General features: G+C 43.1%; 1 protein-coding gene across 1 annotated transcript; it reads left to right on the top strand.

The window, feature by feature from the left end:
• Window positions 1-37,472: 37,472 nt before the first annotated feature.
• On the top strand, window positions 37,473-64,946 carry LOC118399132 (adhesion G protein-coupled receptor B1-like). Its single transcript, XM_035794946.2, has 30 exons — window positions 37,473-37,930; window positions 42,225-43,133; window positions 44,007-44,156; window positions 44,279-44,377; window positions 44,591-44,761; window positions 45,028-45,192; window positions 46,999-47,163; window positions 47,323-47,487; window positions 47,640-47,741; window positions 47,889-47,995; window positions 48,301-48,495; window positions 48,681-48,749; window positions 50,426-50,534; window positions 51,425-51,568; window positions 51,830-51,899; window positions 52,195-52,297; window positions 52,653-52,696; window positions 55,354-55,480; window positions 58,939-59,042; window positions 59,160-59,262; window positions 59,413-59,563; window positions 59,818-59,887; window positions 59,997-60,063; window positions 60,275-60,532; window positions 60,652-60,750; window positions 60,874-60,910; window positions 61,206-61,870; window positions 62,125-62,232; window positions 62,554-62,604; window positions 62,947-64,946. Exons 2-30 carry the CDS (start codon window positions 42,416-42,418, stop codon window positions 63,142-63,144), a joined length of 4,614 nt encoding a protein of 1,537 aa, XP_035650839.1. The 5' UTR covers window positions 37,473-37,930; window positions 42,225-42,415; the 3' UTR covers window positions 63,145-64,946.
• Window positions 64,947-72,089: the final 7,143 nt, after the last annotated feature.

The following is a 72,089-nucleotide window of genomic DNA, read 5'->3' as shown; positions in this document are numbered from 1 at the left end:
TCTCTGGTCTTGGCCATTGTGGAGAGGTTGGAGTCTGTTTGATTGAGTGTGTGGACAGGTGTCTTTTATACAGGTAATGAGTTCAAACAGGTGCAGTTAATACTGGTAATGAGTGGAGAACAGGAGGGCTTCTTAAAGAAAAACTAACAGGTCTGTGAGAGCTGGAATTCTTACTGGTTGGTAGGTGATCAAATACTTATGTCATGCAATAAAATGCAAATGAATTACTTAATTTACTTAATTTGTGATTTTCTGGATTTTTGTTTTCGATTCCGTCTCTCACAGTTGAAGTGTACCTATGATAAAAATTACAGACATGCTTTGTAAGTGGAAAACCTGCAAAATCGGCAGTGTATCAAATACTTGTTCTCCCAACTGTACATTCAGATATAGCTGGCACTAACCATGTTTCCATCCGTTTTTTGTGTGAGTAAAGTCATACAGTATGAAGAAAAATCAAGACAGCTGTGATGGTAACAGGACGTTCCAGTACAATTTTATAAATGCCGACAGATCATTTGTTTATTCAACATGGTGGGATCTTTTTGCATCTGTCAAATGAATTATGCGAGAAAAGGCGTTGGAAACCCCTTTATGGGTAAATATTGATATAATAACCATCATATCGAAGCAACTTGGGGTCAGGTAATGATATGGTGTGTGGTCCTCCCACTACGACTCGGAAAACCATGCAGTTTATTTGGTTAAAGGTTAAGTAAGTTATGCACAGTGATGAGCTTGATGCTCCTTTCCAATAAATATTGAGGGTCTTATTCTGGGGACATGATGGTCGATGCTTGACTGCCATTTGACCCCACCAAAAACCCATAATAATCTCATCATGTCGACTAGCCTACCCACACTGTATCTGCCAAATTTTGACTAGAGAGCATGTGACAAGACCAGAGTAGGCACATTTGTTACTTAACGCAACCGTTTTTGTGACTAAACTTTCAGTAGAGTTGAAAATGCAATGGAAACACAACGAACTTTAGATTTTTATTCGGTGCAAGAAAACTTAAGCACTATATTATCACTCCCTGGTTTTTATCCGCAACAAGTCCGTTTGGTGGAGACACACCACAGGTGTGCCACGGAATTCTAGGAGTGTTGAGTGTAGAGTCAGGCGGAGAGAGCAATACTTCCAACGGAATGCGTTTATTTCACTTGGTGTAGCCAACAATCAGGCAATGACCATAAATCAGGTATGTCTCCAACAACCAGGAAATAACATACAACAAATTACGCAGGAGGAAAACCAACTTCACCACCTGACGGTAGGAATAAGCACAAAAGCAGGTCGGGCACTGGAAGTTTAAATAGACCATTGAGGAACCAAAATAAGCAACAGGTGAAAACAATCTAGACAAAACCAACAGAAAAGAAAAAGGGATCGGTGGCAGCTTGTAGACCGGTGACGACGACCGCCCGAACAGGGAGAGGAGCGACCTTCGGTGGAAGTCGTGACAAGGTGGGAAAATGTGTATATTTTCATAATACAGATTTTTTTTTTTATATATTTGCATGAAAATCTGTCGCCAAATGAATGAAAACCTAGCTAATGAAAACTCATTATATGATACTGTGATTTCACTGCAAAGACTGCTAGGCTACATCCAATCTAGTTGAAAAGGGGATTATGTCACAATCTCTAAATGTAAAGACATGAGATACCTCGTCATTTTTGTAGACATATGAGAGTGTAGGAGCAATTGCTTACTACCTGTAGCCTAAACGACTTTAGCTAGCTATCCATCTTGGCTGACTGTGGAGCGAAATGGAACAGGTGTGACTCATTTCTATTGGTATATTGACAGATCATGTGATCCAAACTCTGTATTTATAGCCCCCGGCACCCCAGAAGAAGTGAATGCATTCCGGAGGCATCCCGGATCCTTTTGTGCAAAGCATTTAAAAGCTGCATTTGTTGAAAGCACATGGTTAATGGAGTTTGTGAGAACTGTGGAAGTAGTATTGGCATCTGCCTGCTGGTCTGCACTGTATTCCTGTGCATAGAATGGAAAGAAACTCATACTAAGAACTGGAATGATGTTGTGCATTGATTTTAGTTCAAATATTGAGAACCGCTCGTGGACAATGCCATGTCTTACAAAATTTTTTTTTTTTTTACTTTCCCTTTGTTGTCTGCCTCTGCTTCACTCATCTTGCTCAACCCAGACCTAGATCCTGTCAATTTTCCACCTTGTGTCACAAATGTATTTACAGTTGACTATAGTTACAGTAAAGCTCTTTGCTTGCAAGCGTAAAGTGGTCTCCAAAACTGAAAATGTGTCTTTTTGGGGGGTTGTGACATCTCCACTTCGAAACGTATTCAAGTTACTCTCATATTGTTTTACACCATTGAACCTTTAAGGGGGGATTAAAAACAAAAGATTAAAAACAAAAACCTTATGCAATCCCCCCTTGGCCAGGTCATCAAGATTGAAAAATACAAGATATTATGGCTAGATCATTCTCTTCCATCATTTCATAACAGTCAGACAATTTCAGAAGGTCAAGTATTTCAAAGACTACAAAACGACAATGGCGATGTCCCAAATGGCACCCTATTCCCTACATAGTGCACTACTTTTGACGAGAGCCCCATGGGGTGCCATTTGGGATGCAGGCCCTGATATTCCTTATGGAAAACTTGGCTAACTGGTGTATAAACAGGGGCGGTGTTTGTTTCACTGTCAGTTCTCAAGTCATTGGTTCTCCAGCTGATTCGGGTGACTCAGAGACTTATCATGAATTATCATCTGTGTTATCGCTGCATGTGTTTTCGTCATTAGCTTCTGTTTAGCCAGACTGGATTTGTTTTTTTTTTGTCCTCACAGGACAGTGACAGTGTTTAACGTCACACATTAAGGAACCACTAAATGTATCTGTTTTTTATGGATAGTGTTAATATGGAAAGAACATCTGCATCATAGAATTGACAAATCATGGTTTATAAATGGAATGTACCGCTATGGTTTCGGAAACAGGGAATTTTATGTCTAATCCTTTTATATCCCTGACAGTTTGCAAACTCAAAAAAATAAGGCCCTACCGTTGAGCAAATAACTTATCTACAATCTTATGTCACAAGACATCCCTCACTTAAACCACTACTGAGGGTCTATTCCAACGAACGACTGTGTGTAAGGCCTGACACACATTTCTAGTGTAGTAGACGAAACGAAACAAGGACCGCCTGTATTCAGTCAAACAAAATAAGGGTCATTGATTTTCCAGCGACACATCAAATCAAATCAAATTTTATTTGTCACATACACATGGTTAGCAGATGTTAGTGCGAGTGTAGCGAAATGCTTGTGCTTCTAGTTCCGACAATGCAGTAATAACCAACAAGTAATCTAGCTAACAATTCCAAAACTACTACCTTATAGACACAAGTGTAAGGGGATAAAGAATATGTACATAAATATATATGAATGAGTGATGGTACAGAGCGGCATAGGCAAGATACAGTAGATGGTATTGAGTGCAATATATACAGTATATCCCAAAAGGAATGGTGAACCCAGTGCGGAGAAATAAACAACTCCATTATGACTGAATGTGTGGGCCTCGCACCAAGCCGAAAGTCACCAAGCAGTGAGGGTGTGGGCACCCAGGCGTCAGATCATTACAGGTTTTTGATACTAACACCACGACCCATAATACGGCAACAATCTACAGGTCATCTTAGCACAAAGACTCAGTGTTCACCAAGGGCTTAATTTGTCGCTCTCATTCACATTTGGAATATATGACATTACCAGAGCGCTTTGTACACTCTGGTCTCATTAGTTCTGCACTGACTCTGTATAAAGGGGACTGGTAAAACTGCAGGGAGAGATGTACTGAACTGGACACTTGGTTCAGGTTACTTTGACCATATACGTTTTAATTAAAGTGGTCAGTTTTCAGATAAGATTTTTTTTTTTTATCACAAACCAAACACCCACCAAAATGCCTGGAGAAAATCATTATTGTGAGCATGTATTTATGTTGACATTTGAACCCTAATTGTTTTTTCTTTTGGGAACTAATTATCTTGTGCCTGACAGTTTGCTGTGTCAACATCAAAATGTGAATTTGCATTGGGGAGAAAGTGTTGGAGGAGAGAACAAAGCAGCCAGCTGAGAACCAGGAGGAACGAGGTTATGCTGCTAAGCTGTCTCCAACTGTTCAACTTTCTCTCAGGCAAAACAATCACTCTCATTGGTGTGTGTGTGTGAGAGAGAGACTGAGAGGGCCTGGTCAACTCTGCACAATTTAAACCATTTCCAATTATCTGCTCGAGGCACCCCATCCTCTGCTCGAGGTCCCCTCATAATATTGAACTTTTCTACCTTGACAGAGTTCCCATGCATTGTTTTATGCGATATGATTGCAAACGTGACTTTCATTTAAAGTCGGTTCAGTCAAAGTGGAGGGAAGGAGGACTTCCAGACAGATGGGGAGACACTCACTCGAATTGCCATGATGACCCAGGACCATTTCACCTGGTGAAATTGGGCATCAACTGAGACCTGGGTTGCACAGTAAGTCCACAGGTCATACATTTTTTTTTATGTTCATAAACATACAGTGGGGCAAGAAAGTATTTAGTCAGCCACCAATTGTGCAAGTTCTCCCACTTAAAAAGATTAGAGAGGCCTGTAATTTTCATCATAGGTACATTTCAGCTATGACAGACAAAATGAGAACAAAAATCCAGAAAATCACATTGTAGGATTTTTATGAATTTATTTGCAAATTATGGTGGAAAATTAGTTCAGTTCAGTTCAAAACTAAGATTTAACAAATATTGTGACAACATGCCACCCATGAATCCATTACCCTTTAGCCTGTGCAGGTGGCCCTCACACTGCCTGCATAGAATTCAGCTACTCCACTGACCTGCTGCCTCTGCCCACTGACTGGGTTGAGTACTCATTCATCCCACCTCCTCCTGTCTTTGAGTTACTGTCTCGTTAGTCATAAAGATGCAGGTGCAGCGTGGTATGCGTACATTCTTATTTATTGAAAGAATGAACCGAAATGTGACGCTATACAAACAAGTGCTGACAGGCAACTACACATAGACAAGATCCCACAAACACCAAAGGGAAAATGGCTACCTAAATATGATCCCCAATCAGAGACAACGGTAAACAGCTGTCTCTGATTGAGAACCATCTCAGGCCAACATAGAAATACTACAAAAAACAAGACAAAAAACAACCCTAGACATACAAAAACTAGCGTACCCACCCTAGTCACACCCTAACCTAACCAAAATATAAAGAAAACAGAGATATCTCAGGTCAGGGAGTGACAGTCTCCTTCCTCCACTAACCCTCACTTCTCAACCCTTAGGACCAATAAAACTCAACATTTAGAGTAAAGTAACTATTATAAAACAAAATGACGAGGGAAAATTGTAATGAATTAATGCATTCACTCCATTCAAGCCATTTATTATAGTTTTTTTATTGACTCGTGACTCGACTTGACTTGATCTTAGAATGCACAACTTGGACTTGACTCAAGTCTCAACCTGAGACTTGGACCTTGTGACTTGAGACTCGCTTGTGACTCGATTAATAGTGACTTGGTCCCACCTCTGTCAGGAATACAAAACACAATCATAGACAACAAACACATGATTCTGTAAATAGGTCCTCAATCAGCAGTCTGAATTACCCTAGAGCAGGGATATTCAACTCGATTGGGCCGCAGGAGATTTTTTTCAGGGGGTCAGGGGGACCGGAACATAGTTACAAATAATTTGTAGACTGCAAATTGTCAACAAGAAGCTCAAACAGATATAATGTTTGACTAAAACATAATCATTTTAAACATTGCTTGCATTCGTATACAATCACATACATTAGGAACACCTGCTCTTTCCATGACATAGACTTACCAGGTGAATCTAGGTAAAAACTACGATGCTTTATTGATGTTATCTGTTAAATCCACTTCAATCAGTGTTGATGAAAGGGAGGAGACAGGTTAAAGAAGGACTCTTAAACCATGAGATAATTGAGACATTGATTGTGTATATGTGCCATTCAGAGAGTGAATGGGCAAGACAAAAGATGCCTTTGAATGGGGTATGGTAGTAGATGCCAGACGCACCAGTTTGAGTGTGTCAAGAACTGCAATGCTGCTGGGAATTTTCATGCTCAACAGCTTCCCGTGTGTATCAAGAATGGTCCACCACCCAAAGAACATCCAGCCAACTTAACACAACTGTGGGAAACAGAATCAAATGGTCCAGCATCCCTGTGGAATGGTTTCGACGCCTTCTAGTCCATGCCTTGACGAATTGAGGCTGATCTGATGGCAGAAGGGGGTGCAACTCAATTTTAGGAAAGTGTTCGTACAATCCATATTATGTGTGGGAAAGCTTTGGAACATATTTCCATAAATGTAAATCACTTGGAGCTGATTTGCTGGTGTTTTTACAGTCTTTAATGTCCAACAATTCAAAAAAGAAATACAAACTTGGGGGACCAAATACTAGCCAGTTGAGGAACCCTGCCTTAGAGGTACCAAAACATCAAATGTTTGAGAATCTGGGAGATTATTACACAGGTAAGGTGCTCAACATTGGTTGACCTTACGCAAGACCGAAGGAGTTTCCAGAGTTAGCTTTCCCTGTGACCATGTACGGTAACTCGTATGTCTAAAGGTTATACATGATGTTAGGTACAGTGGGAAATGTTGTAAAAGAGATGTATATACTGAACAAAAATATAAATGCAACATGCAAGAATTTCAACGTTTTTGCTGAGTTTACAGTTCATGTAAGGAAATCAGTCAACTCACATCAATTCATTAGGCCCTATAATCTATAGATTTCACATGACTGGGTAGCGGTGCAGCCATGGGCAAGCCCACCCACTTGGGAGCCAGGCCGAGCCAATCAGAATTAGTTTTTTCCCACAAAAGGGCTTTTGTTTCATCAGCTGTCCAGGTGGCTGATCTCAGATGATTCCGCAAGTAAAGAAGCGTGGAGGTCCTGGGCTGACGTTGTTACATGTGGTCTGTGGATGTGACTTTGGAGGCGGCTTATGGTAGAGAAATTAACATTACATCTATGTCAACTGTTCTGGTGGATATTTTTGCAGTCGGCATGCCAATTGCACACTCCCTCAAAATGTGACAACTGTGGGATTATGTGGTGTGACAAAACTGCACATTTAAGAGGGTCTTTTATTGTTCCCAGCACAAGGTGCACCTATCTAATGATCATGCTGTTTAATCAGCTTCTTGATATGCCACACCTGTCAAATGGAGGGATTCTCTTGGGAGAAATGCTCACTAACATTGATGTTACAAATGTAAACAAATAGTGCCTTATTGCAAATAGGAATAGGAATATTTTTATTCCGTACAGGCTTTCTGTCATTTAGGTTGGTATTGTGGCGTAGCTACAATGTTGTTGATCCATCCTCAGTTTTCTCCTATCACAGCCATTAAACTCTGTAACTGTTTTAAATTCACCATTGGCCTCATGTTGAAATCCCTGAGCGGTTTCCTTCCTCTCCGGCAACTGAATTAGGACGGATGCCTGTATCTTTGTAGTGACTGGGTTTAATGATACAAAGTGTAATCAATAACTTCACAAGGCACATTCAACATCTGCTTCTGTGCCCTTCTTTGTGAGGCATTGGAAGACCTCCCTGGACTTTTTAGTAAATCTGTGTTTGAAATTCACTGCTCGACTGAGGGACATTACAAATAACTGTATGTGTGGGCCACAGAGATGAAGTAGTCATTCAAAAATCATGTTAAACACTTTTATTGCAGTACAATTCCACTTTGACATTATGGGGTATTGTGTGTAGGCCAGTGAAACAAAATCTCCATTTAATCCATTTTAAATTCAGGCTGTAACACATTTTGAAAAAGTCAAGGGGTGTGATGAATACTTTCTGAAGGCATCGTACTCTGTTTTGGATGAGACTGACTTTATGACAAAAATGATCCTATTTACACTTTGCAGTCAATTTTGACACTAGAATAAATATTTCTGACTAATATCGATGCCACATAGGCTGTTTTCTATCAGAGAAGATGTTTATTGCCTTCAGTTGCCCTTTAAAAGAGTTTATCGTCTCTCCAGATGCCCCCAGATATTTATAAGCAGGAAAAGATCAATGTGGAAATCATCCAAGGTACAGTACATATGCTTAAATCGTTAGTCATTTTTGTACAATCTAAAAAACAAAATATAATTTACCCGAATTCAATACAGATTTAAGGTCGATAAGGTTTTTCTGTAAAACAATGAAAGCAGACTATAGTTTAGATAAAGCCTGGTCAACCGTGGGGCAAATAGCATACACAACCGTGTCATCGGCATACAGCTACAGAGGTTTTTCTACAGTCAGACAAATATCGTTAATGTATACACTAAAAAGAGCTGGACACAGAATCGATCCCTGTATGACAATGAGGGATGAGTGATCAACAGTATCGAAGGCCTTTGATAGATCTACAAAGAGTGCAGCACAATGTTGCTTTGTATTCATACAGTTAACCACATCATCAGTCATCAGGGATGCAGCAGAGATTCTTTTATTTACTTTTATTTTTTTCACCAGGCAAGTCAGTTAAGAACAAATTCTTATTTACGATGACGGCCTACCCCAGCCAAACACTAACCCGGACGACGCGGGGCTAAATTGTGCACTGCCCTATGGGACTCCCAATCACGGCCGGTTGTGATACAGCCTGGAATCAACCCAGGGTCTGTAGTGATGCCTCTGGCACTGAGATGCAGTGACTTAGACCGCTTGTGCCACTCAGGAGCCTATGACCTGGTGTATAACCAGACTGATGAACATACAGAATACATTTCAACCGAGAATGTTTTGTTTCACTCCAGAATCTTGTGCAGAACAGGGCCTTAGGTTTCAACGTATTCAATGAACGCCCTCTCAAAGTGTCATCCACAGACATGTAATTTCCTGATGCCTTCGTATATACATTTACATTTTAGTAATTTAGTAGACACTCTTATCCACAGCGACAACCAGATATCACAGGGACAACCAGATATCACAGGCATTGAAAGTAATTTTTACTCAAAGTTGAGTCAGAGCTGGTTCAGGTTTATTTTAATTTTTTTTTTGTGGGGGGTTGAGGTGAGGTGGAGGATTATTTAAGATAATGTTTTAAGAGGTAGGGTTTTAGATGTATCCCTGTTCCACACCTCCATGTATGATGATGGTCTTCCGATAATAGAATCACAAGCCTCATACAGCAGTAGGTGGCTCCTTGTGACGTTGTATCCATGATGACTCCTCATTGTGCTGTGCATTTAGAATCATTAAACATGAGGCTTAGAGGAGTGGGGGATCTGTCTGTTACAGGCCAACTGAAAGGCGCTCCCATGACTCTTTGCCAATGGCATTGAAGGACGAAGCCTTGTGGTGCCCGGTGTCTGACAGTGTCTTGCCTGGTTCCCTGGCTGCTTGGACAGTCTCTATGCAGCCTGCCAGTCGGATGCCACAGAGAGAAGTGTAAAGTGATGGGTGTGATGCGTCACAGCAGTGGGCTGAGATGATCAGGGGCCTTCGTGGTAAAGGGGCCTGGGCCCAGTGGCGTGGGTGTGAGAGAGCGAGGGAGCGCTAAATTAATCAGTGACTCCCCGCTGTGTCATTTCATCATCACCGATGGTTTCGCAGTGTTCTCTCCTTCGTCACAGAACGTCTGGGCACCGGGACAACTCACCGCCAGAGACTTTCACACGCAGTCTCACAGCAGGGACGTTGTTATTTTCAACTCAATTTAGGACATTTCCATTTAGCAGACAGCAAAAAAATAAAAAATAAATCCACGCTAAGACATGAATGGTGGAGATGGAGGGAGAAAATTAGGAATGGGCAAGAGAATGGGCAAGAGAAAATATTTAAGGGCCTTTGAAAGGGGTATGGTAGGAGGTGCAGGCGCACTGGTTTTAGTGTGTCAAGAACTGCAATGCTTCTGGGTTTTCCCGTGTGTATCAAGAATCACCCAAAGGACATCCAGCCAACTTGACACAACTGTGGGAAGCATTGGAATCAACATGGGCAAGCATCCCTGTGGAATGCTTTTGACACCTTCTAGTCCATACCCCGACACCTTCTAGTCCATGCTGTTTTGAGGGCTAAAGGTGTTCCTAATGTTTTGTACACTTACTGTATAGTATCATAAGTTTTACCTGGTCATACAATAGCATACAAATTGGATGAAGTTAGTTATTATTCATCTTGAAGGATGTATAGTATTATATTTTATATCTTTCTCTGAGACCATGTTGCTTGTTGAGTTGTAACAACAAAGGATAATTAAGGGAAGAATTTATGTTGGTAGTTAGATTAACTAATGACAAAGGTTAAAACTTCTTAAGGCAAAGGTGGGACGCTAGCGTCCCATCTCGACAACATCCGGTGGAATTGCAGAGCGTAAAATTCAACATACAAAAATCGTAATATCAAACATTCATGAAAATACAAGTGTCGTACATCATTTAAAAGCTTCACTTCTTGTTAATCCAGCTGCTTTTTCATATTTCAAAAAGGCTTTACTGCGAAAGCATACCATGCGACTATCTGAAGACAGCGCCCCACATACAACAGCATTAAAACACTTTCCAAACCAGCAGAGGCGTCACAAAAGTCAGAAATAGTGATAAAATAAATTACCTTTGAAGATCTACCTCTGTTTCCAATCCCAAGGGTCCCAGCTGCACAACAAATGGTCACTTTGTTCGATAAAGTCTTTTTTTATATCTCCAAAAAGTAATTTTAGTTGGTTTGTTTGATTCAGTAATCCACACGTATCACTAGTTCAACATGCATTCAAATGAATCCCAAAAGTTAACAATAAACTTCACCCAAACAAGTCAAACAACGTTTCTAATCAATCCTCACGTACCCTAATATGTAAATAAATTATACAATTTAAGACGGAATGTTGTATGTTCAATACCGGAGATAAATAACGAGGTGCGCGCCCTTATCCACAAGCGCCACAAAACTACAGTCAAAATGAGAGCCACCTTGATAAACTACAACTACTAATTCATTTTTCAAAAACAAGCCTGAAACCCTTTCTAAAGACTGTTGACATCTAGTGGAATCCATAGGAACTGCAATCTGGGAGGATTTCCTTTGAATTTCCCATAGACAAGCATTTCAATGGGTGGTGACCTCAAAAAAAACAATTCCAGATATATTCTCCTCGGGTTTCTGCCTGCCAAATCAATTATGTTATAGGCCTTGTTGTCGGTTTTTCATCTAGTAGAATTCGCTGCACACTACTGAGGAAGAGACTTGTCTTTCGAGAACCAGGTGTGTCTGACAATAGCTGATAATCAGCTGAGGGGACACGCTGTACCAAAATGAACGAATGGTGGGAATCAACGCAATTGTGGGTTGGATGAAGCATTCTCAGTAGGATGAGCCTGGTGCGCTGATATTTGTTGCTTACTGCGTTCGTTTTTACTAAACAGTACGTTCTAAATAGTATTTAGTGCGATTGGAACACAGTACGCAATTTAAGTAGTAAACAAGACAGATTTCGCGACACGGCCAATGACTTCTCAGCTATTGAGTCTATTGAGCTGTTGAAGTATCAGTCCATGTTACTGCTTATTGTTATCCTCTTCCTTGTTATACAACCTAACGATTTTGAGCATGGACTAGTAATAGCTTAATCATACAGGGGACAATTATTTACAGTGCTTTGTGTAACAACAACGTCCCTGAGCTACAGAACACTCTGGACATGCTCTATAAAAAATGGTACAAACATGTCGGTTTGCTTGCTAATGTGAAGGTTATCAACAGCGTGTCTTGACTCATTTGTCAATGTACAGTATTAAACTCTTGCGCCAGAGGTATGTACACACGGTCAAGGGGCCATTTCAGTGTTCCCAAAAATGGCATCCATTCATCATGCAGTTCATTTGAATTGATGACACCCTGTTGGTGCCTGTCGTCGTCACTGTTATCAAGATGTACTGCCATGTAGATGTCCTCACCGATGTCCTCACCTGTTGGTGTTTTTATTGACATGCTGTTCCTCCTATCATTCATTTGAAAACACAATCTCTAACGTCAGAAAATGTTTGTTTACAAAAAATATTTGTATTTATTATGGATCCCATTAGCAAAATGAAGGTAGTTTATTCAATTTTTAAACATTACAATGCATTCACAGATTTCACAAACACACTGTGTGCCCTCAGGCCCCTACTCCCCCACTATCTACATTACTAAATCCTTGTATATGTATTGTGTGTGCGTGTGCGTGTGTGTGTGTGCCAATGTTTGTGTTGCTTCACAATCCCCACTGTTCCAAAAGTTGTTGTTTTGTAAATCTAATTTTACTGCTTGCGTCAGTTACTTGATGTGGAATAGAGTTCCATGTAGTCATGGCTCTATTTAGTACTGTGTGCCTCCCATAGTCTGTTCTGGACTTGGGGACTTTGAAGAGACCTCTTGTGGCATGTCTTGTGGGGTATTCATGGGTGTCCGAGGTGTGTGCCAGTAGTTTAGACAGACAGCTCGGTGCATTAAACATGTCAATACCTCTCATAAATAAAAGTTGTGATCTAGTCAATCTCTCCTCCACTTTCAGCCAGGAGAGATTGACATGCATATTATTAATATTAGCTCTCTGTGTACATCCAAGGGCCAGCCGTGCTGCCCTGTTCTGAGCCAATTGCAATTTTCCTAAGTCCTTTTCTGTGGCACCTGAACACACGACTGAACAGTAGTCAATGTACGACAAAACTAGGGCCTGTAGGACCTGCCTTGTTGAAAGTGTTGTTAAGAAGGCAGAGCATTGCTTTATTATAGACAGACTTCTCCCCATCTTAGCTCCTACTGCATCAATATGTTTTGACCATGACAGTTTACAATCTAGTGTTACTCCAAGCAGTTTAGTCATCTCAACTTGCTCAATTTCCACATTATTTATTACAAGATTTAGTCGAGGTTTAGGGTTTAGTATTTTGTTCCAAATACAATGCTTTTAGTTTAAGAAATATTTAGGGCTAACATTCCTTGTCACCCACTCTGAAACTAACTGCAGCTCTTTGTTGAGTTGCTCCCAGCCATTCAGAAAACAAGTGTACAGTTTGATTAACTTGTCACCACTTTGTGCCATGGGAGATGGAGTTTGTTTTGTTTCTCAGAGTAGCCTGCCTAAGCAAAATAGGGAATATTAAGGGTAGTAGCCTCCAGTATGGGACATCGGGACATCGGGCAAGATTGTAATTGTCTCTGTAATTAGATTGTCTGCCATTGTCATTGTTCACTGTCATTGTTTCTGTCATAGATTCAAAAGCAAATACAACAAATGCATTATATTCCCAAAGCATCTCAACTGATAGAGTTGGATTTAATGTGTCTATAGTCTGTACTCACTACAGATGTATAGTTGTTGGGAAACATGACAAACTGTACAGATACAGGGAGGGATAGGGCCTAAACAAAGATCATCTGCGATTTAATCAGTGCTTGTAAGAATTGTTGTACTGACAGTGCTTGTAAGAATTGTTGTACTGACAGTGCTTGTAAGAATTGTTGTACTGACAGTGCTTGTAAGAATTGTTGTACTGACAGTGCTTGTAAGAATTGTTGTACTGACAGTGCTTGTAAGAATTGTTGTACTGACAGTGCTTGTAAGAATTGTTGTACTGACAGTGCTTGTAAGAATTGTTGTACTGACAGTGCTTGCTTCCCTGGCCGTTCCTTGATATTTCTTGACCCATTCTGTTCAATTTGCCACTGTAAAGGATGGATTGAGGCGGAAAAAGACCACACACTTGCATAGCATGTTTTCAAACATTTGTATTTCTCCAGCATCATCCTTTCTTTACCTTTGACACAGTGAAACCATCTGCCATCCGTTCTTCATCCTGTTTGTCATAGAGGAGCTTTTTAAGCCACGGTCACCACTCAGCGCACCCCCCCGTTACATTCTTCTGATGCCTCCTCGGACTCTGCACTGCTCTGGTGGAGGTCCTTCTACTCAGTGGACTCTTCTCCTCCTTTTGCACCACTTCACATGATGCACACATCAAACAGAGCCTCACATCGCCCCGTCTTCACAACAGAAGGCCTGCGTTGATGACACACGCAATTTGAGCATATATTACCATCACCAGCACAATGGTGGAAGAGGATGGACATACGTCACCAAGGGACTATGTGTTAGTGTCTACCCTGCTCACAGCAGACATTAAATACACTTGATAGACCAAATGCACAACCGGATGACATGTATTGTAGTGTACGTTAGATTTCCTCTTGGTGTGTGATGTCAGCACTTGACCTAATTTCCATTCACCTTGGTTTGGTTAGTCCTCCAGTTCATTTTGATGAGCCCCTTAAGGGAATTATTGATGGGAGGGTTTTATTTTAAAGGCCCAGTGCAGTAAAGAAAACAGATGTTCATTTGTTTATATATATTTCCATACTATGAGGTTGGAATAATACTGTGAAATTGTGAAAATTATGATAATGCCATTTTAGTGTGGGAGCTGTTCTAAAACTTCAGCCAATACCATGGATGGAGAGAGTTCCAAACCTCTCTGCCAATAACAGAGAGTTTTCCGTTTTAGCCTCCACACTCAGTCCAGACGGTCCTAGCAAAATTCTTGCTTGAAAAAAACTGCTCTTTGCTAAGAAACTATTTGTTTCTTTTTGACCGTTTTAATTGAAAACATTTACAGTTAAGGTACTTTATTTTTACCCAGAAATGATTTGATATTGAGATAAAAAAAAAATGGCTGCATTGGACCTATTGGAAGTATATTTTCTGAATATTGTCATCATATGAACACTTACTGTACGTATTACGGAAACTAACATAATTATCAACAGGTCACTATGACAGCAACTATTAACATAGCCAAAAAATGCTAACTTAATCAATCCCGTTGAGGGAGGAGCAGCTTTTTTTATATGACAGTAAAAACATTCTTATGATTACTAGAAAATGTGTTGGCACCTTCAATTCTTGCACATTTTCTCATAAAAGGTATATTTCTACACTGTCTGCTCAGGCAAATTTGACAAACTGCTCAACTTGGAAACAATCAGAACTCCCGTACCTACCCCTCGTGGTGAAAGCAGACAACGGCTTGCTTCTAGCTGCTGTCTGATGAAGAGGACCAGATATAGCTACTTCCCAAAGACTGAAATTAAATAAATATCTGTTTTTGAGTGCACTTGAAATATGCAGCATGCAATACGAATTGACTTAAGCGTATGAAGAAGTAACTCTGTTGACCATTTAGCCACTTTATTGAACGCTAGCCAATGTTACAGTTTGACTAGCCTAGCCAATGTTACAGTTTGACTAGCCTAGCCAATGTTACAGTTTGACTAGCCTAGCCAGCTCCCTGTAAATGTACATTTGTATTTCATTAGCAACAGTATATTTCTGAGTGAATTACATTTTTCAATCATATTTTGGCAAGATTATATGTCTCATTTCGGCTAGCTGCAGGCTAAATAAACATTCAATCACATACCTTTCATAGAAAGCCACATGATTTTTAAACCAGACGAGTTCTCAAATAGCAGCTGCCCAATACCATGGTGGGCATAGATAATGATGCATTGGAATATAAGGTATGAAGAATGATAAAAGACTGTGGGATTATAGAAAAAGTAGTTGGGAAATGAACGTTTGAGTTTCAGATACTAAATGTTCAGTGAATGTGAGTATATTTAGATGGTTTACATGATTAACTTTCCTACTTACCTTCTAAAAGCTGACGGTACCAACATTTTGCCACATTCATTATTCTAATAACTCCGACTGAGTGTGAGACATGTTTTCCATAATGTAAGTTTCATGCATATACATTCGAACAAAGAACACCATGACAAATAGTGATTCACCATTTATTTATTTAGTACAGAAACAAATAGCAAAAGTGTCTCAGGCCATATTTCAAGTATCTAAATATAGTGTAACCTACCAGTCAACATATATCTAATGCCATGGAGGGCACAAATCTTACAATGTTGCTGTCCGGAAATGAGAGCTTTACCATCTATGCCAAAAGCCTGGGCCTCTGATGGATTCTGTAGAACTGTAGAACTGTCATCAACAAGTGCCTTAGCAGAATGCAATCTAAAGCTTGTGTGGTCCAGCGATGAGAGCTCTACTATCTATGGCAAAGCATGGGCTCCTGACGGGGACAATATAAGTCTCCCCACTGCATGTTACAATAGTAAAATCATCTGTTTGTCACCTGTTAAACCGATTAATCACCGAATGTAGTCTTCAAGATGCTCAAATAAACACGTGTATCTGTAGTTGGTGTTCTTCAACTCTAAAAAGTGGCGGCAGGGTAGCCAAGTGGTTACAGTGTTGGACTAGGAACCAAAAGGTTGCAAGTTCAAATCCCCGAGCTGACAAGGTACAAATCTGTCGTTCTGCCCCTGAACAAGGCCCACTGTTCCTAGGCTGTCATTGAAAATAAGAATTTGTTCTTAACTGACTAAATAAATAAAGGGGTAAAAAATAATGCACTAGACAGTGTTAGACAGTACCCACAAAGAAAAGACAACAGGCAAATGCATATGTGGTCTACAGTGCCTTCAAAAAGTATTCATACTGCTTGACTTATTCCACATGTTACAGCCTGAATTCAAAATTGATTAAATAGATTTTTTTTCTCCCACATAATGACAAAGTGAAAACGTGTTTTTAGAATTTTTTGCTAATTTATTGAAAGTTAAATGCAAAAATATCTAATTTAGATAAGTATTCACATCCCTGAGTCAATACCTTGTACAAACACCATTGGCAGCCATTACAGCTGTGAGTCTTTCTAGGTAAGTGTCTAAGAACTTTCCACTCTTGGATTGTGCAACATTTGCCCATTTTTCTTTTCAAAGTTCAAGTTCTGTCAAATTTCTAGACAACAACCAATTTTCAGGTCATGCCATAGGTTTTCAAGTAGATTTAAATCAAAACTATGACTTGGCCCCTTAGGAACATTCACTGTCTTCTTGGTAAGCAACTCAGTGTAGATTTTGCCTTGTGGTTTAGGTTATTGTCTTGCTGTAATATTAATTAATCTCCCAGTGTCTGGTGGAAAGCAGATTGAACCAGGTTTTCATCTAGGATTTTGCCTGCTTAGCTCCATTCCATTTATTTTTTATCCTGGAAAACTCCCCAGCCCTTAACGATTACATGCATTCACCTAACATGATGCAGCCATCACTATGCTTAAAAATGGGGAGAGTAGTACTCAGTAATGTTTTGTACTCAGTAATGATTTGCCCCAAACATAACTTTTTATTCAGGACAAAGAGTTAATTGCTTTGCCACAGTTTTTACAATATTACTTTAGTGCCTTGTTGCAAATAGGATGCATATTTTGGTATATTTTTATTCTGTACAGCTTCTTTCTGTCAATTAGGTTACTATTGTGGAGTAACTACAATGTTGTTGATCCTCAGTTCTTTCTTATCATAGCCAATCAACTCTGTTACTGTTTTAAAGTCACAATCGCTGAGCGGTTTCCTTCCTCTCTGGCAACTGAGTTAGGAATGACGCCTGTATCTTTGTAGTGACTGGGTGCATTGATACACCATCCAAAGAGATATTCGATGTCTACCAATAGGTGCCCTTCTCTCCCTGGTCTTTGTGGTTGAATGACCTTACAGGTGTTGTATGTGGGGTGTACAGAGATGAGATAGTCCTTTAAAAAATCCTGTTAAACAATATTATTGCAAACAAAGTGAGTCCATGCAACTTATTATGTGACTTGTTAAGTACATTTTTACTAGTGAAAATGTGTAAAAACATAACTTTATCCACTTTATCATTATGGGGTATTGTGTATAGGCCACTAACACAAAAATCTGAATTTAATCCATTTTAAATGCAGACTAACACAACAAAATGTGGAAAAAGTCAAGGGTTGTGATGAATGCTTTCTGAAGGCACTGTACATAGTGATGGCAGGGCTAGTTCAAACTGCAGGGCTTGGTGAATATATCATGGGAGACAAAAGTAAGGGACGATAATGAATAAAGATGCTCAAACAAGCACATGTATCTGTTGTGGGTGTTCTTCAACTCTGAAATGCACTAGACTGTAACACAAAACCTACAAAAAAAAGACAACAGGCAAATGCATATGTGGTCCCAATGTCTGAATAGTGACGGCAGAGCGAGTTCAAACTGCAGAAGGATGGTTCTCCTCACAGGTGAGTGAAACAGACAATACTTGGTGAATAGACCTTTGTGATCTCTGGGAGCAGGACACAGGGGAGCTGAAAATATTGTGTGAGACAGAAGTGAGAGACAAGAATGAATCAAATAAATCATCACAGCAAAGGAATGTAGTTGGTGAGCTCAAAAATTAACATCCTGACAGTCTGAGACTGGGTGATCACCAATCATTCTACTCCAACTATTGACAGGGATAATGTGGCATTCCTTATTTGTCAGCATGAATGAAGTTAGTGGGCCGGTCCTTGACCAACAATGACATGCAAGCTAGTGATAAAGCTATCTGCTTCTGCCAGCTAGCAACAGATCTGCAACTACCTAGCTCACTCTTCTAAATTGGGACTCATTTTACAGCTTACACTGATTGTATGACGTTTCTATAACAAAATAGTTAGATTACAAATAAATGAACAAGACTTTACCTGATCTCTCGAGATGTCACCAGCTGTCTACTACCTTGACAGTGGTGCAAAGTACTTAAGTAAAAATACTTAAGTCGTTTTTTGGGGTATCTGTACTTTACTTTATTATTTCTATTTTTGACAACTTTTACTTTACTACATTCCTAAAAAATATATATACTTTTTACTTCATGCAGGAATTTTTTATTATTTATACTTATACTAACTTTTGATACTTAAGTATATTTTTGCAATTACATTTACATTTGATACTCAAGTAAATTTAAAACCAAATACTTTTACACTTTTACTTCAGTAGTATTTTACTGGGTGACTTTCACTTTTACTCCAGTAGTATTTTACTGGGTGACTTTCACTTTTACTCCAGTAGTATTTTACTGGGTGACTTTCACTTTTACTCCAGTAGTATTTTACTGGGTGACTTTCACTTTTACTTGGCCTCCCGGGTGGCGCAGTGGTCTAAGGCACTGCATCACAGTGCTAGCTGTGCCACCAGAGATTCTGGGTTTGAGCCTAATTGGCCCAGCGTCGTCCGGGTTAGGGAGGGTTTGGCCAGCAGGGATATCCTTGTCTCATCGCGCACTAGCAACTCCCGTGTTGGGCCGGGCGCAGTGCACGCTGACCAGGTCGCCAGGTGTAAGGTGTTTCCTCCAACACATTGGTGCAGCTGGCTTCGGGGTTGGATGTGCATTGTGTCAAGAAGCAGTGCGCCTTGGTTGGGTTGTGTTTCGGAGGACGCATGGCTCTCGACCGTCGCCTCTCGAGTCCGTACGGGAGTTGCAGCGACAAGACTAACTACTACCAATTGGGGAAAAAAAGGGGTAAAATAAAAAAAGACTTTTACTTGAGTCATTTTCTATTAATGTATCTTTACTTTTACTCAAGTATGACAGTTGGGTACTTATTCCACCACTGTGCCTTAGACACAGATAACGTGATTGGCAGACGTGATCAGCAGAGATAGTAGAATGGATAGTGCACAAGTTTTGATTGATTTACAGTTTAGTACTCAACGAGGTTTGCCTGTCCATCTAGCAAACATGAAAGTAAGTATTTTGAAAATCTAAAACTGACATTTCCAACAAACGGAAATGTGCTCAGATTAAATAAATATACACAATATGTAAAAACCAGCTCGTCCATCGACAGTGATTGATCATCTCCAAAACTAAAGCAGATAGTCCAACACCTAGCACTATCATTTTAATTTATTGGTCAAGAGTTTGTTTACTATTTTCCCTCTACATTATGGTGTCAATCATTAGGGTCCAACTGTGTCAGAATGCTATGCCAATTATGATTATTAAGAGGTAGGCAGCACAAGGTCATTGCACTACTACCGTAATAATAATAATAATATCATTTTCTAATTATTAAGATGTAATTATTAATTAAAAACAGTTTAATAATAATATTCTTAACTTAATAAGAAGTCCTCTTATCTTAATAACAACTTATTAACTTTTTATACATTTGGTAGTTTGGGAGGCAATGTTGTTGTGCTCCTATTTCTGTTTTCCAATTGTATTACCTGACCTTTCCAGACCCATAGAAATACATCTTCTGGGGTTATTTTCGTTCACAGATTGAGTCACTTCAATACATGGGGGAAACGTGTTGCTTTTATAGAATCCTACAGTTTTTGACCATCTTCCTCAATGTGCCGTTTCTCACAGATCCACAATTTTGGCAAACACGTTGAAACTTTTCTTTCACAGTGTTACTTTCCTCACTTATTTTGGTGTACACCTGTTACATCATTTATTTTGCCACAGTTCCTGCTTTCACTTCAATGACCAATGGAGAAATTGCCATGTGGTTGGATTACCTACCTATAACTTGTGTTACTGTTTTCCTCCTCTTCTGAAGAGGAGTATGAAGGATCGGACCAATGCGCAGCGTGGTAAGTGTTCATGTTATATTTATTAAACTGAACACAAACATAACAAAGGCGAAAACCACGACAAAACAAAAACAGTCCTATTAGGTCACAAAACAGGAAACAACTACCCCACAACCCATAGTGGGAAAACAGGCTGCCTAAGTATGGTTCTCAATCAGAGACAACGATAAACAGCTGCCTCTGATTGGGAACCATACCAGGCCAAACACAGAAATACAAAAATACAAAAACATAGAACAACACATAGAATGCCCACCCCAACTCACACCCTGACCAAACTAAAATAGAGACATAAAAAAGGAACTAAGGTCAGGACGTGACAGCCTGTCATGCCATCACCATAGAGAGCCTTTGTTTTTCTATGGTATCGTAGGTCAGGGCGTGACTGGGGGGTTTCTAGTTATTATTTTCTATGTGGGGCTCTAGTTTAGTTTTTCTATGTTGGTGTTTAGTATGATTCCCAATTAGAGGCAGCTGGCTATCGTTGTCTCTAATTGGGGATCAGATTTAAGTAGCATTTTTTCCCGCCTGTGTTTTATGGGATATTGTTTTGAGATTGTGCATGTAAGCACTTCTTTAGTCACGGGTCGTTGTTCTATTGTTTATCGTTTGTTTTGCTAAGTTTTCACTTTAGAATAAATTATGTGTAAACCATATCGCGCTGCGCCTTGGTCCGTCTCTACAAACAAACATGACAACGCCTCTGTGGCATAATTAGTCAAGTCACATTCCTGAAAGATATGATGACATGGTGTATTTGGAATACATTATCAGTTGATGGAACACATTAGTACTTCAGGCTGCCTTGAAAGATGTATCTATATCAAATTGGGATATCACTCAGATGACTGAAAGAAAATGCGAGTGTCACTTGTCAATGTTGTTTATGAATGGAAAAGTAGTGCTTGCTTGCCAAGTCTAATGTATTCAACTTCCATTACTGTCAATCCACTGTTATTCTTCTAATTCATTACTTCCTACATTTAAAAAGTAAATGTCGGCATCGGAAATGGCTCCCGATTCACTATATAGAGCCCCATGGGCCCTGGTCAAAAGTAGTGCACTATATTGGAAATAGGGTACCATTTGGGAGGCAACCTATGTCAGATTGGTTCATGTTGCTGTAGCCACCCTGACAGAGTGTATAATAGTGTTATATCCTTTCAGAGCCAGTCACAGCCAGTCAAAAATAATATAATAATAATATATGCCATTTAGCAGACGCTTTTATCCAAAGCGACTTACAGTCATGTGTGCATACATTCTACGTATGGGTGGTCCCAGGGATCGAACCCACCACCCTGGCGTTACAAGCGCCATGCTCTACCAACTGAGCTACAGAAGGACCAAAAATCAGTTTGAATTCGACTCTGACTCCTTCACAGTGAGATGTGATGTATTCTGACGACTGGGACGTCTAATGAATCACACAAAAATGATACAGGAGAGTCTGTATAATATGCATTTGTCTGCGTCCCAAACAGCACCTTATTAATTGTATAGGGCTCTGGGCAAATTGATTGCACTTAATAGGGAATGAGGTGCCATTTGGGACAAAACCCATTGTGTCAAGTGCCTCTGATAAAAATCTGGAAAGTTCTCTGTGACAGCAGAGTGATCCAATTAAGATAGGTCTGTGCATGTCTAGTCTATACATGAGCGTTCACACACGCACACGCATGCTGAAATACACTCAGCATCTTTATGTGAGTAGTACCACATCTAATAGTACCATCATGTCCTCTGAGTGAATTCAGCGCACATTGACTCATAACGTTACATGTCTTAATGAGATCTCTTGGCACATTGGATAGTGATTAATCTAATATTATTAAAGAGGAAACATGAATGACATATTAGATTGTCCTCGGGATGTTCTCCCTGCTGAGATAATAGAGTGAACCTATCATTAGATTGGTTACGTATATGCCAGATTATGAAGGCTCTCCTCATTTCGCTTGGTTGTTGCACGTCATACAGTATAGCTTGATATTCATATATTTATATACAAATAAACATGAGCTGTTTTTAGCCAGCTATACACCATCCATATAACTGTTTCTCTCTGGCCTCCTTATGATTTAAGCATACAAAGACCAAGATGCATCTATAGTTGAGCACAACAGATTTTTCATTTGAATGTATTTATTGCCCACTGAGTTTGTGATGCAAAGGGAGAGCAAAAAAATCCTCTCCTCACAGGTCTGCTGACCCAGAGAAGTGTCTGACCCAGAGAAGTGTCTGATCCAGAGAAGTGTCTGACCCAGAGAAGTGTCTGACCCAGAGAAGTGTCTGACCCAGAGAAGTGTCTGATCCAGAGAAGTGTCTGACCCAGAGAAGTGTCTGATCCAGAGAAGTGTCTGATCCAGAGAAGTGTCTGATCCAGAGAAGCGTCTGACCCAGAGAAGCGTCTGACCCAGAGAAGCGTCTGACCCAGAGAAGTGTCTGACCCAGAGAAGTGTCTGACCCAGAGAAGCGTCTGACCCAGAGAAGCGTCTGATCCAGAGAAGCGTCTGACCCAGAGAAGCGTCTGATCCAGAGAAGCGTCTGACCCAGAGAAGCGTCTGACCCAGAGAAGCGTCTGACCCAGAGAAGCGTCTGATCCAGAGAAGCGTCTGACCCAGAGAAGCGTCTGACCCAGAGAAGCGTCTGATCCAGAGAAGCGTCTGACCCAGAGAAGCGTCTGACCCAGAGAAGCGTCTGATCCAGAGAAGCGTCTGACCCAGAGAAGCGTCTGACCCAGAGAAGCGTCTGACCCAGAGAAGCGTCTGATCCAGAGAAGTGTCTGATCCAGAGAAGTGTCTGCTTGTGCGTGTGAAATACTTTCTAAGGGATCAAAATCGCACTGTTTCCACGAAGCCCCTCTCTCCATGTTTGTAAATGGGAGAGCGATTTTTTGGGGGGCTATCCAGTTGTGAAAAGGTACTTTTTGAGTAAAGGCTGTTGAGTCAAAGAAACAATCTCCTAACTTCCGTAACCACATCATTCTTTATCAACCTCAAACACTGTGTACTTGGTCAACTTTAGAAATGCTTTTGTAATAAAGCGTACACAAGTACAATACAAGTACCGAGCATATCCTGCCATCAATGTTTCTCTCATGACATCACAGTGAGCCCCTTGCAGAACTGATCAAAGAAGGTCCTTGAGACGACTGGAAATAAGAAGTACGTGTGCTAATAAACAAGAGTCACCCTTGAAAAAGAGCTGTGGTTTCAAATGAAAAATTGTGAGGAAGAGAAGAGAAAGAGCCCCAGTATTCATCTGCGCATTTGCCAGTCTCCACAGCAAAACTCTGGCAAAAATGGACTTCCTGCCAGCCCAAATATGGGCAGCCATCGATGAGGTGTGCAACCAATGACTCATCAGCTAGCCACCTACGTACACTAGCCTAACATGAGATATAGATGGAAAGAGATAGAAAGATAGAGACATAAAAAATGAGAAAAGATATGAACCACTGCACCGGTTGAAAAAGCAACCTTGTGCACAGATATTGACCTGAAAACCAACCCGCATGTTAGGTTACATTGATAGATCTGACAGGAGAGACAAAGCTTCAGAGGGAAATGCACCGTTTCTCCAGACTATGATAAGTCCTTTGTTCCATTGTAGGCAGTGAGTTGAAGTACACTATATATACAAAAGTGTGTGGACACCCATTCAAATTAGTGGATTCGGCTATTTCAGCCACACCCGTTGCTGACAGGTGTATAAAATTGAGCTCACGGGTGGCGCAGTGGTTAAGGGTGCTGTACTGCAGCGCCAGCTGTGCCATCAGAGTCCCTGGGTTCGTGCCCAGGCTCTGTCGTAACGGGCCGTGACCGGGAGGTCTGTGGGGCGACGCACAATTGGGCTAGCGTCGTTAGGGAGGGCTTGGTCGGTAGGGGTGTTCTTGTCTCATCGCGCACCGGCGACTCCTGTGGCGGGCCGGGCGCATTGTGCGCTAACCAAGGTTCACGGTGTTTCCTCCGACACATTGGTGCGGCTGGCTTCCGGGTTGGATGCGCTCTGTGTTAAGAAGCAGTGCGGCTTGGTTGGGTTGTGTATCGGGGGACGCATGACTTTCAACTTTTGTCTCTCCCGAGCCCGTACGGGAGTTGTAGCAATTGGATACCACGAAAAAGGGGTAAAATTCCAAAAAAATTAAAAATTGAGCTCACAACCATGCAAAAACATTTTCAGTAGAATGGCCTTACTGATCAAATCAAATCAAATGTATTTATATTGCCCTTCGTACATCAGCTGATATCTCAAAGTGCTGTACCCAGCCTAAAACCCCAAACAGCAAGCAATGCAGGTGTAGAAGCACGGTGGCTAGGAAAAACTCCCTATAAAGGCCAAAACCTAGGAAGAAACCTAGAGAGGAACCAGGCTATGTGGGGTGGCCAGTCCTCTTCTGGCTGTGCCGGGTGGAGATTATAACAGAACATGGCCAAGATGTTCAAATGTTCATAAATGACCAGCATGGTCCAATAATAATAAGGCAGAACAGTTGAAACTGGAGCAGCAGCACGGCCAGGTGGACTGGGGACAGCAAGGAGTCATCATGTCAAGTAGTCCTGAGGCATGGTCCTAGGGCTCAGGTCCTCCGAGAGAGAGAAAGAAAGAGAGAAATAGAGAATTAGAGAGAGCACACTTAAATTCACACAGGACACTGAATAGGACAGGAGAAGTACTCCAGAAATATAACAAACTGACACTAGCCCCCCGACACATAAACTACTGCAGCATAAATACTGGAGGCTGAGACAGGAGGGGTCAGGAGACACTGTGGCCCCAACCGAGGACACCCCCGGACAGGGTCAAACAGGATGAGCTGATGAGCTCAGTGACATTCAACGTGGCACCATCATAGAATGCCACCTTTCCAACAAGTCAGTTTGTCAAATTTCTGCCCTGCTAGAGCTGCCCCGGTCAACTGTAAGTGCTGTTAATGTCAAGTGGAAACGTCAACTCAGCTGCGGAGTGGTAGGCCACTCAAGCTCACAGAATGGGACGCCTCGGTTGCAAACTACCGAGTTCCAAACTGCCTTTGGAAGCAACGTCAGTACAAGAACTGTTCGTTGGGAGCTTCATGAAATGGGTTTCCGAGAAGCTCACTATGTAAGATCACTATGTGCAATGCCAAGCGTCGGCTGGAGTGGTGTAAAGCTGGCCGCCATTGGTCTCTGGAGCAGTGGAAACACATTCTCTTCACTTCTCCATCTGGCAGTCCGACAGACAAATCTCGTTTGGCGAATGCTAGGAGAACGCTACCTACCCCAATGCGTAGTGCCAACTATAAAGTTTGGTGGAGGAGAAATGGTGGTCTGGGGCTGTTTTTCATTGTTCGGGCTCGGCCTCTTAGTTCCAGTGAAGAAAAATCTTAATGCTATGTACAATGACATTCTGGACGATTCTGTGCTTCCAACATTGTGGCAACATTTTGGGGAGGCCCTTTCCTGTTTCAGCATGACCATGCCCTCGTGCACAAAGCGAGGTCCATACAGAAATGTTTTGTAGAGATCGGTGTGGAAGAACTTGACCAGCCTGCAGAGAGCCCTGACCTCAACCCCATCGAAACACCTTTGGTATGAGATGAATTGAAACGCAGACTGCCCGACCTCACTAATGCTCTTGTGTCTGAATGGAAGCAAATCCCTGCAGCAATGTTCCAACATCTAGTGGAAAGCCTTCCCAAAATAGCAGCATATTAACACCCATGATTTTGGAACGTTTGACTTTTGGTCATGTAGTGTACATGTTGTGAGCACTTGTGTTTGTACACTGATTGTTCTACAATTGGTCCCTGATACATCAATATTATGCAGAGAACTTGAAAAAAAAATGAATGACTGCATTTGTTTGTTCACAGGAGAAGTATTGTGAGAGGACAAATCCGAGACGCCGCCTAATGATTGAGAGTAAAAGGGAGTCATAGCTAGACAATACAAATGCTGATCAATGAGCACAAAACCACCCAGCTCATACAGTAGTTTACCATTGTTAACCACGTTAGATGGTGACATCAATAAATACCACGGCCATGGATGTTTTGACATCTCTGTGTTCGATGCCGAGACATGTAGCGTATGACTCAATGCCGAGTCATACGCAACTCAATTTGAGATACATACAGGGCACTGTTGTCTCATTGACTCATCTATTTCAGAGTTATTTCAATTTTAATTCATATGGCATGGGAAAGTAAATATATGAAAGATGTGTCAGGTAAATGTAAACACAACTGGAGACACCTTTGTCACCTTCGGTACCTGTTATTGACACGGCAGCGCTACTGTAGCTAAACGAGTGTAAGAGCGGTTGTTAACTAACTGTAAACAATTTTAGCTGGCTAGCTAAAAAAAAAAAAATGTATACAAAATGTTATTGCAAACCCATTGCTTCAGTGTGGGGCACCAATGAATTGCTATTAGATAGTGCAGCATCTTTACGTAGTCAGCACTACTAATCCCTGACAGAACTGGTTACCTCACTATCAGGCCCCTGTTATGAATTGGCCTTCCTTTCCACTGCATAATCACTGCATAATCACTGCATAATCATGAAGGCCTAGTGATTCATATCATATTAGGTCTATGTCTCTCTAAAGGTGTTATGACATTATCAGTTTTACCTCCCTACCTACAAAACAAGGGTTACTCAGTATACCGTCCATCCAAATTATAATGCCTCTCTGGTACTGTTGTTGTTATAGTTGATCTGGAGACGAACAGCAGACTGGTGTCTTGCCGATTTTAAACAGGGTTTGCTATGTTGGCGGGGTCCGTGGCAGCAACGTCCTGTTTGATCATCACTGATACCAACACAAACACAAGCACCCTGTTGTGTCCACATCGACTCAGCTCAGTTCTGAGGCCCTATAGGTTATCAATTGGAAAGTGATATTGACAGACTGCATTGCCACACTAGGTATCTTACCACCTGTACAAGTCATTAATTGAGCTGGCCCATGTGGTTATTATATGGTTATGAAGTAAACCATGCTGCTACGGCCTATTATGCTGTAGACATGGTATGGAGTTTGTAGACCCTGCTGGATATTGCATTAGCCAAAGTCAATTTCCTACAATCGATCACCTGTTGTCTTTTCAAACGGCAAAGTCTTTCAGCCCAAATGCCCAATGCTACATGTTATATTGATCCCAATTCACAGGCATTATCTAACCAACGTTGACATTCAGTGGAACCAATCGTTGCTTGAGCCCTTGGACAATGGCCCAGAGTTTACCTTGACTTCTAGATGAACACCAATTGGGTCATTGATCCAAGCCATTGGCTGTGTCCCAAATTGTCCCATTATAGTGCACACATTCTAATCAGGGCCCATAGGGCTGGTCAAAAGAAGTGCACTATGTCGCCAATTGAAACACACACCATGAGACTCCAGCACTGCCCGGCCCTTGGCTGTCACTCACTTGGCCATCTTCACAAGAGGGAGAACAACACAGATGAGGAGTGAAGGGAACGTATATGGAGAGAAAGTATCAGAGATGTCTGGGGATGAGAGGAGGTGAGAACTGGCGTCTGGGTGAGGAAAAAGCAGTGAGACTGTTCCTGTTTGAACTCCAGGAAGAGTAGCGGCTGCCTTGGCAACAGCTAATGGGGATCCCAATAAATACTAAATCCTGTGTCTGCTTGTGCACACACTGGTGGTTTGTAGTAGGTGTATTATGTAATTGAGAATGACAGGCACATGTATTGTATTCTCTCTTGAACTGTATTCTATTACACTCTGTACAAAACTATAATAAGTATTTTACAAACGTCCATTTTTTACAGTCTGCAATCAATCAATATATTGGCTTAAGTTTAGGTATTTAAGGTTTTGTTCTTATCTTACAACAAAGAGGGTAAACGTTCTTCTGAATGACAGTGCTCCTTGCAGTGACCTTACCTTCTTTCCTTCACTTCCTGTCCCTCGGCGAAGGCCTTATCTTTAAGTAGGTAGACCAGGCCACTCTGTCCCCACTAAGGATATCCAGGAATAAACCCAACCCTGTTACAAAGACAGAGACAGAGATGTGTTACATAGACAGGTCATGGGGCACCCCATCATCATCGTGTGGGAGAAAGATGGACACTGGTCCCCATAATGGTTAAAGAGGATTGTTCTGTGTGTACAGGAAAGTAAGGTTACGGATCTACAGTACAGGGGGTATTTTAACTATAAAGGCCTTCAGAGGAAACCAGACATGGAATGAGAGGTCATTAAAGTCTATAGGAAATTGAGACCTTGGGCTAGATTCAATCAGACTAAACTTTAACCGGTGATAGCAGATACCTGCATTAGCGGATGTTTCGGTGGTGTCGGAGATGGAACTGCGTTGGAGCCGTCAAATCGGTGAGCAGATGCTCTTGTGACCATTGTCACGAAGACACACCCGCCCCACTCGCGTTAGAAGTTCAGAACAAGAGAGTGTAGGCTATATAGGAATAATGACACACAAATAGAAAAATCATTCAACCAAATAATGAAGATTTCTATCATCCTAACCCAGGTGTATATTACATCTCACATTCCAGTGTTCAAAAGTGTATACAAGGCTGCATGGGATTTCTCTTAAAGCGACACCGTACAGCCAATGGCAATGTCCACTTTAGGTATAATGCCTCCGATACCTACAAAATTACCGCTATAAGGATGTTGGCTAAAGCAGATCTGATTTGAATCAAGCCTCAGAGTCAGAAACACCTTCCTTTTCTGTTTGTTTTATAACTGGTCTCTAATATTTTGTCATCTAAAACCACCTGTTATCCTCTTCTTCCTGTGTGGGTCTGGGTAGTTTTTTGGGTGGGCAAACTGATCCATTTACTCAGACAGCAAACAACACTGCGGGCCAGTAATATAGCCAAGAAATGCTTCAAATGAAAGTATTGAGACCCTTCCCTTTTTCCACATTTTGTTATGTTACAACTTTATTATAAATTGGATTAAATCAAAAAATGTCCTCATCAATCAACAAGAACAGATACCTTATTTACGTGTTCAGACCCTTTGCTATGAGCTCAGGTGCATCCTGTTTCCATTGAGCATCCTTGAGATGTTTCTACAACTTGATTGGAGTCCACCTGTGGTAAATTCAATTGATTGGACATGATTTGGAAAAGCACACCTGTCTATATGAGGTCCTACAGTTGACAGTGCATGTCAGAGCAAAAACCAAGCAATGAGGTCGAAGGAATTGTCTGTACAGGTCTGAGACCGGATTTAAGGTCCCCATGGAAGGTCCCCAAGAACATAGTGACCTCCATCATTCTTAAATGGAAGAAAGAAGTTTGTTACCACCAAGACTCTTCCTAGAGCTGGCCACCCGGCCAAACTGAGCAATCGAGGGAGAAGGGCCTTGGTCAGGGAGGTGACCAAGAACCCAATGGTCACTCTGACAGAGCTCCAGAGTTCCTCTGTGGAGATGGGAGAACCTTCCAGAAGGACAACCATCTCTGCAGCACTCTACCAATCAGACCTTTATGGTAGAGTGGCCAGAAGGAAGCCATTTCTCAGTAAAATGCAAATGACAGCCTGCTTGGAGTTTGCCGGAAGGCACCTAAAGGACTCTCAGTCCATGAGAAACGAATTTCTCTGGTCTGATGGAACCAAGACTTAACTCTTGTCCTGAATGCCAAGTGTCATGTCTGGAAGAAACCTGGCCCTGTCACACCCTGATCTGTTTCACCCCTTGTTCTTGTCTTTTTCTTGTTCCTGTTTTCTAGTTTCCTCATGTTTGACCATTCTGCCTGCCCTGACACTGAGCCTGCCTGCCATTCTTTACCTTGTCACACCACCCTGGATTATTGACCTCTGCCTGCCCTGACACTGAGCCTGCCTGCCATTCTTTACCTTGTCACACCACCCTGGATTATTGACCTCTGCCTGCCCTGACACTGAGCCTGCCTGCCATTCTTTACCTTGTCACACCACCCTGGATTATTGACCTCTGCCTGCCCTGACACTGAGCCTGCCTGCCATTCTTTACCTTGTCACACCACCCTGGATTATTGACCTCTGCCTGCCCTGACACTGAGCCTGCCTGCCATTCTTTACCTTGTCACACCACCCTGGATTATTGACCTCTGCCTGCCCTGACACTGATCCTGCCTGCCATTCTTTACCTTGTCACACCACCCTGGATTATTGACCTCTGCCTGCGCTGACCCTGAGACTGCCTGCCATTCTGTACCTTTTGGACTCTGATCTGGATTACTGACCTCTGGCTGCTCTTGACCTGTCGTTTTTCCTGCCCCCTGTTCTAGTAATAAACTTTTGTTACTTCGACATGTCTGCATCTGGGTCTTCTCCTGAAATGTGATAGGCACCATCACTATGATGAAGCATGGTGCTGGCAGCATCATGCTGTGGGGATGTTTTTCAGCGGCAGGGACTGGGAGACCAGTCAGGATTGAGGGGAAGATGATCCTTGATGAAAACCTGCTTCAGAGCGCTCAGGACCTCCGATTGAGGCAAAAGGTTCACCTTCCAAACAGGACAACGACACTTGGCACACAGCCAAGACAACACGGGAGTGGCTTTGGGACAAGTCTCCGAATGTCCTTGAGTGGCCCAGCTAGAGCCCAGACTTGAACCAGATCAAACATCACAGGAGAGACCTGAAAATCGCTGTGCAGCGACGTTCCCATCCAACCTGACAGCTTGAGAGGATCTGCAGAGAAGAAAGGTCGAAACTCCCCAAATACAGGTGTGCCAAGCTTGTACTGTCAGACCCAAGAAGATGTGATGCTGTAATCGCTGTAAATCGCCAAATGGTATGTGTAACCTTGTATAAGTGGTGTGGATTCAGGCCATAATAATTTTGCTGTCTGGGTTTGCAAATAACGCCATGGCTATTGCGAATATTTGACAATGGCACAGACACACAGACATGTAGGCAGTTCTACCCCCACCCTATTGTTTTCTGCACTTGATATTGATATTTAATTCATACAACAACTAATTAGGCCAAGCTTAATCCCTATGATTATTGGGATATCAAGACTGTTGTATGGACTCCTGCCACAATGTAAGCAAATCACATTTCTCATGGGAAATCGCATTATATCCCACTTGAATCCATTCTGAAAATCCTCCGTTTTTCCCTCTGCTGCTCCCCCTTTATTCTTTCACAAGCAATTATATATTCATACATTTCAGCGCTGCTCGGAATGGTTTAACAATCGGAACTGTTGTGTAGCATTTAGGCACATCTCAGTCCACTCTAGGGGATGTTGCGGGGTCACCAGCAGGTCATGCTAATTTGTTGTCTGTTGTCCTGGCAGTGTATTGACCTGTTTCTGGGATATCTCCTCTTGTGGTTTTTACTTGGGAAATAGGTGCCATACATATTGGGCAGAGAAGTAGAGGTGCCCATTAATACAACACTGAAACCAGCCTTTACTCTGACCTCGTGCATGCATTCGTGTGTGTTTCTCACACACTTTCTCATACCAAACAACAGGGAGTTTACACTTTCATATTATACACTTGTTGTAGCCTCCATTGCATATGATACACTGGTTGTAGCCTCCATTGCAGATGTTGCTGTAATGAATACTCGGGGAGAAAAAGGTGTAGATTCACGTGCAGAGCGCGGCAGGTGTTTATTTCATCTTCGGCGGAAGGCAGAAATCGTGGTCACAGGCAGGCAATGGTTATACACAGGTTGGCAAAAAGGCAGGTGACTCAAAACTAGGACTGAAGGCTATAACTGGTTCTCACAAACGAGCTAGGCAAAGGCTTAGTAGAGTCAAAACGAACAATACCTCACAAAGGAACAAACAGAATGAACTGATCTAAATAAGGAGCTGATGAGATCAGGTGAGTAACTAACACAGGTGAAATCAATTAACAAAAATTAAAGACAGGGCTACGTTCAAGAACACAAAGAAACAGGACACAAGGTTGACTAAGAAAAAGAAATACAGAACCTTACAGTTGCACTTGTAGCCTCCATTGCAGGAGGCAAGGCAGAGATTAAGCCTGCTGCTGAGAGATACAGCATAAAAGCAAGCGTTGCACACCTAGAAGGTTGTGACAAGTACTGTGACTGACAGAGTTCATTTAGACATACATTGCAAACAACACTAAGTTTAAAACATGTACCCATGGAGACGCATGTTTATTTATTTATTTATTGGCCCCTATTTTACCAGGTTAGACGACTGAGAACATGTTCTATTTTACAGCAACGACCTGCATGGGGAATAGTTACAGGGGGAGAGGTGATGAATGAGCCAATTGGAAACTCGGGATGATTAGGTGGCCATGATGGTATGGATACCAGGGTTAACAACCCTACTCTTACAGTAAGTGCCATGGGATCTTCAGTGACCACAGAGAGATAGGACACCCCATCTGAAAGATGGCACACTATGCAGGGCAATGTCCCTTTCACTGCCCTGGGGCATTGGGATCTCCTTAGACCAGATGGAGGAGCACCCCCCTACTGGACCTCCAACAACACTTCCAGCAGCATCTGGTCTCACATGACATCATAGCAGTAGTAGTAGAAACAGTAGTAGTAGCCGTAGCAGTAACAGTAGTAATAGCAGTAGCAGTAGTAGTCGTAGCAGTAGTCGTAGAAGTAGCAGTAACAGTAATGGTAGCAGTAGCAGTGGTAGTCATAGCTGTAGTGGTAGTAGTAGTAGAAGTAGCAGTAACAGTAGTAGTACCAGTAGTAGTCATAGCAGTAGCAGTAACAGTAGCAGTAGCAGTGGTAGTCGTAGTAGTAGTAGAAATAACAGTAGCAGTAGCAGTAGCAGAAGCAGTAGTAGAAGTATCAGTAGTAGCAGTAACAGTAGTAGTAGCAGTAGTACTCGTAGCAGAACTAGCAGTAGCAGTAGCTGTAACAGTAGCAGTAACAGTTGTAGTAGCAGTAGCAGTAGTAGTCATAGCAGAAGCAGTAGTCGTAACAGTAGTAGTAGCAGTAGTAGAAGTAACAGTAGTAGCAGTAGTAGTAGTAGTAGTAGCAGTAGTAGTCATATCAGTAGTCGTAGCAGTAGTAGAAGTAGAAGTATCAGTAGTAGCAGTAACAGTAGTAGTAGCAGTAGTACTCGTAGCAGTACTAGTAGTAGCTGTAACAGTAGCAGTAACAGTAGTAGTAGCAGTAGCAATAGTAGTCGTAGCTGTAGTAGTAGTAGTAACAGTTGTAGTAACAGTAGCAGTAGTAGTAGTAGTAGTAGCAGCAGTAGTCATAGCAGTAGCAGTAGTAGCAGTAGCAGTAGCAGCAGTAGTCATAGCAGTAGCAGTAGTCATAGCAGTAGTAGAAGTAACAGTAGTAGCAGTAGCAGTAGTAGTAGTAACAGTAGTAGCAGTAGCAGTAGCAGTAACAATAGAAGTAGCAGTCGTAGTAGCAGAAGCAGTAGTAGTCATAGCAGTAGCAGTAGTCATAGCAGTAGCAGTAGTAGCAGTAGCAGCAGTAGTCATAGCAGTAGCAGTAGTCATAGCAGTAGTAGAAGTAACAGTAGTAGCAGTAGCAGTAGTAGTAGTAACAGTAGTAGCAGTAGCAGTAGCAGTAACAATAGAAGTAGCAGTAGTAGTAGCAGAAGCAGTAGTAGTCATAGCAGTAGCAGTAGTCATAGCAGTAGTCGTAGCAGTAGCGGTAGTCGTAGCAGTAGCGGAAGTAGTAACAGTAGTAGTAGCAGCAGTAACAGTAGTAGATGAAGCACTATTTGGTAGTAGTACTTGTACTGTACTGTACTAGTATATTGTAGTAACCGTAGTTACCCACAGACCCAGATTCTTGTAAATATTAACATGTATACAAGCAGCATGCTCTTTCTATATAGTATTAGCACATTGTTTTTATTTATTTTTATTTTTATTTCACCTTTATTTAACCAGGTAGGAAATTTGAGAACAAGTTCTCATTTACAATTGCAACCTGGCCAAGATAAAGCAAAGCAGTTCGACACATACAACGACACAGAGTTACACATGGAGTAAAACAAACCTACAGTCAATAATACAGTATAAACAAGTCTATATACGATGTGAGCAAATGAGGTGAGAAGGGAGGTAAAGGCAAAAAAAGGCTATGATGGCAAAGTAAATACCATATAGGAAGTAAAACACTGGAATGGTAGATTTGCAGTGGAAAAATGTGCAAAGTAGAAATAAAAATAATGGGGTGCAAAGGAGCAAAATAAATAAATAAAATAAATACAGTAGGGAAAGAGGTAGTTGTTTGGGCTAAATTATAGGTGGGCTATGTACAGGTGCAGTAATCTGTGAGCTGCTCTGACAGTTGGTGCTTAAAGCTAGTGAGGGAGTTAAGTAGTGCATGGTATGTGTAGCTTTCTATTGTCAATGATGCAGGGGTTGCCTCTGTTTGGGCATGACGCTGACTCTGCTACTGGGTGCAAATGCACCCAAGCAGCCTCTGAAATAGCAAAGTGAAGGGCTGGCCTGGGCCATGTAAGATGGCTCGTGCGGAGGAAGCAGTGGATGCAATGGTGGTGATTCCTCACAACTTTTCCTCCCACCCTTATGGGCATTTGTGTACATACCGGTATCAACATTAATCTTAAATGATGTTAGGGCATACATCGTATGGGGTAGTTCAAATAGAGAGATCAGAGTTATAGATTAGGTTAGTCCAATGTGTCCCCCCTTTCACCCTTAAAAATGTATAGGAATATTACTACTAAAAACTCATACAAGCACTTATGAGTTGTAAATGCCCATGCAAATACACAGGTAACAGAAGGTTTTTCTAGATCATGCCAGTATGCAAGTTGGATGGTTTGTTTTTTTGCTGCTGTCTGGCATGTACTCCTCTGCCTTCTCAGATCCTAATGAGCAGTGTTAGAGCTCTCCACAGCTTTCCTCTGTCTGTCCTGTTGGCCTATCATCAGCGGCTTTTTGTCCCAAATGGAACCCTATTCAATAGATAGTGTACTACTTTTGATCAGAGCCTTGTCAAAAGTAGTGCACTCTATAAGGAATAGGGTGCCATTTGGCCTGCCATCACTGTCTCACATTGGGGGTTTTCCTGAACAGCAGGTGAACCCCACTCTCCACTGCTGAGTGTCTAATAACCGATCTGATTACACAATTAGTAGAGTTCACTTGGTTTCTTCAGGAGTTCTGTACATTTATGTAACTCAATGTCTTTATCCCAAATGGCACACTATTCCCTATATAATGCTGTACTTTTGACCAGAGCCCACTGGGACACATGGAGATATCAAGTCAAGTCTGGGCCCTGGTCAAAAGTAGTGCGCTATAATATAGGGAATAGTGTGCCATTTGGGATGCACTCTTGGTATCCCCACATGATCTGTAAATGAATGTACCTCAGTGGCAGATAAGTAACAAGATAGCTCCTCCATACCGCTTAAACGTTCACAGGTGTTGTTAGTGCATAGTAAAATAGTAATAAATGTGTTCTTATACAAGTATCAGAGTTTAATCTAATGACCAGGCTACATGCATGCACAAGCATGATTCTCCCTGTAACATGCATACCTCTATGTCGTTGCCTGCAGGCCACTTAAATTACCTTAAGTGGCATTTCAGGCCTCATGAAGGATGTCAGCGCAGCAGCGTTCAGATGCCTTGACACAACTCCCCTTTTGTCACAGTCGGTTGGTAGTGAGTGTGGTCGCCACAGCCACTAGTGAGTAAGGTCTACGCGTCATTACTGTATGTTTGTCTCTTTCGCCAGTTATGTGGGATGCCACCCATGTCACATACTCTATCACATTATGAATTACATAGTGCACGTGGGCTTGAAGACCCCAATCTTCTATGACCATTTACTTCTCCCATATGAGCATTCAGCCATGTGTCTGTCCTTTTATGGACCTCATTGATGTTGTCATTATTAAGAAACGGGGAGGATCAGTTACGAGCTACAACTCGTGTTGCTTGTTGTTTATATAATGTTGAGTCATGTCGTCCGAGTTTTTTCATCCAAATCATGCACAACCGCCTCCCTAAACAGTTGTATATGGGCCTGCCTGTAGCGCAGTTAGAGCCAAGAAATCCACGAACTTGACGCCCCTATCAGTGCTCTCCCTCCCTGCAGCACTGGGAGGAACGCGCGCGTTCGGAAAGCCCATGCAGAGCGACCTACTCCGCAGAGGCGGTGGAGTGTGTTGGCTGCTGCAGCAACAGGTTTTCATTCCTTCCGAAAGTGCTTCAGTCTAGCCCCTAAAACAACTTTTGAATAGCGTGTCACGTGTTTCAGATTCTGTTGCGTCAATTCAGAATCGTTGGAAAGTCATGCACTTGCTATTTGAGTACACATAATGTAGACCTGGGGTTGGGCAAGCCAAGGGTCATGCATGCAAAGGTTTTATTTTCACTGCAGCCGTTATCCCCTAACTAAAGCTTTTATTCAACTCAGCCCACTAAACATCGATTGCCAAACACCTAGCAGCTGCTCTGTCAATATAAGATTTATTCGCTTGCACCTGTAGCCCATAACCATATACTTTACCCAAATGATAATGATTTTTTAATCATGAAGGTAATTATTTTAGTGCCCCTTATGCCCTATAGGCTTCTTCATAATTTTGCAGATATGGTGCGTGACATAATATTATGTTCACTTGAGGCGCTCATAGCATAAGTTCCCATGGCAGTCTATATATCTACTGTAAACTATGTAGACAACAGCTCCCCTTTTCGGTGTCCATGCTCATGCGTCCATCTCTGCGTAGTTTACTGCTCACATCGTCTTTCTCTCTCCCTCCACTTCTCTATCGCCCTCCCTTTCCTGTCCGGTCCGCCCTCCCTCTACACACTCATACGCACACATACATACTTCTCCCCCGCGCTCCCCCACCTTCACGCTGGCTCATTCACTTCCATGTGTTATCCACGCAGAGATTCCGACTCAGAGCAGGGGGGTGCGGGGTAGGATAAATACTACTGAGAAGAGGCCACAAGGCACACTGAGACTGAAACCCACTTGCAGTGCAAGAACCACAAGCAGGACTACGAAGCCGGGAGTAAAAGTACCAACAATATATTGGAGCTCGTAAAGAAAAGACAAGAACAACATATTCTGCTTTCAGGACTTTTTGGAGCTCCAATATACAATCAATTCGAAACGTGGCTATAGTCAGTTTATCTGGATATAGCAACAGAGAAAAGTTGGTAGTACACTCTTTGGAGTTTGGTCAGAGTCGTTTAATTTGACATTTGCTTGTGGAAGTGGACACTGCTCTAGAACTTGGGATCGATCCGACACAGTCGGGTCTGTCATTTACAGTTTCTGCTGTCGCCCCTTGCTGAACGTTTTGGCCCGAACATTCTTCGATGACAACATGAAGACTTCGAAAGTTGCTTCCTGAATCCAGCTCGAGTAATTGTGGACCTTTGAATGGAGAGTGTGCACTAATAGAACGTTCTTAAGGTACGGTAGTAGCCTATTCTATTGGTTGATTCGTTTTATCGTGTTTTGTTGCTTTGACCGTTTAATAGTGCTTTGTGAAATAGTTGGTATTCCAAGTACATTTTTATTTTTGTATTGATGTGTTTGCATGAAAGCTTATGTGAGGAAGTTGTCTCTGCATATGTGAAAACCTGCTAGACTTCGGGAGAGTTGAGGTACTGGAATGCATCAGTTTCGTCAGTGCAGCGCCGGGCGCATTGAGACTCAGTCGGTTGTATATGGTGCTGAACAATAACCTTCTGACTCGGTCGCTGTCCATGGTGCTGAACACGGAATGTCGGGTTCAGTCTTGAGCTCTGTCAAAGTCTTTCCGTTTGTCTGCGATCGTCTTATTGGTGCAATATTGTGACTTCAGAACACATTATTGCAGCAACCTGCACATTGGATTCATGATTAGCCTACAACAACACGACACAACATGAGGAGCTGTATGCATGTGAAACAAGCATGCAAATGCAAATCATTTCAACCGGTCTTACACGTATTGCTCCATGTCCTTTAAAGCTATGTTTCCAGGAGCCAAGGAACTATCATTCCACGTTGTGAATAGCCGTCCTGATCCATTTAGGCAGCACGGACCTGAACGGTATATGTTGCATTACATGATCCCAAAATATCTTCCACATATCGATTATGTCATGCAATGACTTTACCCTTGGAGATACTGTATCAACTTGATGACTCCATTGTACGTTTTCACACAGTCGGGCAATACTTCTCAATGTCCCTGCGCGCTACATTTAATTTCATATAGAGTTACTTTACAGACACGGACACAGACAGAAGTCGTAAGAAACCGTGTGCAAATGAGCTTGTCAATTGGAAGTGATTTTGATGACAGCATGAAGTTGTATCATGCTTATCATGAATGTCAGACATAAACATTTCTGCCGTGGGAGTGGTGATATATTGTCACATGGAAAAGCAGCCGACGGGGTACATGCACTGCATTCACCATCAGGTTGCTCTACCAAAGTTTCTCAGTGTTCAGCGATATGGTTCCTTTTAAAGGTTCAATATTTCCAACTGTCATGGTCATACCCTGCTGAACTCTGATGAATCTCTGAATTTGATTTGAGTTAATCATGTCTGATAAGAACCTATCATTTGATAATGCAGCATTTGCTATTGCTTGAATGTAGAATAGCACATACTGTATAGCAATGATTTCATGGTTAGCATTTCAGTTTTTGTTCATTCAACCGACTATGAAACTAGAAAAACACTTGATAATCATCAAACAGTGTCTACTGGCTTTGATGACCTTCTTAATGCGTGATATCAGTGCCTGTTGTTTTGGCATGACGAAGGCGTTCATGTAACGCTTTGGAACTTAAGACACATGGGTGACTTGTTTTCAAATCAAGATTTTCATTTGCTAACTGGCTGTCTGCTGGCATTGGACAGCATTCACTTCCAAAAGTGCATTTGGAAAACACACACACGTTTGCCACAGAAACTGATTTGACTCTCACCGTAGGTCTCCAAAACAAAGGGGGACTTTTAGAGGCAGTAATGCTTTATAATGTGAATAATTAGGATACATGTGTTAAAGTGCTGACAAACAAGTCCGCTCTCATAGAAAGACACACTTGGATGGAAACAGGCATATTTAAAGGATGCCAAAAGCTGAGTGACATTTAGTGTGGGAGTGAGCCTTTCTCTCACACCCATCACAAGTGGGTCTTCAGAGCTCATGTAGTCTTGGGCTGTGTTGATTTTCCTCGTCAGCGCCCTTTTTCTTGTGGTGTCACATGAATTTGTCAAACGAGAGCCAAATGGCCACAGAGTTTAAGGATGGTGCCCTGCATGTGCCTGCCTTGGTTTGCACACGGCATGCAATTGAAAAGATACAGCGTGAGCCATTTCATTAACTTGATGGCGCAGAGAACAAAAGGGTTTTTGCTTCCTTCAAGTTTTTACTTTTGTCATGAAAGTCAGCAGAAAGAGAGCAATCTTACAGAGGAAGGAAAAACGGGGATGGAAAGTAAAAATGACCGTCCCTCCCACGTTCCGCTCCCCATTCCCCCACTCCTCCACTCCTACCCTAGGGCTTCTACCACAGATGGTTCAGTTTCAGATTGCTTTCTCTTATCTTTCCCTTCTTCAACCTCTGCACAAAAAGATACAAAGTGACAGAGGATTTGGGGACTTGTTGGCCACCTGCGGCAGCTGTGTCCTTCATTTGCTGCATGTTATCGTTTCAGAAGAACCACGGAGATGTCCCTGCGTTAAAACAGTTCATATACAGACGACATGCAGTGCAGAGTAGAGCAAACAACAATGTATTGTCTCTGTGGCAATATGCTGTGACTTGAACTTGTTTAGAGTAGTCAAATACACTGTCAACTGATCTATGATTGCCTTCAAAACAACCACATACAAAGGGTAATGGTTTCTATGGCAGCACTAGAACTCCTAACCCCCCCCCACACACACACACACACCTGCACACACACCCTTACTTTCTCACAGTGCTCCATTTTCATTAGTCATGCAAACAAATGGCCCTTCTGCCTTAAAGCACTTCTTCTATCTGTGAAGTCTTGAATCATTGTACAACTTCCATATGTTGTACACAGTCCTAAGTGCACATCCACAGAGAGAAACAGGAGTGTTTTTCACTGGGCTGTTAGTGCTGTTGGATACATGGTGTTATGCAAAGCACATCATCATCTCTTTGATGAAAAGTGGCACTTGAAAACTGCGCATCACAGCACAAACAGAGATCACCTGATGGTAATTTAGCCTTTTCCTCTCTTCTCAATTTTACAACAATATGCACCAAAAATGTATAACAGCTGTTTCCATAACTACCAGTAATAGAGAGAGTAAGAGAGAGAGACTATAAAGAGAGAGAGAGAGAGAGAGAGAGGCTGTAAATGTGACAGCCGGACATTTTTCCTTTCTCTCCTCAGTTTTCGCCTCACTAGAAGCCCATTCATGGAGCTTCCGGCTGGTATCTGGGAGGCCGAGGGAGGAGAGAGAGCGAGAGACATACTCCCACACAAAGCATAGGTCTACCTCAGAGGGAGGGTAGAGGAAGGGGCCTTTTGCAGAGCGAGATGGAGGGGGAAAGGAATGATAGGGTCTAGCTTTAAAAGATGCAGGTGCACCGCTAGTGAGAAAACAAGAGAAGGAGAAGGCCTTGCGGAAGTTTTGCGAGCATTTAATGTTTTCTGGTATATTATTCTGCACCTGGTTATACCTTTTGTTCCTCAACACACCCAATAACGTAACCAAGACTTTGAGCCCCCTTAGAGACTTACTTATAAAATGTGAATATTCATGAATTACTTAGCATCATTTGGTGGATTAATCAGGTTTCAGGGCTTCTTTGGGCCACAGTGACACTTGGGAGGATGAATATCCTTGCCCTGCATGCATGAGAAAGTTGTTGCTGAGCAACAGTCTTCTTCTCTCCTTATTCCCTCCTTAGCCCCCAAAACGCCCCAAACCCAAGTAGCCATAACACCTAGACATTGGGAAAACTCATCAAGTATAAGGTGCCACATGAAGAGTCCAGCACAGGGACATTGATCTTGTGTGCTCTTTGCTGCAGGGCCAGATAGGGTATTCATATACATGACTTGACAGATACAGATGTAGGATCTTAATTGGAGCCAGTTTGCTACAAGAAGGAAAATAACATTGCAGCAACAGGAAGTGTGAATTATTATGTGGAGAGTATAAGTGACTCCAAACGTTGTCTGCGGTTCCCAATGGCAACGCGCTGGCACAGACGTCAGCCTGACGCACACTGGTTAGCGTTTAGTGGCACATTCCCGTGTGTGGGAGGAAACAGTGTGAGAGAGAGAGAGAGAGAGAAAGAGAGAGAGAGAGAGAGCAGAGGCTAGTCCGCTGCGAAGGAGTGTAATTGCAGGTCCACACACTGTTATTATACTCTGGACCCTCAGTTCATTTGTTCATTGGAGAGATCTGATGCTGCACAGAAATGCACAGTACTGCTAATCACAGGCTCAGTACTCAAGTGGGGATAAAAAAAAAATACATTTCACCTTATTTATACAGGTATGTCAATTAAGTAAATGAAGACCAAATATGTATTAACAATGACAGCATGTGCAGGTTGCAATGCGTATAATCATCATATGAAAATCAAACATTAGTTTGTTCTGAAAAATTCCTGAATTTACCATTGGACCGAGGTTCGTATTGGTAGGTGCTGATCAGAGAATTGTTACGCTTAGTGACCTGTCATGTTTCATTTTTTTGTCTCCCCTTTATCCAACAGACACAGCTTTGACACATGACTGTCTGTCTGTCCCACTGAAGCCTTTGAGCCCCATCTAATTCCTCAGAGACTAAACCAACAAGGACCAAGCAACCGAAGTCACATCGCAACAAATTGCATAAATAGAGGAGAGAGAAAAAAGTGAAATCGATTTGTGTCTCCTCGAAACATCCTCTCAAAGCGACCACACAATGACGTGGTCACCTCCCCAGTCCGGGCCCTTTGTGGCCCTTTTGGCCCTTCTGTTCCTCGGTTTGACTTCCAGCGTCCCTTCCGGGCCGGCCTCTGATACCTGTGCCTCCCTGGAGCAGAGCCGCTTCTTCGGGCTGTTCTCTTCGACCGCCAACCTGCCCTCCACGCCGTGCTCCTGGACCCTGCAGAACCCAGACCCTCGCCGCTACACCGTCTACATGAAGATCACCAAGCCCAGCGACTCCTGCCTGCCCCGCCAGGTCAAGACCTTCCAGTTCGACTCCTTCATCGAGACCTCTCGCACCTACCTGGGTATGGAGAGCTTTGATGAAGTCGTCCGATTGTGCGACGCTTCAACATCTGTAACCTACCTGGAGTCCAGCAAGCAGTTCCTGCAGCTCCGCAAGGTGGCGCCAAGACACGGCCTGGGGATTGTGGAGGGAGAGAGCAGCAGTGAGTTCAAGGCCGAGTTCCTGGTGGTGGGCAAGAGGAACCCCAGTATGCCAGCCTGTCAGAAGCTGTGCCAGTGGCTGGAGAATTGTTTGTCCACCAGCACCCATCTCAACCCCTGCGGCATCATGAACACCCCCTGCCAGTGCTGGGAGACCCCCGTCAGGAAGCCCGGCGGCTGCTACCGTGGAGGCGTCTACCTGGAGAAGTGCATCCCAACCCCCCGAGACACTGGACGTGAAATTGTACGCGACGCCGAGATCATAAGTGAGTAGAGTTACCACCATTTAATCTGCTTATTGTGTTATGCTCAATGTCCATGACTCCACATGTTTGTTTTTGTTAAGAGTGTAGAGTCTAGACTAGATCTCTATCTCGCTGATTGGAGACATGATCCTATGGAAGCACAATCTCCTCAAGCTGATTCCAACTCATCAACCCTACCTCACTCTCCATGTGGTTGAGATGCCCCCCTTTGCTGATATAGAGAATGTGGGGTTCTGATGAAGATGTGCTTTTTGCTGCCCCAGTATCATAAGGCGTAAATGAAGGGTGTTTAGTAAGAGACTGTGGGGCTCCTTGAGGGCTAAATGGTCGGATAGCTCCCAATGCACATGTGTTAGCTCGCCTTCTTGTTTTCTTGGATGGCGGACATGTTTACTGGCTCTTTGCTGAGGGATTGAGGGATGCGAGAGATACACACACAGTGTGCACAAAGCCCCCTCAGTTAGCTTGCACAGGAAATCGAAGCCAAGCACTTGCAGTAACCGTAGCAACGCTCCAGCTTTGCACACCATGCTTTCCACAGTGCTGGAAAGCAAACAATCATTTCAAATGTAAAAAAATTAATCTGGTATGGCTTCTCACAAAGAGCTGTCCTTGTGCTTTTCTCAGCTCTAATTACCTGTTTCCGTTTTTTACATCAAAATCCTTAAGAAAACTTTACCTGAAAAATCCATTTACATTCTTACTGAACTGTAGCAATTTCGATATGTCAGTTTCTGCGCAGTAGAATGAGTTCAGGTCCTTCAGACTATTTTCTCCACATCTACATACCAGTGTCATCCTCAGTAATTATGTCTCTAGACTTGTGTGTCATGTATCATGTGTGCAATGTGCCTCTTCTCTTCTCTCCCGCAGAGGGCTGGAGTGGGTGGGGCCGCTGGTCTGAGTGCAGTATGGAGTGCGGGGGTGGAGTCCAGGTGCGCAGCCGAGCCTGTCAGCCAGAGGATAGTGTGTGTGAAGGCGTGGTCGAAGAGGGGCGGGCCTGCAACCCTCAGCCCTGCATTGGTGAGTCTACCTGTCAACCTAGCTGTCCGTCTGTTTTCTCGTCAGCCTGTATTGCCCAACCTACTGTCTGTCTTTGTGTTGATCTGTTTGTTCAGCTCACTAACCATCCTTTACCTCCACAGGTCAAGTGCACAGCCGTAGCCAAGCCCTGGCTTCCATCGTCGGCCTGAAAAGAGACAACGCTGATGTTCCTATCACTGGAGTTGTGGCCCCTCAAACAGGTGAGACATAAATTCTAGGGGGGAAAAAAATCCAGCTTTAGGAGTAGTTGGAGAGGTGTTTACAATAGCATAATAACCAGTATAATATTGTCAAATTTAAGATACCGGTAGACCATTTGCAGTGTTCGATGTATAGCTTCGATGTCTGCCATATTACAAGTGTTACTGCCACTGGACCTTCAGCGCTGACTCTTTGACCCCTGACCTTTGTAGTGGACGCTGCTGCGGTTGCAGATGAGTGGTCCCCCTGGAGTGTGTGTTCAGTGAGCTGTGGAGAGGGCTGGCAGGCCCGCTCCCGTTTCTGTGTTACCTCCTCCTACAGCACCCAATGCACCGGCCCCCTCCGCGAGAACCGGCCCTGCAACAACACCATGGTCTGCCCCGGTAAGTGGTGGCTCATTTCCTGGGCTGTGTTTTGGGTGTGTGTGTGTGTGTGTGTGTGTTCCTCTAGATAGGTTGGCAACTATGGTAAAGATCACAACTCCACCTAGTGGATAGCTCATGAAATTGTCCCCTCCCTGAACGGTCAACACCCAAAGACACTACAACTCAGTTACTTACAATGAATTCATATTTATTTTGCAAATGAACCAAAAATGTAAAAATGTATATTTGGTGACATGGGCTGAATTTTTCCTCTTGTTTTTCAGTTGATGGAGCTTGGGACGAGTGGTCCCCATGGAGCCTGTGCTCTTCCACCTGCGGCCGTGGTTACCGTGACCGCACCCGCACCTGCAAGCAGCCCCAGAACGGAGGAGAACCCTGCAAGGGACCCATCAAACAGACCAAGTTCTGCAACATCGCAGTCTGTCCAGGTTAGCCTTATTGCTTACTTAATTTTGATGTGTGCCATTTAGCAGACTCTTTTATCCAAAGCAACTTACAAAAGTGAGTGCATACATTTAAGTATACGTGACCCTAGCGGGAATTGATCTCACAACCCTAGCGCCATGCTCTTACCAACTCAGCCACACAGGACCACTTACTTACTCATCTTAATGAGAATATCTCTGTCAATGGGGTAGCCTTCAACACCCTCACTGGCCCATGTGGGAAGAACTCTGACTGACTAAGATACTTTCACTTTCAAGGCTTCTCTCTTCCCTCCTTCCTTTCTACCCATACTACCTATTCTGACTATTAGTGGTTATCTGGGGAGTCAAATATTAGTTTGTCATCACAACTGACATACTGTATCTGCAGAACAAATGCCTGCAGGGCTTAGTTATGGGCGGTACAGGCAGTGAGTAATACACTCCTCACTCACACACACACACCAACATGTCGGAGCTTCAGTTCTCTCTCTGTTGATACATACACACCGCCCACTGACAGTGGGTTAGTCCTCTTCTCTCTCTCACCTACGTACATAAATATTTAGTCCGTCTGGTACTTAGATGTTTTTGAAGATATTTTAACAATGGCTTTTCATTTGCAATTCCATTTTTCCCTTAGCAAATAACTGATTTTCCTCAAAACAGTTGAGTTGGTTAATTGAATGTGCCTGGCCATGTAGCTTTACACTGTGGACAGCAGATGGCAATATGCTCCACCAAAAGATGGCCGCTGTAAATGACTGTCATAACTTTGGGAAAATCTCATTTCTAAAGCGAATATATATTTCACCTGAAATTGAAGGGGATTTGAGGACAAATCATCTTTAATAGTCTATTCGACCCAATAAGAAAACACTTACTTTGGCTTCCAAAATAAATATTTGGGAATAGCCAGGAAATCTAAAATGTCATTGACCTTTTTTGTCTCTTTATCCATTAATAATGATTTATTCAATTTCTGACAAATTGTCTTGCCCTTTGGAAAATATTAAATATTAAAATATTTATTTTATTTATTTTTTCAAACTGCCTGTCATGTATTTTCATCAGGCCAATTTTCCTCCTTGCATACCCAAGATTAGACAAGGTGGACAGTGCTTAGAGCAGAATTAAAAGTAAAGTGTTGCACTGAATCAAGTCCCCCATCCATTCCCATTAGAACAAAAGAAAAAAAAGGTTCCTGCTCACCCGTGTAGGCTGAAGGGCTAACTTAACGAGGTGGAACACTGTGAGCGATGGAATCCAATGTCCTCCAGAGACTCCTGAATTAGGCCTGCCATCCTGTGTTGGGAAACATTGACTGTGTCCTAAATGGCACCCTGTTCCCTATATCGTGCATTACTTTTGAACAGGGCCCATAGGATACCTATACGGCTTTGGTCAAACGTAGTGCACTATTTAGGGAATAGGGTGCCATTTGGGACACATCCATTAGAAAAATAGGCCCATCATCTTTCCTCCCATATGATACATTGTATTAGGCCTATGTTGACCTGCATTGAGCAAGCAGTCATTTTTCTCCCTTAAAATACACTACACTTGATCAGGCTCGAACAACTGGTGGTTTTGTGCGTCGTTTGAGGAAGGAAATTGGCATGGGAGCCTTTTAGAGTTAGCGACATCTGCAGTGGTGCATGAAGGACAAAACAGAACAGAGTTTGGGCCTTCACTGCTACTCAGTCTCAAAGTAGGACATGTTAATAGCATCTTTGTGCCATGATGATTACTATAATGGCCTGAGGTTTGATGGTGTCCTAATTCTCCACCTCCCTCTCTACCCTCTAGTGGACGGTGCCTGGAACGAATGGTCTGGTTGGACCACCTGCTCCACCTCTTGCTCCAATGGCACCAAGCAGAGGACACGTGAATGCAACGGGCCGTCCTACGGAGGTTCGGAGTGCCGTGGTGACTGGCGTGAGACCAATAACTGCTTCCTGAAAGATTGCCCAGGTAGATAGCTTGCAACACCAAGTTTGAAACGGAAACCTCTTTTGTCATAGTAACTCTTCAAGTAACCAGTTCCAGGGGTAGTCTATGGGTGAAAGGCCACTGCCTACTGGTCAGTCAGTTCAGGGTCAAGGAGTAACATTGTGTTTTGTCTCTCTCTAGTTGATGGACGCTGGTTATCATGGAGCTCATGGGGAAGCTGCAGTAAGACCTGTGGGGGAGGAAGCCAGCAGAGACAGAGGATGTGCGAGGGACCTTACTTCAGTGGAGAGACTTGCCCTGGAGAGAGAGGAGAGCTGAGACGCTGCAACGAGAAAAGATGCCCAGGTCAGTGAGTCAAAACAAACATGGCTGACATACAATTCAGTGGTTCAACACAAAACAATAGTATTCAAATACAACTTGACCAGAGAAAGCCAATAAATACTTGGATTCAATGCACCAAAATGTGTAACCAAGTCTCCCTCTCTTCTTTTCAGAACCCCATGAGATCTGTCAGGAGGAGACCGATGGTGATGTTGTGTGGAAGAGAACCCCAGCAGGAGATATGGCGGCCGTGACCTGCCCTACAGACTCCACCGGTACAGTACATTAACACATGGAGCACATTATTTTTTATAATACATACATTTACTTCGCTTCAATATACATGTACTTCGCATGTTTAAGTAGTGTAATCCTCCCTGTGTAAGATCATGCTGACCTCCAGTACTCCGTTGTACACACAGGCATGATCTTGCGCCGATGCACCCTTGGCGCTGTAGGCCTTGCTTATTGGGAGAACCCGACCCACATCAAGTGCATCTCCAAGAACTACCAGGACATTTCCTTGTTGGTAAGTTGACTACGCCAGAAAGGAGTGTCTTGAGATGTATCCTACAACAAACCTGCTAGTTCTGATCATCTGTTGCTGGATCACACAATTAGTAGTCAAACCTCGCAACTCTGAAGACGTTGCCCTTAACTACAAACCCTTAGAGATGGGGCTCATTACCATACCTAATATGATGATAGTTCAAAAACACATCTCCACAGCCTATGATTTCCCAGCGGTTGTACTCAAGCTACAGTGTATCAGTACACCGACTAGAGTTTCAATGACCTAGTGTGACCTCTCTTACTTACCCTCCCTTCCCATAGGCCCAGCATGGTGTTGATAAGGCTCAGAAGGGCCTGATGGCTGATGGGATTTCTGAGGTGATCTCCCGACTGAGGGCCACCTCTGATGAGGGGACCAAGTACAGCGGAGACCTGTTGTCCATCATGGATGTCCTCAGGAACACCACTGAGATCTACAAGGGAGTCGGATACAGCCTGAGCAATGCCGATGTGGAGGTCAGCCTGAAATACTGTTGCTTTTTGAATTAAGCATTGAAAACAAAATTGTCATGTGTATTGTCACTCACACAGAGCAAGCTATTCCTTTTGCCATTGTGGTATGTTCTGACACTCCTCCAGCCAAAGTATGATTTGGGCTTCATCAAGTCTAACACCTATCGCTCATATCTCCTTCTCTACAGAACTATGCCCAGACAATCAGCAACTTACTGAAGGAGGAACATCATGACAAATGGGAGGAGGCACAGCTGGTGAGTGACAAGTTCTGACAGCAGTGTATTTATGCAATGCAACATATGAATAGGTGTGAGCGGATGCTTGTATGACTGTGTAACTGAGAAAAAAGAGTGGAGGAGAACGTTTTTCTTCCTTTGTCAGGTTTTTGCAACTGTGTGAGGGATGGAGTGGAAGGAGAAAGTTTGGTCTGTGTTGTTGTCACTGTTGTTGTAAGTGTGAGAGCGAATGGGGGGGGTTGGTCTGTGTTGTTGTCACTGTTCTTGTAAGTGTGAGACCGAATGGTGGTGGGGTTTGGTCTGTGTTGTTGTCACTGTTGTAAGTGTGAGAGCGAATGGGGGGGACGTTTGGTCTGTGTTGTTGTTGTAAGTGTGAGAGCGAATGGGGGGGAGTGGTAACTGGTGGTACCTTATTATCACCCCCAAATAAAGCATCCAGTTCCCTACTAAAGAGTAGACACCAGAGAAAGAACAGGACACTCAGAGACATTGCTGAATATTGATTAAAAAGGAATAGGACATGAGTCATATCAATCCACAACCCCTTGACTTCCCTCACACCATCCTATACTGAAGACAGTGTTAGGGGCATGTTTCCCATAAACAAGGATAGCACACTACCATACTATTTAACTCATGTGTGTCTCACATGAACCATTAGGAATAAGGGATAAGCAGAAATCCATTGAAGTTGTTTTTGGCATCTTATGCTCTGGATCAGACGTGCCTCTCGTGGATTTGAATGAATCCTCTTGACGTTTTTATCTCATATGTGTCGTAACATTTTGCAATATGTTGATTTTGATACTTGAAAGATGAAAACCCTGTTCAAGTTAACTGTGGCCCCCAGCCTCGTGGATAGGATTACTCAGGTTGTTATCCACATGGCTAGAGAAAGGTTATACATATATTAGTGTGGATAACTCAAGTCACTAATCAAAAGGCCCACATTTCAGGGAACAAAAATGTGCGCGTCAAATTGAAGATGAACTGATTATGAACTAGCAGTGTTTCAGTTAGGAGAGAGTTGACGCTCGGGGCAGAGAGAAAGAACGAGGCAGGCAGGGAGAATCTCAACGCCCACTCTCCAATCTGTGCATCTCCATACCAACCCACAGACCATGGTCGTTGTCAAGAAGGGACACGTGCACAGACACTGTACATTGTGCAATATGTATCACACAGACGTACACACACCTTTCGCCCACATCGCAATTGTTCTGCGTCAGAGAGACGTAGTAAGAGCCCTCCCTCCCTTCCACAGCAGCCTGCTGACTGATGCCCATTTATGGCCTTCCGGATGTTAGGAGGCTCCACTGTGGATGATAGTGCTTTTCACTGCTCAGGGACATTAGTATTGTAAAAGAATGAAACGAAGTATGAAAGGCATTACATATACAGTGCGGTAAAAGGCCTATACATTATTTTGTTCTCTATATGCACAGCTTAGATAAGCAATGCTAATACCCTCTATGAACAACGAATAGTCTCCCAGCCGGCAAAACTGGCATTGTAATAATGACGCAATTTCAACCAGATATCAACCAGTTCTGGTTGTAAATGGGTTGTAATGATGTTAATTCAACCGACTTCAGACAATCCGTGGATGTTTAGGATTTATTTTATATTAATTGACGGTCTCCCCTCCTCTCTTATTCCTTCTCTCTCCCTCCCTCCTCCGGTCTCTCCTCTAGATGGGCACTAACATCAAGGAGTTCTTGCAGCTTGTCGAGGACTTTGTGGACATGATCGGTATGCAGATGAAGGACTTCCAAGACATTTATGAAGTCACCGAGAATTTAGGTGAGCCACAAATTTTCCCGGCCAGCTGTTCTCTGCTCTTACCCCCCAAGAGAATGATGATTTGTCTTTACCTTTATCCGGCCACAGAGTGCATCAATCTTAATCATGTCACAAGAGACGTTCTAGATTAGTGGGGAAGATGCATCTATGACATTTTGGCAGGCCCATTAGTAGCTATCCATCTTCAAGATAGCACAGAACCAGATCATCGAAATATGTCAAAAATACAAATAAATCAACAAAAACAATTCACATGCTTCGAAGATAGTAAAAAGTAGAGAACAAGTGTAGAGTAACAGTGAAATGATTCATTACGGGTCCTTTTCCAACAATGCAGATTTAAAGATTTTTTTAAATTCATATATAGAAATAGTGACACAAAGAATAAATACACAGTGAATAACGAATAAAAACACAGATAGAAATAACATGGCTATATATACAGGGAGCACCGAGTCGATGTGCAGGGGTACAAGTAATGTTAAGCTGGATGCAAAGAAGCTTAACCCCATCCTGCAAGTTACCAATTACGTGGGAAGAAGCTAGAAGCAGATTGGGTTTTACATAAACTCTCAGAAAAGACACACTGTCCAAACGGTAGAACTCTCGCTGATTTTTCTCATTTGCGTCAGCAATGTCTTGCCATGTCGTCTTGGCTATAGCAAAGGTGACATTCACAATCGCAGTTCACACAGGATTCAGCAGCAACTCCTCCAGACAGATAAAGACATGACGCATGAAGCCATATAGCTGTCCTCCGCTTGTTCAGGCGTCAATGAATTGATTCTTCACTCACCAGACCCTAACGGAGTCAATGTATCCTATACACAACATGTATTCCAGGAACACTCTTGAACACAACATCTTATGTCTCTTTTTCTCCTCTCCAGTGTTGAGCATCCATAAGCGCCCCACAACCACGGCCACCGACTTCACCTTCCCAGTGAGAGGATGGAGAGGCATGATGGACTGGGTCAGGACCTCAGAGGAGAAGATCACTGTTTCCCGTGATGCTCTGTCCATCGACCAGTCTGGTGAGAATGCCATACCATACGTACTGTAGTTAAAGAGTGTACATTCACGACCACTGATGCATACACAGCTAGTCTGCATATGTAAATGACACGCATGTCTTATTTGTTTAAGGAAACAGATAGAAGACAGTAAAACAAACAGTTCTACCAACTCAAAAAGTCTCACAAGCTCTTGTCTGTTCCTGTTGACGTCTACCATTTTCTTCTCTCCTAGTGAAACGGTGGAATGATGATAATAATTGTGGGTTTTGTCTGTTACAGAGGGCACCACTGCATTTGTGACCGGGATCATTCTCTACAGAAACCTCAGCTCTATCTTGTCCTTCCAAAGGTAGCCTTCCTTACTGAGTGACTGATACTGCTCGCTTTTACAGTGCCTTCTAGATATCCAGTACCTTGATGAAGGTAGACTGTCCTCAGTTGAAACCTAAAATGGAGCTAGGACTCAGTGACTTACAGACATGTGGTTTCTCACGGTGAAAAACAACAATATGCAAATCATTTTAGAATTCCCCTGAAGTAGCCAGCCATTGATTGCCATTGAATCAATTACCGGAATTAAACCTACAGTACTTTTACAAAACTGTGCTTTATTTGACCAAATGTCCTGTCTCTTATCCCTTCAGTAACAGCACCGTCCTCGACTCCAAGGTAGTCACAGTTGTGGTCAAGCCCACCCCAGGCCTGCTGTCCCCCCCAGTGGAAATCGAGTTCCCCCACCAACATAATGTAAGTTTCCTCTGGATAATGGCTCTTCAGAAGTACACGTTTTTAACAAGCATCGGGACATTTGACATTTCCTGTACACTTGCCGTGCCACAATTACTTTTGAAATCGTGTTGATCTTTAAACCACAAACTTCAGAGTTATACATTAAGTTGCGTAAATAAACCTGCGCCGTTATGGTAATGAGGAGTGGCGTGAAAGTTACCGTGTGATAAACACACGTTTGATGGTGGTTAGCACCAGGCTGTTGCATCTCACACATATGGTGGTGGATGGAGGACTCCAACTGTGCTTCAATTGTGCACCATACGCATTTCCTTTATCTTAGATCCTTACCCCGCCTTTTCTCTTTTCCCAGGACACCATAAATGAAACATGCATCTCCTGGGATGAGAGTGAAACGTAAGTGGTGACTAATGTTGTTCGCATCCCGTTTGTGTATTTCCATTCATAAATGTCCATATTTTTATCATTTTCGTTATGCCATTTGGGGATAGTTGATTATTCCCGACAGCTCAAAGATCCATTCACTCCTGCTTCTGTCATTGTATATGACCATTCACCCTTTAGCTATATAAGTCACTGTGATGCAGTAGTGTTGCGTCTCTTGTAATGTCAATCATCTCTACTAGCAGAGACGGAGCATCAATAGACCATGTTGACATGACCCATCTCTCTGAGCTTTATTGGTAGCAGCCTCGCTCATCCTCAGAGCCCCCTGTGACACCTTTCACTGACTAGAGAGGGACACAACAACCGAGGCAACGTCGACGTAGTAAAGTTTCATTCTAATCATCCAAAGACAATGGCAACTCTTCTTCTCCCATCTCTACCGTTGTCGTGTTGTCCTTTTAAAGGTTAACAGAGGTTAGAAGGAAGTGAAACATGGACGTTTAAAGCAAAATGTTTAGATGCATTTTAATGCATTTACGAACACCCCCTGGCATTCTGTTTACCCCCAGCTCTGGATCTCTCACCGTGGGGCTTAGGGTGCATGCATCCTAAATAGCACTCTATTCCCTATAGAGCACACTGATTTTGACCATAGCTCCATAGGGACTATTTTGGAGGCAGCCAGCCGTACAGTTACATTTAGATTTGTACACTTGTGGATCACAGATAAACACTGCAATGCATTCAACTGAGGCCCTATCCACATCCGAATCACTTCCCACCTGAGAAAAGCAGCCTAAGTCAAAAGAGAGAAGAAGAAAAAGAGGAAGAGGAGAAAATGTAATTAGCTCATACACTTTCAGAAGGGTGTACGTGCCTCCAGCTAAATTAGATTAATTTTGGACAGCGGATGTGATTAATGCCTAGATGGAGGAGAGGGGGGAATGGTAGAGAGGGAGAGAGGGAGAAGCCCTGGATCAGAGTTTGGGTCAATGTTTACTCTGTGGAGCAGCACTTGTTTGGTTTTGAGGCAGGCTCAAGGGGGAGATGCCATGTCAATCCACGCCCCACTGTCTATGCAATGCTATAGACACACAGATTGAGGCCTAGCGCTAAGCTAGGCTAGTCTAGAGTCAGTGTCCACCTCTCAGTGAGATGCTGTTAGCGTTCGATATTAGACCTACGACTCATTCCAAGCTAACCTACTCTGTCTGATCCCCAATCGAAGCTACACAGTCAGATATTTACAGTTAAACAAACCTTTCCGAGGAACAATACCTCCTAGTCTACCCTCTGCTTCACCTTACAACGTCTAACCCATCTGAGCGACCTGAGAAATCTCACAGGCATGCAGGTAATTAACTGAATTGGATACAGAGCAAAGCCTCCTCTCCCAGATTACTTTCCTGTTGACTACCTACTAGGGACTACTGCTGTTTCCACCTCCCTGCTATACCTGACAGTGTGATGGCTTATGTCTGGGTAGGAGGGCTGGCTAGGAGGGCTGGCTGGTAGTGGGGTTCTATTTCCACCACAGCTTTTCGCTCCCTTTTCTCCCCCTGACACTCACAACATGTGAAACACTGTGAGGTGGAAAGATCTTCTGCTGCACAGTGCGGCCTGATAACTTTACCCCCGTGTGACATAAGGATTTTGTCACAGAATATGTGACGCGCTTGTGTATCGTCCCTGGTTCTTCCATGATGAGGAGAAGGGGTTGTTGCTGTCTGGAGATTGCTGATTACAATGTCTTTTAGTGGTCATTGATGACAAGACGTTGCCCTTTGTCTCAATACCTAAAACGGGATATTCTTGGATGGAAATCCATAGTGACCATAGTTACCTGAGAGTTAACATCATACAGATATTCAAAAGGTTTAGAGAAGACCCCATGGCAGTCATATAGAGGTCATGTGGTGAAGTGATATCCCATGCCCAAACCATAAGGCCATGCACGGTTTAGCAGAAGGGTACAAATGAAATCCATTCTCATCCACCGAAATACACTCATATTTCTTATTTTACTCATACATTTGAGAAAGTCTGCTGGAAGAAATTCTCTTTTACAATTTCCTCTTTCAGTATATTGACTTTAGGCTTGTTGGGGTCCTCCAGTGTCCACCATTTCATATATACTACTTGCTTGTGAAAGATAGTCACAGGATATAAATTAGACAGATCATTTTTTATGTTTTTGGTTTAGCATTAGCGACAATAGTGTTCATCCCACAGCAGAGCCACCATTTCAGGTGTTAGAACTACTCTTTATAACGAAACAGTTTGTCTTGTGAAAACAACAGGTTTGTTCTTATATCATTACTTAGATTTGGATCAAACTCACACACATATCACGTATCATATCAATCACGTATTAAAAATATACATTCTCATGGTAGAGCATAGCACTTGCAACGCCGGGGTTGCGGGTTCGATTCCCACGGGGGGACCAGTATGAAAAATGTATGCACTCACGACTTCTGCTGAATGAGTCAAATGTACATTTCAAATTACCATGCAAAACTGTTCTGGGCATATTTTATGTGGTCTTATTATATTCTACAGTGACAACTGTTTGGGATGTAGAGGATAATTTGAATCATTTCTCCGAAAAATGTTTCCTCACTCATACATAACCCGCTGTTCTCTTTCACTCTTGCCCTGTGCAGTTCTTCGCTGCTTGGATCTTGGTCTGCGCGTAGCTGCAGAGCGGTCGCTGTTGATTCATTCAGAACCAAATGCGTGTGTGACAGGCTCTCCACCTTCGCCATTTTAGCGCGTCTAAACCCTGATATGGTAAGTGATGCGCCTATTTACCGTGTGTTTCTTTAATGTTAATGTTCGTTTTGTGTGTGTGGTGATAGAATGAAATGTAGACATAGGCGTTGTTTTTCGAATGACTGGGTTTCGCGCTGCCAGCTTCCTCGTCTTTGTCTCCGTGCAGGTAGGTGCCATTGACCATAGTTTTGATAGCCTGGTGATTTTAATGATCAGGTAACTGTGCAACATGCTGATATCCGATAGAAATTACATTCAGTATGTATCAACATAACTGTCGAATAATTGTGATAATAGGCCTAGTCGTTACATTTTAAAGATGGTTTTCAATAGAATTTCTTAATCAAATATGTGCAAATTACATATGGCCGTGTCTGCATTAATAATCGGAGGCAATTCTGTGTAATTATTAACAATTGAATGAAATAGACAAATTCAAGTTGAAAAACATAATGCTAAATGTTTTCATTGTAGCCTACAAATGGAGTGAATAGCTGACGTTACAGGCATCACCTGAACAATGTGTATGGTATTCAGGCACTTAGGCTTGTTAATCATATCCGAATGTGTTCTACATATATCAGAAATGTGTTTCCATTTGATCAAGTTTCTTAATTCGTTAATTTTGGGTATTCAAATTCATAGGGAGTTGCATTCCATAGTTTTCACAGCAAGCATTGACTTGGTGAAACATATACTTTGATTCGTGTATTCATTTGATCGATATGTATAGAGCTCCATTGCGCAAAGGCAATGTATAATTTACCCCGTTTAGATTGTGCCTCCATAGCGTTCACTCTCTAGTTGCCCTGGTAACGACTTCTGCGGCGCAAGCTCATCTGTGTGATTTTTTTTTTTTTTTTTGGTAACTGGGATATTGAGGAAGAACAAACCCCATCCCTTCCCCCTATACAAACCCCCAGGTCAGAGATAATGGTTTACCCATTTGTGCAGTGCTGGTGCTGAGTTTGCTGCAATGAACAAAACCACAGTGACAATCAACAGATGGGACTTTGCTGTTAAAATTCTGAGAAACGCATGTGTCTCTCAGATGGCTTTAAATGCGCATATGATTATCTTTCATTCCACTGCAAATATCACATACTAAACTGTGGTGGGCCCAGCAGAAGCATGTCCAAGCCTATACAAAAGCACAGCCAGTAAGTATGCTTGGACTGCATGATTCTGCTGTATCCTGCGAAAGATGCTGCCAATCTGAACATAAAAGATGCAATCTGGGCTTTGTTTGTCTCTCGACCTGTTGTCATCATTTGATTTGTCTCTGTTGTCAGTCTGGAAAAGAGAAAGGCAGCTACAGCGCCCCCTGTGTTTGTGAGACAACATCAAAAACCAGCCACCCCTACCCACACCCATAGTCAACGGCCAGCTACGCCAATCATTTTGTCCCCCACGGGCTGCATCAAGTCTCTCTGAATAATGGCAAAGATGCTGGCCAATGAGAGGCACACCTCTGGTTGTGCATTGATGGTTCCACCCGCCCCACCATCCTTTGATGTGTACTATAGACATTTTCAATACTGTCCCTCCGCTTGCCAGCTGTATGGGAGAGAACAGCCAGACACTGCAGTGTTTCAGCTCTCATTTGATAAGGTCTGCTTCCTGGACCCTGCACCAAATGAGAACGTGTCTTGGACACATGGTCAAAGAGGCAGGAGTGGCCCACCTAGTTAGTCAGTGAAGATAACCTTGACCAATGGACCCCGATTTAGAGCTGTGCGCACTGGGTAATCAAGCCTTATCACAGATGAAAATGCGCACTTAATAGGCACCATAAAGACTTGTTTTGTTGTCCTGATTCTAGGTTTAGGAGAACATGGGAACATTGGGATTCAGTCAAGGGCAAACTCAAGACAGGTTGAATTACAGTTTCATTCAGTAGCCCATGTCGAAAGGCTGCATCAACCCATATAGACAGATAGATAGGGAGGGATATAGTGAAGCTAGCATACTACTGCCACTGTTATTTTTCTCCCTGGCATTAGCAAGAGGTAGAAGCAAAAGGCAGTTCAGCGCACCCCTTCGCTGTCTGCCATCTGGTTTGGAAGCCTCTGATGTAGTTGGATAGATTTCGAAACAAATTTGCTGTGCTAATTTAGTATTTGGCTGCCTTAGGCGGTGTTTGCCAGCTGTGCAGGGATATGAGGTAGGTCCACACAGAGAGCAGATAGCGACAGAGACAGCCTTCCCAGGCACCGCATTCATCCCCATTTTAGCCTCTCAGACATTATCTGCAAGGCCAAAGCCGTAACCATTTGTGACGTCCCAAGGATCCCAGATAGTCAATTTATTGTCTTCCTTAGCATTTAGCTCGCTTTATAAGGGCCACAATTCCTAACCCCTATCAAAATGCCTAGTTAGACTCTTCGCTTATGAAGAAGGCTTCCACCTTGGGTGCCTGGACACGATTGGTCCGCGTCTCATTTGCACCCCGGTGATGCAGATTAATCTAAGGTGTTCAATTAACTCAACCCCCACAAAAGATATCAAAGCAGGGGGACGGTAGGCGAGGCAATAAGCCCCAGCCAGTTAGCTGGTGGGTGCGGGTGGGGGCCACTGGCTCCCTCTCATGAGTATTGGTGCCCTCGTGGGCCCCACAGGGGCGCGACATCCTCCCGTGTGCCCGCCGCCGGGAGTTCAGTGTGCCAGGGCTGTCTGACAAAGGTGGGCACCTCCGATGGCTCTAGCAGTGCTCTAAGCTCCTGTCAGAGACGTGGGAGGGCAGGGGGTGTCAGATGAATGCACGGGATAACAGCCCACCTGTCCACTGCAGGGAGGGGTGAGAAGATACTAGGCACACACACAGACACTGTAAAAATCCCCTCATAGAAAGACACAACAGCATTATAAATCTATGCAGATATTAGCTTGTAAGGATGGGTGGAGATACGTAGAAGGTTACTACTGCAGCTATAGCACCGCTGTCGCACCACAATGGCAGGAGAAAATAACAGCAAGCCACCATGCTGAAATACCCAGGATATTTCTCTCTCTCACCCTCTGCTTGGTAGCGGGAGATATATGTTCTGTATCCTTCTCGCCTCATTTGCTGGTTCAAAAGCTCAATGGGGAAACGCAGTGACCTCGGCCGAGTTTCTGGTTCGCCGCTTCATCTTTCTGACACGTTCACCTTGGGGTCACCTTGCCTTAGCAGTGGCCTAATTGTGCCATTCAGTTGTCTGCCTACAGGGAGCCGTCTGCTGTTCCAGATAGCGCAGCAGAGAGCCTGCCCACAAGGCTCACTGCTTGTGTGTGTGTGTGTGTGTGTGTGTGTGTGTGTGTGTGTGTGTGTGTGTGTGTGTGTGTGTGTGTGTGTGTGTGTGTGTGTGTGTGTGTGTGTGTGTGTGTGTGTGTGTGTGTTGTTCATTTTCTGGTGTTAGCCTTTTTCAAGTGGGTGTGTTTGTTGCTGTGCACCGTACTAAGGGAATGCATTGTGTTGTCTTGCCTCCTCTCTACAGAACATGGATAAGAATCTTCTTCCCTCTGTGACACTCATCGTGGGCTGTGGGGTCTCCTCTCTCACCCTTCTGCTCCTCATCATTATCTATGTCTCCGTCTGGAAGTAAGTGCCCCCTGGAAGCAAAACCACTATTTCACATTTCAGTAATATCACATGTTTTTGTGTGAGCAACACTCTTTGTCTTCCCCCTGTCCTCACTCTCTCCATTTCGTCCTCCAGGTATATCCGCTCGGAGCGCTCAGTGATCCTCATCAACTTCTGCCTCTCCATTATCTGCTCCAATGCCCTCATTCTGGTTGGACAAACCCAGGCTCGCAACAAGGTAGGGCACCATTCTAACCAATCCCCTCTCTTCTTTTTCTTCTTTTCTATTGCTTAGACTGACTTCCTGCTTTGAGGCCTTTGGGGATTAGCCGCACCACTGACACCGTTCTTCTCTCACTCTCTTTCTCTCTTTCCCTCCTTCCTTCAGGTGGTGTGTGGTGTGGTGGCTGCCCTCCTTCACTTCTTCTTCCTCTCATCTTTCTGCTGGGTGCTGACGGAAGCGTGGCAGTCCTACATGGCTGTCACGGGCCGTCTGCGCAACCGCATCATCCGCAAGCGTTTCCTCTGCTTGGGCTGGGGTACGTGCCCTAATAAATGGCTTTCTGTGTCTGTATTTCTGTCCAGAGAAATATAATTGCTATAAAGGGCATCCCCATTCAAAGAGTAGAAAAAGTAACTATATTTGTATGAGTCTGAGTCTGTCAATGTGTCTGTCGTTCCTTTTCCAGACTTCACCTAATTCTATTCTAACTGCATGTTTTCCTCCCTTTCTGACATGTTGTCTTCTCGTTCAACCCTAACTCTGGTCCTTCTCTCCCCCTCTCTCTGATAGGACTCCCTGCTCTGGTGGTGGCTGTGTCTGTTGGATTCACCAAGGCTAAGGGATATGGCACCGTCAACTAGTACGTTGAACCTCAATCTGTCTCTTCCTCCTCACCTCTCTCTCTCTCTCTCTAACTCCCTTACCCTAGCTCATGTAATAATGGCTCTTGTTCTGTCTGTTCCCTGTAGCTGCTGGCTCTCTCTGGAGGGTGGACTCCTCTACTCGTTCGTTGGGCCCGCTGCTGCCGTTGTTCTGGTATATATCCCTGTATATCTAAAATATATATATATATATTTTAAAACCTTCAAATACTTATGAATGAATGCTTTTACCATGCATTCTCTCATTCTCTTATATAGTAGTTAAACCAATGGCTACCCATTGTTAAACATACTGTTAACCACAGTTAAACCCATTGCTCACTACAATTGTCTCACTCATTGTGTCTTTAACTTCTTTTGAACAGGTGAACATGGTAATTGGCATCCTGGTCTTCAACAAACTGGTGTCCAAGGACGGCATCACCGATGTCAAACTGAAGGAGCGAGCGGGTGCGTCCCTGTGGAGCTCCTGTGTGATTCTGCCCCTGCTGGCCCTCACCTGGATGTCCGCTGTCCTGGCCATGACCGACCGCCGCTCCGCTCTCTTCCAGATCCTCTTCGCTGTCTTTGACTCCCTGGAAGGGTTCATAATCGTCATGGTGCACTGCATCCTGCGTAGAGAGGCAAGCGCAACGTTTTCAAGTGTTATTTTTCCTATGTTTTGGTTTGTATTGAGGGGCGTTCTGAAAGAGTACATCGGAATGTAGCTGACTGTTTGGTCATTCTGCCACCGTTCTAATAGGTCCAAGAGGCAGTGAAATGCAGAGTTGTTGACCGTAAGGACGATGGCAATGGAGATTCTGGCAGTTCCATCCAAAATAGCCACCACACCCAGCTCATGGTGAGTGTCTTTGGTTACGCTTATGTCTTGAATGAAATCATTATGAACGATTGAGTCGTGTGTTTTCAATGTAGAAGTGTTTAATACATACTAAGAAAACATTCTCTTTGTATTTTTTTGCAGTCTGATTTCGAGAAGGATGCTGAATCCAACAGACCCGGTGAGTGTCTTTCCTTTCATTAACCCGCCCTAACCATTTTTCCATTCACTTACTAAAATGCCCGTTCATTCCTGAAGGGCATAGGGCCTTTATTTCTCCATTTAGAATGAAGATATTTTAGAGGCGTGTTGCTACTTAAAGAAAACATTTCAGCACAACCTTTGATTATTTCTGAATCTATTATTTACCTTTGACCATCCTTTCAATTAATGGGAATCAACAGAAATGCCCAGCATGATTGTACTGTAAGTGCACTATCTTACCTATTTTCCCCCATCCCTCCTCTCTAATCTAGGTGGTATGAACTCCTCCTGTGAGGAGAAGATGCCCCTCCCACCTCAGCTGCCCCTCCCCATGAGCTCCAACTTCCACACCCTGCCCTCCCACACCACCAAGGCCCACATGCAGGCCGTGCCCGAGTACTCCAGCCACACCCTCACTCTGAAGAGGGAGAAGAGTTGGCTGCATGGCGGCATGGACCCGTCCTCCTGCGGGAAACCCATTTATGTGTGCGACGGTGAGCTCTTCCAGCAGCTGGATGCCGACCTGGTGTGCGGCCAGGCGGAGGGGAGCTGCCCCGACGGTAGCGGCTACTTGCTCCTGCCCAACACCACCTCCACCCTTCGCAAGGCCAAAGAGGACCCGTCCAAGTACAACATCAGCGTGGAGCAGCTTCCACAGACCAGGCTGGTTCATCTCAGTGGGCCCTTCGCTGAGCCCCAGGCTGCCTTCGGACTCAAGACGCTACCGTCCGACCGGGTCAGCGTGTCCTACTCGGAGAGGGACTCTCCCATCCAGAACATCCACAACATGTCTAGCGAGTCTCACATCACCCACAGCAGCCTGGGAGACACCTTCGACTCTATGAACTCCATGATGTCCAAGAGCGAGACCATCTCCACACTGTCCATGAGCTCCCTGGAGAGACAGAAGTCCCGTTATGCTGAATTAGATTTCGAGGTATGTATCTTTTGTAACCAACAAAAAGTTATTATATAACAAATACTGTATTATCATGTTAACAGCACATCTATAAACTTGTAATAAACATGTAATAATGTCAAAGAGCTACATTTAAGCAAACTCAAGTGCATGTTTGTATATTAACCAATAATCTAGGTAGAATTCATCAGTAGCTAAATTCAATTGGTCTACAATTGAGTCATTTTGTGCCATTTGCTGACCTACTATTCCTTTTCCCATGTGTCCCGTAGAAGATCATGCACACAAGGAAACGTCACCAGAACATGTTCCAGGACCTCAACAGGAAATTACATCATGCTGAGAAACAAGACAGAGAGTCCCCTGCTTCAGACAGCAAGGTAAATAATCATATAGAAATCTATTTTACAGTGTACGTAAAGATTCACATACAGTTATTTTATTGAAGATAAATACAGTAGAAAATAAATGGGTAGTCGCTAGGCTAGACAATGTTAACCAAAAGAGAGAGACCATTCCAAGCCGAGGAACATCTTTAATCAGATTCGTCATTCAGAAATGCTGAGTCTTTATTTACATAAGAGTATTGTTCTTGAAGAAAACTTGACCTCAGCAAACCCCTTTGACCTCAGCTGTTAATTGCATTAACAGTCTTTTAAGATAATAACTTAAACTATGCATTTGTGTCTTCTTCCTTACAGTCTGTGAGATGGAGTGTGTCCTCTGGAGGAAGTGACAAAACAAACCACAGCGTGAGTCCTATTACCCATACTGGTCTAACTTTCTGAATACACCTATTTAGGCATTTTAAATAGGGCATACGCTGCATTGCAATGCACCACTAGCCCCCAGAGGGGAACAGTTAATGCACATTACACAATTATATTGGGATTTTTAAGTTACCTTAAAAGGTAGTTAGTTAATGGCTAGTCGATTGACAGTTGGTGGATTAAACAAGGAATACTACAATGAATGACCATCATCCAGATTCACAATTTTCAAAAAAAATATAGGTCCAACTTTATTGCATTGAACATACCGGATCTAATGTGGTGATACAAATACTCATGGCCTTCCCCTTTTCACCTCATCAGGACAAGCAGCAGCAACAGGTGGAGAGACCCTGGGATGGGGTCCAGAGGACGCAACATTCACCGCCTGCCTGGGTGCGGAAAGACCTAGAGCCCCTGGCCGTGTCGCCCCTGCATATGCAGCAGGTGGAGTGGGAGAAGGCTGGAGCCACCATCTCAATGGTCAGCCAGGACATCATTGACCTGCAGACGGAGGTCTGAGAGGATGAGCCTGAGATTGTTCCTTATATAGTTCAAACTCGGTCACCTATTCTATTGGTTTGGGGAGAAGAAGAGCCATGGATCCACATGGAGAGAGGAGAGGAAGCCAAGAACGAACCAGCGAAGACAGGTGGGGAAATAGAGACGTGAGAGAGTGCTGAACCCAGAATACATGTCTACAAACCCTCGACAGAAGAAAGATGGAGAGAGATGAAAGGAGGGAAGCTATTGTGTTGTCAAGATTTGTTTTCCAGCAAGGACATGATAATGAGCAACACTAGAGAAGCAGTTTGATATTGACTGGTGGTTAGTGTCAGATAGTGACGACTGGTTCTGGTTCTGTTTGTGGTCTGGCCACAGAGGTTTCCTTTAATCTTCCGACTGGGTTCAAGAGAGGTGTGGTCGACATGGTTAACATGCGGTCAACAGGCCACTTCGACTCGTTTTGAAACAGTGAGTTTCACTCTACCCCCTGAGCTCTAACCAAACCGAACATTTGTACTTTTGTGTTTGCGGCCAAGGCATCTTCCAAGTTAGCTAGGACAAGGCAAGAAGAGACAACTGGACTCCCATCAGACTTGGTGTCTGAACTCAACGCTGTGGTTTATGGACACACCCTTTAATTGCTGTGTTGTAGCTATTATTTTCTCGCTTCGCCAGGAAGTGCATCTAAAGAGTTGCAAAGACTCTTCCATGAGAACTCTCTTCTTGAGACTATGATGCCTATACTGGAGACAAGGCTTGATCATGCTTACAGAGCAGAACATTATTATTATCATGTTATTATATTATTATTATTATTATTATTACCTGTATTTTGTTTTATTGTTTTAGCATCGATCTCAGTTTTCAAAAGGACTGCATAGCATTCAGACAAGTCAGCGTGTTGGTGGGAACCCTGGTTATGCCTGTGTTCTGCCTCCGCAGCACATGACGGGCACCTGGAAGAACACCAAGCTCTGTTACAGGAAGAGCAGTGTATTCTGGGAACTGCTGAGCAGCATCATTAGGAAGTGTTGGACAAAGACCATTAGATTCCCACCTCCAGTTCCCAATAAACAAGAGCCCCCGCTATTGGACCTCTTTTCCTTCCTGCGACACACACAGCCTTGCAGAAAGAGCTCTAGATCCCAGGACTATACGCTGTGAGGCACTTGCCAACGACATGACTTCACTTCCGCAGTGCCAGCTACAAAGGACTCCGACACAACATCCTTGTGTTTTTAAAACCATCAGTGTGAAACTAGTGCAATATGATGGGCGCTTGATGCTCAAGCTGGACTGATATCAGAATTATAAGGCTGGTTTTTCTTAAGATGTTTCAATACTCTTTTATAACGTGTTCCTCGTATTTACAGAGCATACAGATACTTTGTTGTGTAACAAATATGTATTAGTAATGAAACACATTCATTCAATAGAGGTTTGCTGGTGTTCCGAGTGAAAGCGCAAGACTACAAATTATTTGGAGGTCTGTGATTAGTAGATTATTCTAATTCTAAAAAGCAAATGTTATATAGAATGAATAATAGCCTATAAGAATATATCTAAAAACAGTGCTTCGGGATAACGGTTTTGACTCCATACCTCACTGTGTGGAGTAACTGAACCTCATGTCTTCTGTAATAGTGCGTTTTTGATAATCTTGTCAATATTGCACTACAGTATGTGCCAAAAATCTTTCCTGTCCCCTATTTCCTTCCTAGCCATAGTGCCCCCCTCTTGTTGTACATGTATAGTTTTGAGAGCACAAGATGAATGTGATTTTTTTTTTGGAATAAAATAAAAACATATCTATATTACTACATGTGAGCTGTCCTTGTTGATACCTGAAATGATGTTGGCACTGGCGTGGTCTTATTTACCTGAATAAATTCAATTATTTTGCTGGATCTGGCACCCCACAACCCTTAGCCTGTATAGTCACTCATCTCTACTAGAGCATGTCGATATGGACAAGAATCCATATTATAATTCTGTATATTGACTGAATTATCATGATTTAACGATCAAAAGAATGATAAACGGCCCAGCTCTAAACCCTACTGTCAAATAGTTCAACTCTATAGCTCATTTGTACATGATATTTGGAAGGTTAAGGAAGTTGTCTTTTAGTTAACCACAACACACTGTTCAGGTCATCTACTGCTTCTATCACAGACCATCATCCACCATGTTCTGTGATGGTGTTTCAAGCTGAATTGGAGCTTCATTGTAACTATTCCAAGCACCAGATCAAGTAATATCATCGAAATAGGACAATAGTGCAATAAGCACGAGAGGGAACTAAATTAAATGGATGCTGGTTTAGTTTGTCGCATAGCTTTTATAATCCTGTCAAACTACAGCCACGGGCATCAATTGGGTCTCTAAATATAGAACTAAGTCCCATGTAAAAAGGCAATCTGCAAGATGATAAAAGTGCGCCGCTCCACAGCTCTATTTTCATAAGAGACGTATAAGCTTTGTGCCAAGTTGATGTGACCCATTCCAGAAATATGAACATCAACACAGATGGAAATCTACAGTACTATGTGGGAGAAGATAAAATAGGATATTGACCTTTTTCCTAAATACAAACCAAATGTACTTTCCAGCTTTATCTATCTACAGTACAGCCACTTTCTGTTGCCTCCTCTTTGATATCTAAATTCATGAATTCTGAGTTCATGAATTTGAATTGAACACATCTAATTCTGCTCTAAGGCATGAGAACGAATAGATTTGCATTATCCGTCTGTTGAGCACCGCTCATTTTTACGAGGTCATCTGGAGAGCAAGCTGAGCTGGTTTGGTTGCTAGCTTCTCTGCTTTAGAGCCCTGTTCCATTGGCCAAGTTAAAGACATGACAAATCATCCGTCTGGAGATAATGAGATTGTTGGTGATCAACTACTTGTCAAGGAATGTCCGGCTCCAACACATCAAATCAAATGTATTTATATAACCCTTCGTAAACCAGCTGATATCTCAAAGTGCTGTACAGAAACCCAGCCTAAAACCCCAAATAGCAAGCAATGCAGGTGTTGAAGCACGTTGGCTAGGAAAAACCTAGAAAGGCCAAAACCTAGGAAGAAACCTAGAGAGGAACCAGGCTATGAGGGGTGGCCAGTCCTCTTCTGGCTCTGCCGGGTGGAGATTATAACAGAACATGGCCAAGATGTTCAAATGTTCATAAATGACCAGCATGGTCAAATAATAGGTCTGGGACAGGTAGCACGTCTGGTGAACAGGTCAGGATTCCATAACCGCAGGCAGAACAGTTGAAACTGGAGCAGCAGCACGGCCAGGTGGACTGGGGACAGCAAGGAGTCCTCATGCCTACGGCTCAGGTCCTCAGAGAGAGAGAAAGAAAGAGAGAATTAGAGAGAGCATACTTAAATTCACACAGGACACCGGATAAGACAGGAGAAGTACTCCAGATATAACAAACTGACCCTAGCCCCCGACACATAAACTACTGCAGCATAAATACTGGAGGCTGAGACAGGAGGGGTTAGGAGACACTGTGGCCCCATCCGATGATAACCCCGGACAGGGCCAAACAGGAAGGATATAACCCCACCCACTTTGCCAAAACACAGCCTCCACACCACTAGAGGGATATCTTCAACCACCAACTTACCATCCTGAGACAAGACCGAGTATAGCCCACAAAGATCTCTGCCACGACACAACCCAAGGGGGCAACCCAGACAGGAAGATCACATCAGTGACTCACATCAGTGACATGATGCATCACTGAGGTCTTTTGCCATTTCAAACAGGTTCTTCTGATATTGCGACCCTCTTAAAGTAATTCAGGTATTCAGCCATGAATATGAGCAATTGGTTTTGGTATAAGGACAGAAATCAGGAACTGAACCAACGACTCAGGCTTTCCTAGCACCATGCTCCTCCTGTACCAACTGAGTCACACAGGACCAGGTGTTGTCTCCTGTCCCTGAGACCACAACAGCAACATCAACAATGAGATCCAGATGCAACATCGTGCTTGACATCACCATCAATGCCCCCACTGCTAATAACATCCTAAAGCCCTCAGATGCCACTCCGCTGTTCCTTCCTTCCCTCTATTCTTGTGCAATCCAGTATCAATTAGCACCTCACTGGCAATAACAACGGGATCCGGAGGGCTGTCACTTAATTGAAGGCTGTTACCATGGAAACTGCAGATGGTGTCCAAAATGGCACCCTGTTTCCTTTATAGTACACTACTTTTGACCAGAGCACTATGGGCCCTGGTCAAAAGTGGTGCACTATATAGGGAATAGGGTACCATTTGTGATGCAGCCAGAGACGGCTATGGTGATGGCTCCAGGGGGCTTTTAGCGGAGAGTGGAGGAGAGGAGACACCGCTGGTTCTTGCTGCAGGCAATCATGTTCCTGCCTAATGATTGTCAGCACTAATAATGTCATGAGATTGTCAAGTGTTAAACAGCAATGTCATCTGAAGATGGCTCTAGTCAGTATTGCGTATGGCTCCTTCTGGTGCTTTATATTGTCTCCCATAATCACTTCCATTCTGTAGACTTTTGAGGAGAATGGAGAGGAGAATGAAAAGAGAAGAAAAGCAATAAGGGGTAGCACTTTACTGTAGGCCCCCTATGTATGCATTCATAAGACCTTTGTAACAGCTACATAAGATATTATAACATCTGACATAGCCAGTCATCAACATTATGAACAGCGGGTAAAGATGTTATGGAGCTGACAGGGGTGCTACAGTAAAGGGAGACCCATTGTTGACGGACGCTGTAGACTTGAGAGAGGAATTCAAAAATGGAAAGCAACATTTATTAACCTCGCGTTACCCTGAATTAGAGCATTTCTCGGTGCACGTTGGAGGCATACAGTGCATTCGGAAAGATTTCAGACCCGTTGACTTTTTCCACATTTTCTTACATTACAGCCTTAGTCTAAAATGGATTAAATGGTCCCCCCCATCACAATTGCTTGATTGTTCAATTCAACATAAAAACAAGTGGTGTCCTGTAGGCTATGCCTATTGTAACAGAGTAGAGAATGGAACAAATCATGGAGCATAGAGTCATCCATTTTCTATTTCATCATGTCCATCATAATGTCATCATCATCATCATCCTGTCCAGTGAGCCCTGAATTAATATGTGCATGAGTGCTTTTCCCATACATCAAGATTATAAAGACTACATGGAATCACAGTTTAGTTCTACGTTCCGCCCAGTGAGAAGGATGTGCTGCTACTTTGGCTACAGGCCATGTTAATACAGTAGTAGTCACAGCAACGTACAAGTTAATCAGCCAGGGAAAACCTCTGACATTCAACAGCAATGGTCATCATTTAATTGGCTTGGTTGTGTAGGCCATCATTTCCGTCTCTGGAAAACAAACAAGGCTTTCTGGTGCAGTGAGGATTCTCTTATCTGTCACACAGACCGTGTGACACATTCAAAGGGGCCAGACTCTAATGCGCTGTTGCCGATGGTGGCATTACTGCTGAATATCAATGTGCATTTGAAAGCAATCACACCGCTTATTGAATCAGGTTGTCGGGGGAAGGGGCTGGGGAGGGTGCAGGGGCGTGGAGGGGGGGGGCATTGCCTGTTCACTGCTCTGAAAGGAGCACTTACACATCCTATACCGCCACGGTAATTATCCTTTTCTCCCTCTCTCATTGTATAAAACATACCATAATTGCGCAATTGAAAAATCGCCTCCCACGAGATACCTACCCACTACCCATGAATGACAAATGTCAACTGAAGTGGATTACAGCTTTGTTTGTGCGTCATATCTAAATGCCAACAGTCTTTTTGAGCATAGTTCCCTAGGGGGGGTATGGTCACTCTCCTCGCCTCCAGGCCCGGTCTTAGTCAACCTCATGGGGACCCTTGATTGGGAGCAGGTGGCTAATGACTGGCTACAGCACTAATGGGGTACTAAGAGGCCTGATTGGAATAGAAAACCATACAAGGTACATTCAATATTCAAATCAAAACGTTATTTGTCACATGCGCCGAATAGAACAGGTGTAGTAGACCTTACCGTGAAATTCTTACTTACGAGCCCTTAACCAACAATGCAACGTTTTTAAAAAGTAAATAAACGAAAGGAAAAAATAGTAACCCAATAAAGGTTATATACAAAGGTTATTGGTACCGAGTCAATGTCCAGGGGTACAGGTTAGTCTAGGTCAGTGGTTCCCAAACTTTTTATAGTTCCGTACCCCTTCAACCATTCAACCTCCAGCTGCGTAACCCCTCTAAGCACCAGGGTCAGCGCACTCTCAAGTGTTGTTTTTTGCCATCATTGTAAGCCTGCCACACACACACTATACGATACATTTATGAAACATAAGACTGAGTGTGAGTTTGTCACAACCCGGCTTGGGTAAAGTGCCAAAGAGCTCTTATAGGACCAGTGCACAAATAATAATAATCAATCATTATTTATTTAGCCATCTTACATATTAAACGTATTTGTTCATCAACAAATGTGAATAACTTACCACAGGTTAACGAGGTTAACCTCAGGTTAAAACATTTTTTTTTAAATACAAACAGGACGGTTGATTCTTTAGACAGCCAAGACAGTAGAAACCATGCCAAGAGAGAAAACACCCAAACCGATAGCTAGTTCCGAGATGGTCCATTTTGAGAAGACAGTCATATTTGCTGTGTTTAAGACAGGGTGGGTGTGCTTGAAAGGATGCACATAACTCTGCGATGTTGGGTTGTATTAGAGAGAGTCTCAGTCTTAAATAATTTTCCACACACAGTCTGTGACTGTATTTAGTTCATGCTAGTGAGGGCCAAGAATCCACTCTCACATAGGTACGTGGTTGCAAAGGGCATCAGTGTCTTAACAGCGTAATTTGCCAAGGCAAGAAACTCTGAGTGCAGCCCGATCCAGAAATCTGGCAGTGGCTTCCTGATTCAATTCAATTTTCACAGAACCGCTTGTTGCAATTTCGATGAGGCTCTCGTTCAGGTATTGGTAAGTGGACTGGAGGCAGGGCATGGAAGGGGTAATGAATCCAGTTGATTTTTTTGTCCATTTCGGGAAAGTACAGTTGAAGTTGGAAGTTTACATACACCTTAGCCAAACAAATTTAAACTCAGTTCTTCACAATTCCTGACGTTTAATCCTAGTAAAAATACCCTGTCTTAGGTCAGTTAGGATCACCACTTTATTTTAAGAATGGGTCAAATGTTTCGGGAAGCCTTCCCAAAGCTCCCCACAATAAGTTGGGTGAATTTTGACTGAGTCAGGTTTGTAGGCCTCCTTGCTCGCACATGCTTTTTTAGTTCTGCCCACAAATTTCCTATAAGATTGAGGTCAGGGCTTTGTGATGGCCACTCCAATACCCTGACTTTGTTGTCCTTAAGCCATTTTGCCACAACTTTGGAAGTATGCTTGGGGTCATTGTCCATTTGGAAGACCCAATTGCGACCAAGCTTTAAATTCCTGACTGATGTCTTGATATGTTGCTTCAATATATCCACATAATTTTCCTACCTCATGATGCCATCTATTTTGTGAAGTGCACTGTCCCTCCTGCAGCAAAGCACCCCCATAACATAATGCTGCCACCCCCATGCTTCACGGTTGGGATGGTGTTCTTCAGCTTGCAAGCCTCCCCCTTTTTCCTGCAAACATAACGATGGTCATTATGGCCAAACAGTTCTATTTTTGTTTCATCAGACCAGAGGACATTTCTCCAAAAAGTACAATCTTTGCAAACCATAGTTTGGCTTTATTATGGCGGTTTTGGAGCAGTGGCTTCTTCCTTTCAGGTTATGTCGATATAGGACTTGTTTTACTGTGGATATACAGTGGGGCAAAAAAAGTATTTAGTCAGCCACCAATTGTGCAAGTTCTCCCACTTAAAAAGATGAGAGAGGCCTGTAATTATAGGTACACTTCAACTATGACAGACAAAATGAGAAAAAGAAATCCAGAAAATCACATTGTAGGATTTTTAATGAATTTATTTGCAAATTATGGTTTAAAATAAGTATTTGGTCACCTACAAACAAGCAAGATATCTGTCTCTCACAGACCTGTAACTTCTTCTTTAAGAGGCTCCTCTGTCCTCCACTCGTTACCTGTATTAATGGCACCTGTTTGAACTTGTTATCAGTATAAAAGACACCTGTCCACAACCTCAAACAGTCACACTCCAAACTCCACTAGGGCCAAGACCAAAGAGCTGTCAAAGGACACCAGAAACAAAATTGTAGACCTGCACCTGGCTGGGAAGACTGAATCTGCAATAGCTTGGTTTGAAGAAATCAACTCTGGGAGCAATTATTAGGAAATGGAAGACATACAAGACCACTGATAATCTCCCTCGATCTGGGGCTCCACGCAATATCTCACCCAGTGGGGTCAAAATGATCACAATAATGGTGAGCAAAAATCCCAGAACCACACGGGGGGACCTAGTGAATGACCTGCAGAGTACTGGGACCAAAGTAACAAAGCCTACCATCAGTAACACCCTACGCCGCCAGGGACTAAAATCCTGCAATGCCAGACGTGTCCCCCTGCTTAAGCCAGTACAAGTCCAGGCAGGTCTGAAGTTTGCTAGAGAGCATTTGGATGATCCAGAAGAAGATTGGGAGAATGTCATATGGTCAGATGAAACCAAAATATAACTTTTTGGTAAAAACTCAACTCGTCGTGTTTGGAGGACAAAGACTGCTCAGTTGCATCCAAAGAACACCATACCTACTGTGAAGCATGGGGGTGGAAACATCATGCTTTGGGGCTGTTCTTCTGCAAAGGGACCAGGGCGACTGATCCGTGTAAAGGAAAGAAAGAATGAATGGGGCCATGTATCGTGAGATTTTGAGTGAAAACCTCCTTCCATCAGCAAGGGCATTGAAGATGAAATGTGGCTGGGTCTTTCAGCACTACAATGATCCCAAACACACCGCCCGGGCAATGAAGGAGTGGCTGC

The sequence above is a fragment of the Oncorhynchus keta genome, chromosome 20 (genome assembly GCF_023373465.1).
Source record: "Oncorhynchus keta strain PuntledgeMale-10-30-2019 chromosome 20, Oket_V2, whole genome shotgun sequence".
Taxonomy (NCBI): Eukaryota; Metazoa; Chordata; class Actinopteri; order Salmoniformes; family Salmonidae; genus Oncorhynchus; species Oncorhynchus keta.
The sequence above is the reverse complement of the archived record's forward strand: the minus strand, read 5'-3'. Positions and strand labels throughout refer to the sequence as shown.

What these genes read in the sequence shown, in the direction of transcription:
- LOC118399132 (XM_035794946.2), top strand. Translation starts at nt 42,416, where the DNA reads ATGACGTGGTCACCTCCCCAGTCCGGGCCCTTTGTGGCCCTTTTGGCC. An exon ending in TCCTGGGATGAGAGTGAAAC is followed by an intron (nt 52,697 to 55,353) that starts GTAAGTGGTGAC and finishes TGCCCTGTGCAG; the next exon opens with TTCTTCGCTGCTTGGATCTT. An exon ending in GTGACAAAACAAACCACAGC is followed by an intron (nt 62,605 to 62,946) that starts GTGAGTCCTATT and finishes TCACCTCATCAG; the next exon opens with GACAAGCAGCAGCAACAGGT.